Source organism: Crassostrea angulata, chromosome 9 (assembly GCF_025612915.1).
Source record: "Crassostrea angulata isolate pt1a10 chromosome 9, ASM2561291v2, whole genome shotgun sequence".
Taxonomy (NCBI): domain Eukaryota; kingdom Metazoa; phylum Mollusca; class Bivalvia; order Ostreida; family Ostreidae; genus Magallana; species Magallana angulata.
In genome coordinates, this window is record NC_069119.1 from 13,159,069 (window position 1) to 13,231,157 (window position 72,089).

The following is a 72,089-nucleotide window of genomic DNA, read 5'->3' on the forward strand; positions in this document are numbered from 1 at the left end:
CTGGATTAAAGATAGACAAGACTGTATTGTGTTTATGTTAATCGAAATGTGTTATTTTATTTACTTTTAGCCTTCTTTTGTGAAGATTACATGTATAAATAGACAAAATTAATGTGTTGAAGTATATTTTCACACATTTTAAAGAATAGATATTTGATTATGATTGTTGTATCATTAATGAATTTAAAACTGCAATTAGTATCCACAAGAATAAAGTTTTTTTTTCCATTTTCATGTTATTATTAGCACAATATAGTTTGCTAATTATGATTCATTATTCATTTCAGGGTTATTGAAAATGCAATAAATGGAGACACTTCTTTGGGGTATTGACATAAAAGTAGGTATTCTATAAATATTTTTTTTACTAACTACTATAGTAGTATATGTATATTTGGCATGTTTTTTAAAATCATATAACTAACTTAACTTATTATAATATTTTTATTGATATCTATTGAAATCAGATTTGAAATTGACTAATATTCATCATTTCAAGCATTGGTTTTCTTATCAACTGTACTGCCTTCTTACATCAAAAAGACAGAGGAGAAGTACATGTTGTGTGCAAGAAGAATGGTCAATTTCCTAAAATTCCACATAATACTGAAAGTCTTGTTTTACAGTTTGTCACGGAAAAAGCAATCTCTTTAGTATTTGTCAAGTTGATTATTATAATAAATCATTGACAAATATTGAATTTTCTTGCTTTCTTTAATTATTACAAAAAATATTAATAATAATTACAAGTAACGCTAAACATATATTAAAAGTATTTCTTATTTATTTACCAGCAGAGTAACATTATGTAAATAGTGCCTGTTTGGGAGGGTAACAGTTGAAATTGACACCCCGATAAAACCATTGCCAACCTCCGCTTCGCGTCGGTTGGCAATGGTTTTCGAGGGGTGTCAATTTCAACTGTTATCCTTCCAAACATGCACTATTTATTTTGTTATACATAATGTTTTAATTTCAAAGAAAACATCACTGCTCTTAGATAGGAATAACGTGAATACTAAGGCGAGCCGTACGCGCATGATTTTCGCGCATGTAACAATTCGTAATGTTACCCGTTGCTTAGTGCGTTGCTAACGCTGAGGTTAATGGAACAGATTATGAACTGCGTCTAAACTAATCAGATTTCAGTATTTAACATGAAAGTATAACAAAAACCATTGTGAAACATAAATGTGTAAATTACTAACTTACACTTAACCAGCATCCCCCGCCCTTACATTTTATACATGTATCAATAGTTATTGGAATGGGCAACAGATAAATTCAATTATTTAAGGAATGAACTCGATGTCTACTCAAGTTATACGAGTATAACCTGGATTGAGGCAATTTACGCTTTATAATCGGCGAAGCGGATTATAAAAAAGCGTAAATTGCTCCAACCCAGTTATATCTTGGGTAGATATTGAGTTCATTCCTTATTATTTAATTTTCTGTAATTTGCTGTACAAATTGAGTCCGTTTTACTATAAAAATTATATTAATCTGTTCAAAATTCAAACGTAACGTCAAGCAGATTAGTACGATTTTGACATTGGTGCATTGTTACGTGTCTTGTGAGGTGCAATCCAGGTTATACAAATTTAAGTAATTTTTTCTATCCAATCAAGTGGTGCGTTACAACCAGAATTAAATTATTCCAATTTCAATAATTTGGTAATGATGACTGGCGTGAACAGAACAACATTCTATCATTATTTTTATAAAATTCACAGCGTTTAATTATTTTATGACTGAAAAGTAAAATCATGATTCTAGTCAGTGTTGCGTTTAAATTTCACGCAAATGACACCGAAAGTCAGACAAAATGCAGTAGTGCAAGAACATACACTTGTTCGAATATATTTAAATTTTACATGAGGTACCATTGTATCCCCATTATATCAAAAAGTGCTGGGAGCTGTATGAAATCGCTACGCATTTTACATAAATAAGTGTTAATTGTAGTATCTCCCTGCAATTTCTGTTCATACACTGTTTATGTTGAATGTAACAATTGTTCTTATTTGAATTTTCAAGCTCCCAGCACTTTTTGTAATTTTAGTTGTTCATTTTACAAGTTAGAAACAGAAATAATCATATTTGTTTATGTTAAGCCTTTGCACTATGCATTGTTTTCGTATTATTCCTGGTTCATTTATTTTTAGCAGTATCAAGTGCCAGGGTATTTCCAAGAGACGATACAGGGCTCCTAATTTTTTGTCGTGTTAATATGGCCTGTGCCCTGTTTTTGTTAGTAGAGGTTCAATATACCATTGAAAAATCTTATTCAAACTAATTCCTTTATATTTTTATTCTTTTTAAGAATAATTAAACAGTTCCTTACGTTAAACGCATTTATTTTAGGTCTAAAATTGGAATTTTTACTTCAACATTCAAAATGTTGACAAATGCTTTGTTTACATAGCATAGAATTGTAATCTCTGTAACGTGCTTAAAACTCAACGAATAACACTCACATTTTGGTTGCCTATTAAAAATGCCTTACTGAAGCATTGTAAATATTAAAATCAGAAAAATAATTTTACCAAAATCGTGACCATGCCGATTTAAGCATTGTAAAACAGAAAATGTTTGCATTGATGATTCCAATCGATTCCATTAATCGAAACACAAATGCCTGTTCCCATGAATGATCTACAGGGCTGGCCCTCAAAATATTCAATCATTTGTATTTCAAAACGAACAACAATTTAAGATGGGGGTAAGGTCGAAAAGTGTTAGTATTTGTGAGACCTTTCGTATGAAAGCAACAGAAAAGGACTGGTCCTTTTAATTAGGGATCGAGAATAGTAAAATCCATTACAAATATCTTATAAACGATAAAGATTTTGTAATGCACAATAGAAGCAAAGATGTTGATCGTAGCAATATATGTTTAAATAACTGATTGCCATATCAATTGACGACGTTATTATGGATTTTTAGGAGCCAAAGTTCTTTACCTTTGTCGCAATATACCTTGAAAAAATATCTTGTCTCACTTTTCTTTAATAATTTCGAATCATAGATAATTAAGTTGGTTTTGTGACATAAAGAGAATCATAATGATTAAATATTTTTGGTTTATTCATATTTGTCTACATCGTATACACTGTAATCATATCGGCTTTTGAATTCTTATGAAATCGCGACTTTCTAGAGCAATGTGATATAATAGAATAATTAAATTGAGGTATAATTATAATAAATGCTGCTGAATCTTTGTTTCTTATTGAGCAGCATGTTCTCTCGCTTTTAACTATGTTTACTGAAGAACGTCGGAAATGGGCGGTAAATATAACCCTCTGACTCGCACGAGCATTCATACCATGGAATTTATGATCGCACGTCCAATCACATTGGCGCACGTTTAATCGTCCGGTCACCTGGTCTCTCGCACGATTTTATCGCATTATCTTTCAACAGTCGCTTTCATTGTACAACAGTCGCATATAGATGCAAGATTTATCGCAAGATTAAACACGTTTACATCACACAACGCACGCTTAGATCATGCGAATTTCGTACGAATACTTTTTCAAATGCAATTTTTAAGCAACAGTTTTACGATTCATATCTAATTTTTCGGTCGCATGAATATTTTGTCGCTTCTGCTCGTGCGCCAATTGTGAAAGGGGCTTTACAACAATTTGCAATTAAAATCTTTTGGCTTCGCACGAGATATCGCATACGTTGCACGAGCTCTTGCATTCGTTGCATGCGCTTTTTGTGGTCGCATCAAGTCTCCTCAAAAATTATGGACTTGTACTATTCGGACGCGACCGAATGCTTTCCAGTTTACTGCAATGCACGAGAGCGATTTACGATTTTTAAAGATAGTCCACGGCTACAACGTATCAAATGTAATAATATTGAAAAAAAAAATAGTCACACAAAACGAAAGAATGTGATTTTGAGCTTACCTTTCAAAAGAAAGATATAACGAGGTTGCAAACAACAACAACTAACAAAGTAGAATGATCGTTAGCCTAATAATATTAAAGTTACAGATTTGAATTTTAATCAATTATTACTAAAAGTAAAACAAGAATACTGGGACCTTAATATGAGAATGTGAAGAGAAGCTAAGTTTCTTACATAGCTTACATAGTATTATCACGAATAAAGTTTTGTACATGTAATTATTGATGAAAAGAAATTTAAAGAAATTTCATGATAGATATATTTCACTATTAAATGAGTGATTTAATGCATCACCATTACTTTGTGAAAAGTGTATAGTAAATTTTAAAAACGTGAAACTAAACGGTGAGGGTTTACGAATGTTTCAAACATGAAACACACTTTATGATATCCACGGATTCGTGTTCACTATCTGGTTCAAATTTAATTACTCACGCAAGATCGAAAATGGTGAAATAGGTTTCGAAATGTGATGAAATAGGTCTCCTTCATTCTATTATCTACTTTTTCTATCGCTACATATCATTATTGCTTTGCTTGGCTAGTACATTGTAATAAAGCTAGAATGAATGAGCTATCATTAGAATTGTTTTATTAATGCTTCACGATGTGTTGGCATTCCTGCACAATATATGGATACAGCTGAAACTAGGATTAGTTGATTTCTCTAGTAGAAGGTTTCCTCTCTCAAAGCAGCATAACTTTGCAGTAGAGGTCCTTGTCCTTTCAGTAAAAAATTAGATTATATCACACTTTCTCTTTTGTAGATCAAAGCTGAGAGAGCTCGGTGTTATTCAGCAGTCTCATGTCTCTCATACTTTAGTCGTGTACAATGCACTCATTACCCTTTTTTTTTATTAAATATTAATGCATACATCAGCAGATCGACATCTCTCTCTCTCTCTCTCTCTCTCTCTCTCTCTCTCTCTCTCTCTCTCTCTCTCTCTCAACTATGCACATATATCTACATCCACTTAAAAACAACTTTCCAAGGATAAAACACGCTTCCTGTTTCATCTTTATACATGTACCTGGTACTCATCATTTCCCTCATGACTGAAGCATTACCTCTATAAAAATGATTTTAATCCGATGGACATAAGTTGCGTGGGGAATTATTAATATAAAAACAAATACAATTTTGTTCTTTTTATGGATTCATTGGAACGTTAAACTTTAAAGCATAACGACAATTCTATGGCTACGATGAAATAAAGATTTTATAAAACATTTTTAGGGCACAGGTTTTGTGTTTTTTCTCTCTCAAACCCTTAAATTATGCCCTTCCTATATGTACCATACAAATGCCTAAACCTAATTTGATACCGTATGACACTAGTTGACATAAATTACAAAAAAACAACCGTCAGAATCATGGTGCAGATTAACCACTATTGTAACAAATGGGAAATTATCAAACATAACATGTGTGCAATTATGTCATCTCAAAAACCGTAACCAGGCCTGGGGACCATAAAGGTTAGACAAGCTTACTTTTGATCTCAGTCTCACTTTAACCAAAGGAAAATATAGTGGAAAAGTGAGCTTTTCTAACTATTATGGACACGGAGTCATAATTTAGCAATATTAACGCTGTCTAAACACCAAAAATTCCTTGTTTTGAAAACTTATTTTTACACATGCATGCAATAACCGTAAGTTAGAAATAATGGTAAACGTTCAATTGACGCTCCGTGAAATGCAATTTTTTTTAAAATTGAAAGACGCTCAGGGTAATAGGTATAAATGTCTTTTTCTGGCATTTAACACCAAGTTTCGATGTCTAATGAATCACATAGGTGCACGATCGGCAAGTCAATGAAACTACTCCGACCTTTAGCATTTTTTTCTGCATTATACATATTTAACCATTACAATTTATAACACTACCAATACATGAACCATCTTAACCATGCACAAGCATTGAAGGAGCTTTTTATCCCCTCTGACTCGTGATTACATGCGCCTATATAAGTGGGAGTGGATAAATGGAAAAGTCTATAGTGTAAAGTCCATAAGTCGTTCTATTTTTAATTAAGTGCTATATCAAGTGCTTTCATCGAACTGAATGTTTTATTACAGAGGCTTTGGCTGAGCACTGATGAGCACTCGTAGAAAGGATACCTCTTAAGTTGATAAAGTTAACAGTTTATAATGATTACAGTGTCCATAATATGCTATTTTTTACTCAAGTACTACATCAAGTCCTATCTATTTCACTTGACACTCTTCGTCGGGAGTTATGACTGTCTCTGTCCTTGGTAAACAAGTGGTGTGATTTTTCAATTTTACTCTCAGACGTTCCTGAGTGTTATGACTGCTGATCGACTATAAATAGATCATTTTTGCAACACTTATACCGTATTTTACAGTTATATCGTATTTTCTTAGTACCAGAGTAGTGTACTGTTACACAACTGATATTACAGATATAAATCTTGCTTCATACATAAATAATTTAAGTGATTTGATAATTCCACACAACTTATGTCCATTGGAATAAAATCATTTTTATAGAGCTAATGATTTTTAGTGTTTCAGTCATGAGGGAAATGATGAGTATTGGGTACATGTATAAATATGAGACGAGAAGAGTGTTTTATCCTCAGAAAAGTTGAGTGGATGAAGATATATGTGCATAGTTTTTAAATTTTAGATAAAAATACTAAGAAATTGTACATATAGCATAACGTACAGTAAATTTTTTTTATGCATGTTCCAGTTCTCAAATCCCCACTTAAATATTTTTGAAATTAAAATTCTAATATTGACCTTATTCTGCTGGCACAAAATGTATTCAAGGTTGATGATCCGATTTTTAGATATCGTATCTTTTATTGCCTTTAAGCAATTTTTAATAATTTTGTATTGCAAGACATAATATACTCTTAATGAATAGGTGAGATAAAACCAACACAAAATATGCAATATTATATCGACAACTACATCAAATATAAACATTAATATTATATTACTGCCAAAAATGTTTTGTAGAAAAACCAAACCTTTTTTTTTAAATCCGAATTTCCTCTGTTTTGTTACATGTATAACTCCATTTTAGTGTGAGCCTTTTCCCGGTATATAGTATAGAATGTACTGTCACAAAGACTTTATTTCATATATATTTTTGTGTTTGAAACATATTTTGCTAATGGTATTCAACTTTAAAATAATCTGAATTTGAGAACTCAAACCCTAAGTAAACAGCATCCTTAACAAAAGAAAAAACTTCATTTTTGCACTTAAAATAGACCAAAGAAGGTTTTACTTCCATAACTACTTTAGTTCCCTGGTATATAGTTTGAGCTATGATCTTGGACAACCTCAAAATTATTTAACTCACAGGAACTAGTGCGTGCATCTCACTTTGAAGACCAAAACCTAAAACAACACACAATTAAGGTTTTGGTATTTAAAGTGATACATATACTTCAAAATTACAAAATATTTTTTCTGTATGTTTAAGTATTTGTAGTAGAGTTTTATTTTCGATTGAAGACGGGGTCTGGAGTATAAAAAGCAGCCAATGAGGAAGAAATTTCAATTTTCTTGGCACCTTCCACTTCAGAGAACACATTTCTGAGTTTACACTTGAATCGGCAAAAAACTATAAATTAAATTTTGTCATGCAACTAAAGTATATTGAAAGACACCTCTAAATAGTTAATTAAATTATTATTGATACATTGCTGCTTTAGAAATTCTTAATTTAAATTTTGAAGTGATCCAAAAATTCAAATTTCCTCAGATTTGATTTTGATTTGTTTACTTCTCTATAACGGAAATGCCTATTGCTATAGATGCACAGTAGATGGCGGGACAGCTTGTCTTAACTCAAAACTAAATAACACTAAGTAATTCTTGTAATTGATTTATTACTCTATTATCACTGGTAATCATAAAGAAAGAGAAAGATCACACACTTGTGTAACGATGGAGAGTCGGTCCTGGAGCTTCACACTGATAGTATTAAGTTATCCTTATCTATTAATGCATGGGGCCTCCCAGGTTACAGGTTCTAGCAGTATATATTAATTTATAAACAAAAGTCATCACATTAAGTAAGAAATTATAAAAGCAATCCTATGCCACTGATACCACTAATCATGCTGATTTCAGATTCTAGTGAAAAATCCAACTTTCTCACAGATGTGTTTTAAATCTAAAATACAGCTCTGTGAAACAGATTAAATCATCAGTCTTCATCTGTCTACTGTTTACTTCGTTTTAATTTACCCTGCTTCATCTTTTCCGCAATTATTTAGATTACAAGAATGTTTTGGAGGGAATTTTATTAGAGCAGAGGTAAACCAAAAGAAAACTTGAGCTTGTAATGTACTACAGTGAATTACAATTTGTAACCTTAACATCTAATTTAATAAATTGTATATGAATATTTTTTTCAAATATTTCTGATAATCAAATATTGGGCCCATATGCAAAATCATTAGGTAAATATAGCTTTTCCTTCCTGGAGCCTCTTTCACATTTGCAGATTTGGGGGCTGATTCATTGACATTTGGCGGGAGGGGTTACCCACTGTGTCAGTACTAATGTGCATTAGCCTCTTGCACCTAACACACATTATTGTTGATAAAAATTATCCTGACCATTGAATTGGTTGTTCTTTTAAGTTTAAAGTATTTTCTTACTAATTACATATATGTGAAAAAATGATGCTTACTATGATATAGATGTTTTAATAAAGCTTTAAATAAAAAAACCCCCCAAAAAACAAAAAAACAAAAGGGATGTTTGTTTTGGCAGTAGTTTTTTTTAGAAGTACATGCATTTTTAGATGCTTATTACTTAAAGAATGAAAATCAGGGAAAGGAACTATGCACACCATTTTATTATTAAATGACCCTAAAGATTTTTTAGTTATCCGATCAGCACGTGTTTCGGGTATTTAGAATCTATTAATAGATTCTCGCTGCATTGTTATCAGTTTTGGAGGTGGGGCCTGCTTCCTTATATGCTTAATTGCCGTCTGTGTGGATATTCAACTAGGTCAACCCCGGTCTTTAAAAGGATTGTATTAACATTTTAACTTAATTCGTTACAGGGCAATCGTTGTCGTGGTACTACATAGAATATGGAACTCAGTAGATGTGTTTCCAGATGGACAATAGGAGTACACCGAATTACACTGGCTATTATTTATTTCATGTCTATGCAAGGTAAGCCATTATGTAAATTTTCTATTTTAAATTTTACTGTAAGATAGTGCTCTATATAAACCGAAGTTGTTTGGAAAAGGCTTTACCTGTGACTTTTAAAAAATAAATACAGTCTTCCGTGCAAAATTACAAATGTTTTGCTTTGTTATAAATGTATCTTTATCAATAGAAAAGTTTTTTTTTCATTTTTTTGTACTTTGATAGCAGTTTTTTCTAATAGAAGTTCAATCGATTTCAGCAATCTCAAAATAGGCCTTATTAAGATCATCAAAAAATTATTATAACTTCCGAGTCGCGTAAATCTTTGTAAAAGTAAAACAAACTCCAAAAAACCTGAACATCCGCTTCGTAGATTGCAGTAAATGGAGTGGATTCTTATTTTACTGTTTAAAGAAATATACAAGCTTAACAAAGGTTATCACTCCCTCTCAATGTATCAAGAGTTAAAAGATTTATAAAAATTGAAGACTAAACATTATTGCTAGTATAGTGCAGCTGCGGTGTCTAAAAACCCAAGCAATAGATTCGGATTAGCGTGTGGAGTGTGGATGGGTTTAGAAAATACAGCATGCACATTTTTTTTCATTTAAAACAAGTAGTGAAAATCAAACCATGAATTCATTCTCTGCACATCGCAATCTTATTTTTTAATAATATTTTAGGCTGTAGGGACACATGAATGAAACTAATGAAAAGTTTTTCAGATGAGTTGATTTTAGAGAGGGCACACCTTAAATGTGTATAAAAATACATAAACTTCTTTTCAAAAACTAAAATGCTACACTCTTTGAGATTACCATGCAAACATCTTTAGAAAATGAAGATTCTTAATTGTAGAAACTGTGACCCTCGGACCAATACCGTGTGCCCCAAAATAGGTTCAAAGTTCAAAGAAATATACAAAGAAAACATTAAAAACTGTTCTCAACCATGTTACCCACTATCACAATGCAAGCATTTTCAGATAGTGTAGATCCTAAAGTGCTAAAACTGAGACTCTCAGACAAATACTAGAGGCCCAAGGGGGTTGAAAGTTTAACATAAAAATAAAAAGGGAAAATGTTTAAAAATCTTTATCTAAAGAACAATTATGCTACAATTTATGATACATGTGTCACTATTCAATTATAAGATGTTGTAAATTCTAAGTTGTCAAAACTATGCCCCTAGATCAATAATGGTGCCTTAAGATGGAATCAAATTTTAACAGAAATATATAGGAAAAATGTTTAAAAATTTTCTTATCAAGAACTACAATGCTAAAACTTCTGAGATTACTATGCAAGCATCCCGTAGATTCTATCTTGTAGAAAGAGTGACCACTTACCAAATGATAGGCTCCAAAGTTGTTAAAAGTTCAAAAAGAAATATATAAAAAAATTGTTTAAAAATCTTTTTATTAAGAAGCACGATACTACTAAACGACATCATGTAAGCCGCTTAATATCTTCATCTTCTAAAGCCAAGGTCACATTGTCCTTGTCTTGCTGTTAATGATTACTAAAAGTCAAATATATAACTTTAATATTATTCAAATTTTGTGTATTTTTCAACCTCGCTCTTTTCCTAACTTAAAAATAAGTCAAGGTACTTTATTTTTTGTCATTAATTATTTCCTATAATTATAAAATTTGATACGCTGAGGGCTAGGAAAATAAGATTGGTCAGTTGACGCACATTTTGTCTTAGGATATGATGTTTAAAAACTAGATTTTAATAATCCTTTTTTATGTATTGTTTTTTAGGTATATAGAGAAAAGATTTTGTGCATTTTGAGCATTACAGTATTATAAAAGAGTTTAATATTAAGAATTTTGAAAGAGATACTAGACAGTTGATCAGGTAAGCAATGTGACCCATGAGACTCTTATCTTTAATTCATCTCTATATTACTAAATCATCATGTGAGTGCACACGTTGTAGTCTAGTATCTATAAAAACAATTCACTTGATAAAATTCGATAGTCACTCAGAATCTTCTGACCAACAAAGGTCATATTCCCTGGAATATTTTAACATGCTGTTTATTTTTGATAACGTGCGAAGTTCGGTAGCTGTTGAATTTATTCCAATTCAATTTTCAGTTTTTTCGTGTAAGAATATCATAAAGGTCGTTTTACCTTTAATATGTTCCAAATCCATATGTTACATTCAAAGATTGTTGCATTCTTAATGTTAGTTTTATTGAAATGCTGACAACTATAAAATTTTACGATACTTATTAATTTTAAGCATATTACGCTACAATCAGAAAGAAAACTGAACTTTATTTATTTTACAACTATTGATAAACAAGTTTTACAACTTATATTAATATCTCTCGTTGGCACGGATGTTAGCGCGAGAGGGTCATTGGTGTGGGAAGAAGCCGGAATACCCGGAGAGAACCCACGTGTCCAAGCGGGCGACCACCATACCCTATCACATACAACCACTGTCGATCACTGGGATCGAACTCGGGTCGCAGTGGTGAAAAGCGAGTGCATTGTCCACTATGCTACTTGGACCATACAATCAGAATTAAATTATTTCTTAAAAAAGATGTATTTCTATACTCTTCTAATCTAACATATTATACATCTATACCATATATTTACGAAAATTAATTATGAAAATTATGAAATTATGAAACTATTCTTCTACATACTTTTTAATGAAAAGCTCATTTGTTACAAACCCTACAAATCTCATTTTAGTGCCGATTTGTGTATTTTTGCACTGCTTTTGTCCATATTTCTTTAAAGAATTATGACATTTCATTTAAGTTTTCGAGTATAGATACAGAACAAAAATGGTAAAATCATATTATTAAAAATATTAAAAATGCTAAATGTGGCCAATGTTAGCATTACATGCAGCGAAAGAAAGAAAACGGTCACATTGCACTTTTAAAGAGCCATTGATGTTAAATTTGTGGCCATTTACAAAGCATCACTGCAGCTTTACTTTCGTATTATAGGTATGTTCATGTATCAAAAGCTATCTGAACTTAATAACTATGTCCAAATGGAGTAATAAGAAAATAATTTTTCTTTCAGGACAAGTGTGGTCTAAGTATTCTGTGAACGTAGCGTCTCAGTCCACATGGGTAAATCCTGGTGATAATTACACGGCGAACTGCAATGTGCCAGGTCTAGAAGCTCTCGACTATATATCCACATTAAAGGTCAAGTGGTTCCACAACGGTCAACCGCTGACAAGTCTGTGTGAATTTCTGTCATCTGAACTCGCCCAGAAATATAGCTGCAAAGTTTTGTCACCAAAGACGAACAATATTAGTTTGTTACTCACAGTAAAAAGTAATTACTGCTTTAACACTCTTGAAACTAGGTCAGATCAATGCTTTGAAAAGGAGGTAACAGTCTAGTTTAAAGGAATACAAGTACGAGGGTTATTAGAAAATTTCGCGGACAAAGCATTTTACGAAAAAGATACTGTGTACTTTGAATGATGACGTTTGTTTTATTGAATGACAAGCAATTGAAAATAAGTAATAAAAAAAAGATTTAAATATTTTTTTTTCAAAATATACAGCGATTTTTACTTTGCATGGATTAGATTTACGGAGCACCATTTCATATTTCCAAGGCGTCAGGTGACGTCAAACAACTGGAAGGCAAACCAGATCCGGACTGTATAGGGGTTGGGTGCTCAAAATATTAGTTCTTCCCTCTTTAAACCTCTGATTCCAATTGTAAACCTTTGTGGGCATATAACAACCTGTTAATCTTCATCGGATAAGTTCCTACTTGCATACAAAATTTAATGGCGGCCAGGTGCTCCAAAGTGTCCATTGATGTTAACGTTTTCGGCACAATTTTTCATGCATTGGTCGTTCATATTCGGCGATAAAACGGTAAAAACATTCTTCAATTTAATTGAAACTTTCACAAAATGACCTTCATAAGCAATTGTTATGTCATATGTTATATATTGAATTCGTATGCGCTTTAACAGTGCATTTTTTTTTTGATAAGGAAAAAATACGTTCAAAATATGAAAAGTTTAAAAACTGACATGCTCCGTTAAGTATATCTTATCATAAATTTAAGCTGTATATTTTTTATGTTGCATTTAACAAAACTAAATCTGTACATATTTTTTAGAAAATACGTGACGTTTAATTATGAAAAGTTTTACTGGTATCATGCGAATAGTCCGCTCACAATCGAACTTGTCTGCAAAATCTTCTAACAACCCTTGTACATTCCTGTCAATTTGATCGTGGATTCAATTACTTGTATCATATTATTTTTCCAGTTTATATGAAGCAGCATTACAATATTTGAGCTCATTTACTCAAATTAAAAAAAAATGTCTACCGTTTTTTGGCTAAGTTATCTTTTGATTCTCTAACACGTATTAACATTTGTTTGGTTTTAATCGGACTGAAATGTCACACTTTGATCGGTATAACCATAGCATGTGACTGCCCCATTTATCTCTTTGTTTGTTCGATGAGAATTAATATTCGGTATTATGGCCGTTATTGACCGACGCTTTTATATTATTTTTATATTATTTAATACAGAAATCGCATGCTTTAAATTCTTAAAATATTTGGAGTGGTTACTCTTTGAAATTCTTAAACATTAGTGTAGTTGCCCTTTGAATATTGAAGTCACATTGTTGTGTCTTGGTTAGAACACAATAGCAGCGTCGATATTTGCTCAAACCTCTGCAGAAGAAAAGAAGAATAGGTTAAAAATTGAATAGCCAAAAAAAAACACCCAATTTAAGTGAACATTAGTGAAGCGAAGATTTTCAAAGAGCATTTGAAAGGTAGGATTGATGATTTTCAAGAGTTTAAAAAAGTTAAATTTGCTGAGATGTTAGGCGGCTTGTATATATGGGTTTACGTAGATTATCGACTTTTGTTAATAAATGTTTCATGTGATTGTCCTCGGGAAAACAAAGCACTTTTTAGGTTTGTTACTGACTGACTACAAAAATATATCGAATTGAGCAATTTCATAGACAGCTTGGCTTTGCCTCGCCATCAATGAGATTGATCTAGCCGATATATTTCTAAAGTCAGTCAGTAACAAACGTGATAAGTAATAGTGTTACCAGATTAAACTGATCAAAGACCAGTAATATAATGTTGTCACTATCATTGTTACATTAAAGTATTTTAGTTGTATATATTTATTTGAATATTTGAAGATGTTCAGAAGTCAGATGTAGGTAACCTGACCTGTGAGGTGTATGAGAGGATCAGGAATTGGGATTGGAAGTGGGTCAGAGATGAATTGGTGGCCATCAAGTCCGTTGCTATAAACTTAAGAGGTTGGAAACAGTAAAGTAGCAAAATGTTTCTAAAGAGGGGAGGGGGTGTTTGATATGTCATTACAGTAGTTTTTGATGTTGTTTAAGTAACAGTGCAAATGAACTGAAAGTGAATAAAGAAAATATGTAAAGCAATAAAATCTTTGATATATATCTCTTTGCAAATAATTGTAGCAATGGATTGCAGGATGTTTAAGAACTTCGTTTTCTTAAAAAAAATTAATCATATTTAAAACATCGCTATAGTCCAGCAGTTATGCTACTCTGTATTATTCCCCAAACACATAGAACGTATCAAGAATATTAAGTTTAAGATCGACGTCTATAAATGATTTTTTACTATCACCTATAGAGGGTCAACGAAAGGTTCATCCATAAGTTATTTGTTCTATCATCGTTACAGAGCCCAACGAAAAAAGTTCCATAACTAATACTGAACTTATCAAAGGCATGATGTTCAAATTTGACCCGAGAAGTGATTATGCTCTCACCCAGGACAACAATGAGGTTCCTCACCAGATGGAGGTCTTACCTGGCAGGTATGCTCCCTTCTGTCAGGTGTTTGGTAGCATGCACAAAGTAAGCGTCTGCATCATGATGGGTGACCAGGTAATGCAGGGAAGGATGAAGGACATACAAAACAAGACTGGCAGACAATTTGTAGATGAGGACACAGACTTCAGAGGTTAGTGGCGACATGGATCTTTGTTATAGTAAAAATGTTAAGTGTAGAGGAATGATAACCAACAATTCTAGCTTATCTGAAATTTTGGCTAGTTGCTTAAAGTCCTAACACAAGACCAGTTGAGTTGCTCTTCCGTTTATGCTACAAATGTCTATCTCCCCCAACCCGTTAAACAAAATGGAAATTAGAGTAATTATATTCACCTATGATTGTTGATTCTGAAGAGGTGTAGAGGGGTTAGATGGATCTGGTTATGAAGGAGAGATTTAAAGTCAATTAAAGCTGAACACCGCTCGTAAATAGGCACCGTCACACAGGTACCTGGTATATAAACCCTCCGATTTTGTTACACCCGATTGCACATCTGAAACTTAGTGCCTATTTGGGAGCGGTGTTCAGCTTTAAGCTGGTTGGAATGATCGGTCTTGTAGTTATATTTCTCTCGTCAGACCAGATTACGTCTATCACTCCCTGGCGCTAGCAAGTTATTTTTTTCATTCCTAAGACAGAATCATTAAAGCTATGCTGCTATTAAAGAGTCTTGTTGATTTCTGATTAAACGCAAAGAAATAATATTCGCGTATTATATAATAATGTGAAAAGCAGCCCTGGCAGATTAAATTTTTTTATGATAGTTGTTAACTGCTCTCGAGTTTGTTTCTTTGAAATTTTCCAAATACCCTTCCCTCCCTCCAAAAAACAGACAAACTAGACCAAAAAAAAAAGACAATAAATAAATGTTATGAGATTTAGTTCATTTGATTTTTTGCATGTGTTTTTCATTATTAATTTGCATAGATTCTGTATTTTGGAAGTATGATATTATAGTTTACTTTAAATTATCATTATTAAACCTGTTACTGAACCATTTACATGTTCCAAAGGTGCTCTGATCTTGATTTATGTTGCAATAATCAGAATCTACGTCTGCTTTAATAATTGAAATTAACTTTGACCTGGAACAGTGATAAGGATGCTGAATTTTGCAGGCAACGACCAAGTTGATGTGATGTGCATTGCAGAAATCGATGGTCTACCAGACTCCAAAATGCAACGAACCTATCAAATTTTAGTCAGAAAAAGTAAGTAGTTCTTTTGAATAACGTTAATTTTTTCGAACTGTAAAAGTAGGTCGTCATAATGTTATGAACTGCAAATTGACCTGCCAACATACATGTAGATGAAGACGAACGTCGACAAATTACATTATTTTACTACATGGTTGATATGCCAACACAGAAATTGTAGTTTTTAATCCTACGATTACTGTAAATTTTCTTTTAAATAACCTTTTTTTAACGTTTGAAGATTTTAATGGGAGCAATTGAATAATTTCAACAATAAAATGCTTTCTTTGATTTTTGCGGGATATGGAGGTAGTGACAATGCCGATCAATACAGAACCTGAGTGAATCATCAAAAAAGGTTTCTATGGGAATATGAATCTGACACCAGCATGATTATTTCATGCAGTCCGTGATTTTCTAAAGTTTTTGAAGATTTTAACCAATCGATAAAAGGGGCCTGTAGATTTCAGTCCTCTCAGATTATATAGAGCTCTGATTATACAATCAATTTCTGTAATAAAAAGAGGGAATCATACCTAATGGATATAAATATAAAGTTAGGAATGCATATGGTGATGTAAACAAAATAAAACAAGAGGTACAAAAGGATTGCAAAAATTAAGTGTTGTGAATTTTGCAGCATCCAAAAAATCAAGACCAAGATACATTGATTTTACAAAGATTACTTCACATTTTTTCAGAGATTCAGTTTAATTTCTGGACTAAGAATGATAATTAATAAAGTTATTTGTGCTGTGTGATAACTGAAATTCATTGTTTTTCACTGAATATGAACTTGGCTACCATGCGATAAATTAACATGCAATAAAAGCTTTTAAAACTAGACTCGGCTTAAAGAATATACAGCTGTTGTCAGATTCTGTTTTTTTTGTAGGAGATCTTAGATTTACGTGTACCAATTCCTCTGCTATTGTTAACAACAAGCGACACAAGATAATGTGCAAAGTGACCGATACTGGGGCCATTTCTTGTAACAAAATCATGTGGAAGAGAGAGGACACTGGTGAAGATTATAGGCCCGGCAACTACATGTATAACAACATCAATGTATCTTGTAGGGTAAGCCAAGTGAACAGGATATATCCTGAAGCTAAAACAATATCAATGTACCTTGTGGGGTACTTTAAGTAAACACAACAATTGACTCTAGCAAACAACAAATGAAAATTCTTTAAATGATTATATTTATTTCAATTCATTTACTTCCTTTTTTAAACGATGTTGAAATACTGTAAAAATGAACGTGCTATTTATTGCACAACTCAATGTTTTATATATCAGTGGATAGTTTCCTTTTTAGCTAACCTGAGCTGAAAGCTCAAGTGAGCTATTCTGATCACATTTTGTCTGTCATCCGTCTGTCTGTCCGTCTGTCCGTCCGTCCGTCTGTCCGTCTGTCTGTAAACTTTTCACATTTTCAACATCTTCTCAAGAACCACTGAGACAATTTCAACTAAACTTGGCACAAAGCATCCTTAGCCTAAGATGATTCGAAGTTGTGAACATTAAGGACTGCACCCGTTTGCAAAGGGAGATAATTAGGAATTTATGAAAATTTTCACGAAATTTTCAAAAATCTTCGTCTCAGAAACTAATCAGCCAGGAAAGCTGAAACTTGTGTGAAAGCATTCTCAGGTAGTGTAGATTCAAAGTTGTGAAAATCATGACCCCCAGGGGTAGGATGGGGCCACAATGGGGGGGGGGGTCGAAGTTTAACATATGAATATATAGGGTAAATCTTTAAAAATCTTCTTCTCAGAAACTAATCAGCCAGGACAGCTGAAACTTGTGTGAAAGCATCCTCAGGTAGTGTAGATTCACAGTTGTGAAAATCATGACCCCCAGGGGTAGGGTGGGGCCACAATGGGGGTCGAAATTTTACATAGGAATATACCGAGTGAATCTATGAAAATCCTCTTCTCATGAACCATAAAACCAGGAAAGCTGAAACTTGTGTGGAAGTATTCTCAGGTAGTGTAGGTTCCATGTTGTGAAAATCATGACCCCAAGGGGTAGGGTGGGGCCACAATGGGGGTCGAAATTTTACATAGGAATATACAGAGTGAATCTATGAAAATCCTCTTCTCATGAACCATAAAACCAGGAAAGCTGAAACTTGTGTGGAAGTATTCTCAGGTAGTGTAGGTTCCATGTTGTGAAAATCATAACCACCGGGGGTAGGATGGGGCCACAACGGGGGGTCGAAGTTTAAGATATGAATATATAGACTAAATCTTTAAAAGTCTTCTTCTCAGAAACTAATCAGCCAGGAAAGCTGTAACTTGTGTGGTAGTGTAGATTCAAAGATATGAAAATCATGATCCCCAGGGGTAGGGTGGGGCCACAATGGGGGTTCAAAGTTTAACATATGAATATATAGAGTAAATCTTTGAAAATCTTCTTCTCCGAACCTAATCAGACTGATGATTCTTTATAATTGTTAAGACTTTGGCCCCAGGACAATTCTTTGGCCTCACAAGAAGGTGCAGAGTTTTATGTAGGTTTATATCCTATATATAAACTATTGTTAAGGATCTTTGTGAGAACTGCAATACTCAACATATGATATGACTATAAAATCATCCTGTTAGAAAAGGGACTAATGATTATAAACATAAGGATATCCAGGGGAAAATGGATTTTATTTATATAGGATTTACATGTATTATTGTACATTGTCCAGATAGTTTGTGTTAATTCCATGAAGCTGATTTTATCATACCTATTGTTCCTCAGGTGAGCGATGTGGCCCATGGGCCTCTTGTTACATTAGAAAACCTATATTGGAAAATGTAATATATGTAAACAAGTATGGTCATTGGTGAATAATTGTCGGAGTTTCGTGTAATTATGCTCTCCAGTTGATTGTGTCGTCTTTATTGCGATTTCGTAATAGATCAGATTATTAACTTAAAAATGAATATACTTTGAGTAGAAAATAACCATTTCCAAGATAGAAACAACACTGGAGATTCTGCAGTTGACGGCGAATGATTTAAAAACAACTTACAGTATAGTCTACAACTATCCCCTGTCTCAGACAAAAAAGTACCAGCTTAGAATTCCAAGAGGTAAGACCGGGCCAAAGCTTTGTTTTTTTTCTCAATATTTCAATAAAAGTGTGGCAGCTTTTGACCTAATGCATTGGTGTCTAAAACGCACATATCTGACCCTAGTTGGTCTTTCAAAAATGAAAGAAATGTGGCTAAATACTTTATGTTTTTCCATCGGACTGTTCAAAGCGTTTTATTAAAGTTTAAAGGTCTCACACAAGGAATTAATTTCACTATATGTTACTATATAGCTTTAATTCAGTTAATTAATTAACTATACTCTCAGCATTTACTTTATGAAAGAGAAATTTTAGTTAAATTAGATCAGAAAAATAACGCCTTATAAGAGAGATAATTGAGAGTAAACATACCTACCCCCAAGTACACGTGGGATCCACATGTTGACAAACAGGCTCAGCACCATCAAGGAAGTTGCATCATGCGCATCTAAAAAAATAGTTCCATTGACATTAGTGTGACAATTCCCTTAAAGTAATAATTCTCCTAGCCACTGGGTCCAAAATCAATACTATAGGCTTTAAATAAGGTGCCAAAAACGGAAGAAAGAAAAGAAATTGTCTCTAAATATATGGAACTACAATTGACTAAGTTTAGTTTGATTGGCTATTTCGTTGCGTAAGACCTTAAAGCAAATAAGAATTTTTCAAAGGTACATGTACATGTAAATGGGATGACAGATTTTTAAAAGTGAAAAAATAATGAGGATACTGCGTCCCTGATCTGTTGACGGGAAAAGTAAAAGAAGGGTTTATGGGAAACGTTCAAAAAGAAATAAAGTATAAATTGTGTTTTTACAAAAAATACTATAGAACATTTTTTTTACTGAAATTCGTGATGCCTCTCTTTACTCAAATTCATTTAACTTCACCATGAAACAAAAAAGAAATAGGAAAGTTAATTAAGCATTGCAATGCATGCCGAATTTTGCTTTCAATATATTAACTGAAAAATGAAAGACAAAACTGCAATCACAATCTTTTACGTGCCTACAAAAGACTTTTTCCATACTCTTTGTATCATTTGTGTGGATGTGTCCATACTACAAGCAAGTTTAACAGCAAGAAACGAAAAACACTGACTGTCGTCAAATGATATATTTTGGAGATAAGGGGAAAATGGTTGTAAATTTCATGACTTCTGTAATACATGGCCATAGCGTCATTGCCAAAGTAGTGAAATTTTGATCATATTTCAAAAAAGGAATCACTTCCGGACATCTAAAAAGCCTCTTTAATCCACATTTACAATGTATGTAGACAAGGTTGCCCTCTACCATGAATGTAAACTTTTTGTGCCACGGGGTAGGCGATTTGAATCTAGGGCCGGGCAAAATGATACTATAGAGGTTATGTATATTACGTTTTAATTTTTTTCTTAACTTTTGAATACATTAAATAGAAAAATTACTGCATGTTTAGAAATATCTTAAGGTCTTTGCCTAAATTTAAAATTTTCAAGTCCCTCAATCTAGAGGCATTGACGCAATTTTTCCCCTGTACTTCCTAAGCAGAAAAGTTTTAATAGAAATTCAATCCATAGATTCAGCAATCTCAAATAGGCATAATTTAGATCATTAAAAATTTTATTTTAACTTCCAAGCTTTTTGAAAGTGTATAATTGCGTGACCCTGGACATCCACTTCATAGATTGTAGTAAAACGAGCGGATTCATATTTTACTGTTTTTAAAAAAGTGTACAAACTTAACAAAGGGTGTTAATCCATTTCAATGAAATAAGAGTGAAAAGATTGATAAAAAATGAAGACTAGGAATATTATTGCTAGTACGACGCAGCTGCGTTGAGTTAAAAATGCAAGCAAAAGATTCTGATTCGGTAGTGGAATGTGGGTTGGTTTAGATTAATAACATACACATTTCTTCATTTAAAACAAACAGTGAAATATAAATTCAAAACATGGCATCTTCTACACACTGCTTTCTTTATCTTTTTAATTAATTTAAGTAGAGTCTGCAGGGACACATGCGCGTAAAGTTTTTGGATGAGTTGATTTTTGAAAGGGTACACCTTAAATGTAAATAAAAAGGCATAACCTTCTCTTTAAAAACTACAATAATGCACTTTATAACATTACTATGCAAACATCTTCAGAAAGAATAGATCCTATATTGCTAAAACTGTAATTCCCGAAACAATACTGGGGACCCAAGAGGAGTTGTAAGTTAAATATAACAAAGGAAAGGTTTAAAAATCTTCTTCTGAACTACAATGCGACAATTTATGATACATGTATCACAATGCAAGCAACATTAGACAGGTAGATTTTAAGTTGTTAAGTTGTTAAAACTATGACCATGGATCAATTATGGGGCCCCAAGACGGAATCAAATTTCCACAAAAATATAAATGTTTCTGAGATTACTATGCAAGCATCCTATGATAGTATGGTTTCTTACTTTTACAAAGTGTGATCCCTTACCAAATAATAAGCCCTAAAGTTGTTCAAAGTTCATAAATAAGTGTATAGATAATTGTTTAAACATCTTTTCATTAAGAAACACAATACTACACTAATGATATTATTTTGTAAGCTGCTAAATATGTTCATCCCCTAAAGTCAAGGACAAATTGTATTTGTTTACTGCTTATGATTATTAAAAGTCAAATCAATACAAAACACTGTTAAGGTCTGCTTTGTTGTGGCGCCGACCAGAAAGTACGCAAAATGTTAACTATGATATCATACAAAACAACACAGGGCGAAAAACAATGTTTAAGCAAGTCCTTAAAGGTGGCTTAAAGGTAGCGTAAAGGTGGCTTAAAGAATAGTGTGAGTCAGCTTTAAGCTGCGCTTATAGGTCCTTAATGTCCAAACTTCTTTAAGTCACCTTTAAGCCATCTTTAAGCCACATTTAAGCATCTTTAAGTGGCATTTACGCTCCCTTTAAGTTGTCTTTAAACCATCTTTAAGTTCCCTTTAAGTCAAGTTTGATCAAGCGGAACAATAAAAACATATATTAAATGCCAAAGCTCTTTTATAGGGATGGGAGGGGGTCATCTGAGTGATTATATAATTTCTAAGGAAGGGGGGTGGGGTGTTCCAGGCGGTTTTAATCGTCGCTCCATTAAACACAGATCGCTATCATCAACACCGCTCCGATGGACACAGATTGCCGTTATAAAATTCTTTATAATTTTTGGGGGTTTCAAAATTATTGTAGGGGTGAGCGCAGTCTCTGTATCTTACATGTAATCTGTGCATTAAAACTAATTAAAGTATGTTTGTTTCCTATTATAGATTAATCGGTGAAATCTCTCTCTCTCTCTCTCTCTCTCTCTCTCTCTCTCTCTCTCTCTCTCTCTCTCTCAGTTCATCCGGTTATTAAACAAAATAAAGATAATGAACCAAAAATGCATGATTTAATTTGATAATCGGTTTAAGGTTTGTATTTTTTTTCAATTTTTATTATTTCTAGGTCTAACTCTAGATCTGCTAGATACATGTTAAAGATGAAAAGACCCTCAACTGCCTTTGTTATATCGGGCAGGATATTACTGCTTTGTTTGTCTAGACATAGTTTTGTTCGTTTGTGTATATCTAATTAGAGTCTATTGTTTTTCCAACTTAAGAAAACCCATGGAACTAACACAGAATACACAAGATATGCATAACAGTTGCGTCGTGTGCCCAGGTGCACGTTCGTGTATATATAATTAAAGTCTATTGTTTGTTCAACTTAAGAAAACTCCTGGAACTAACACAGAATATATAAGATATACACAACAGGTGTGTCGTGTGCCCAGGTGCACGTCAGGGTTTCTAAAGGCGTTGAATCTTAGCATGTACGAGTATACGATAAATCTAGCGAATAAAAGTTAATTTTCATTTGTAATTCATTTTCAGAGTATTATTTCCTAGCTCTGGGTTTCAAAAATGTTACGTATACAAATTAACAATACATGTATGTAAGAGTAAAATCTTGAGGCTAATTAATTAATGTACCGGTGATCATGAATAGGGGTTAATTATATAAATACATGTATAAGGATAAATATGTCACATACCCGCCCTGGTACATCATACAATTGTATGTACAAGTATATGTATACATCATTTGCAATTGCCACATGCATTAAATACTTCACCGGTAATTGGTAATATTGTTTGTTATAGAATTGATAGTTTAAAAATCATGTAAACAATTAAATATTTAAACATACTGGAACGGCGCCGCGATCATGAAAATCGGGAAATTGAACAAATACCCTAATAGTTTCAATGCATTTAATAAAAGAAATGATTTCATTTTCTTTCTTACATTTTTATAGCTATAAATTTGATGAACGTATATCTGCTCGGTTTAAATTTATTAACTAAGAGCCTACTAGTGAGCCTAACGGTTTCCATTTAGGTATAATATATTTTTGTTCACTGAAGACCAAGTTCCGTATTTCATTCTTAATACATGCATGCATGTAATTTATAAATTAGATATTGATTGTTACAAACTGAATGGTTTGTCAATGGTTTGTCAAAATCTTTTCAAGTAAACACATTCAATACATTGATTCAATATCCACTGATATATAGGACATAAAAACCCTTTAAATATGTAAGTTGCCGTGGCGCAGAGGAAGTGTGGTGATGCTAGTAAACAAAGGGTTCGGGTTCAATTCTCGCCGTGGGCTTTGTTTGTTTTGGGTTTTTTTTTTCATTTTATTTTCTAGAACAAAAACCGCTTTAATACCTTTCCTTTCATAAAGTTAATACATTTTGTTGGTAAATTAAGCACAATATTGAATTAAAATTTTTTTAATGGCTTAAAGGTAGTGTAAAGGTGGCTTAAAGGTAGCTTAAAGGTAGCATAAAGAAGTTTGGACATTAAGGACTTATAAGTTGTCCTTAAAGGTGGCTTAAAGTTGGCTAAAAGATAATCTTTAAGCTGCCTTTAAGCCATCTGTACGCTTTCTTTAAGCCACCTTTAAGCAACACATATAGCTTAAAGGTGGATTAAAGATCATCTTTCAACACCTTTAAGCTATCTTTAAGGAGGACTTAAAAATGGTCATTCATTTTGTGACAAGTCATTAAAATGCTAAAAAATGAAGTAATTTCCAATTGTTATGGGTACGAACGCATTAAATTACATTAAAATTACCTCTGCGTGCAACTTTGTAGTCAAATAAGTCCAATAACATAAAGTATAAACAACTGACCGATTGCAATGCACTTGTCGATGTGACATCATACTGTGAATTAAAGATCGTCTTTAAGCTACCTTTAAACACCTTTAAGCTATCTTTAAGGAGGACTTAAAGATGGTCATTCATCCTGTGACAAGTCATTAAAATGCTAAAAAATGAATTAATTTCCAATTGTAATGGGTACGAACGCATTAAATTACATTAAAATTACCTCTGCGTGCAACTTTGTAGTCAAATAAGTCCTATAACATAAAGTATAAACAATTGACCGATTGCAATGCACTTGTCGATGTGACATCATACTGTAAATTATGATGCATTTTATGTGTAGAGAGAGGCAAGTCAATCAATTTTTTAACATGGAAAATGCATTTTATAAATGAACAGAGCATAATCTGAAACAAGTTTTATATCATTAAATCCTATTTTTGATGCTAGTTTTAATCAAGCACGTATTTATTTTTTAGAACGTGTATTATTTCTTTTCTGGGATTTTTAATGTACAATGTGTAATATTTCTTTTCTGGAGTGTTTCATGTACAAGTTCAATGTGTTTGACATCGGGAAGCTTATCCAAATCCGCTTTTTACAAGGACATACACTTAACAGATTATTACGATCTTTTAGGTATAAATTAAGGGAATGTTTAAATTATCAAAAGGCGCTGCTGTGTCGATGAAATCTATTGAATGAATTAATAGATAGTAAAATATCAAATCATATCAATTTCAAAGCAGCAGCATTTTAGGAATCTACTAGAGTTGTAGAATTAAATTTTCATTTAAAATTTTTAATTCAAATGAGAGTATGCTCTTGGTATATTGAAATTTGTTTATGACCTCCATACGGGAGAATAATCAACACATATCACGTGGGACCACACTAAGTGTCATTTACTATGCTGTTTCATTTAATGTCAATTTCATATCATGATTAGATAACTTTTCATAAACATTTTGTAAAAATAGATGCATCGTTTTATGAACGTTTATATCCGTTGATATTTTTATAGTAAGCCTTAACAGTACTGCGTAACATTAATATTTTTAAACTTTGTTAGTTGGTGTATTTTTCAATACCGTTATTTCTTAACTGAAATGAAGACCAATTTTTCTACTGTTTTGTCAATGTCATTGTCATTGTTATATTTGATACGTTGAGGACTAGGATGATATCACTGGCATTACAGATCATAAGATATGATGTCTAATACCGAGGTTTAAATTATTCTCTTTTTACTTATTGTTTTTAATGTAAGTATACCTAGAAGAGAATGTATGCAATTTTGAGAAGCGTTACACTATTCTAAAACTTGATTTTAAAGAATTTTGAAAGAGATACTGGAGTGTTGATCAGGTGAGTGATGTGGCCCATAGACGTCTTGATTTCATATTATATATATTACTCGATTAACATGTTAGTGCACATATTCTAGTCTAATATCTATGAAAACAATACCCCTCATTAAATTCAAAATTCAACCAGAATCCCCAAAAATCCAGTCAGACTTCACATTTAATTTGATTACGTCACTAACAAAGCTCATATCCCGAGAAACTTTTAAAAAAGTTGTTTAATTAAAGTGCAATATCGAGAACTGTTGAATTTATTTCAATTTAATTTTCAACTTCTCTCGTGTAGAAGTTTCAATAAGGCTGTTTTACCCTTAAATTATTAAAATTCATATGTCACATGTGAAGATTGATGCGTTTTTTAAAATGCTGTCTATCTGATGTGTAACGTTTTACAACTGTTGAATTCATTCCAATTAAATTTTCAGGTTTTTCGTGTAGGAATATCAATAAGGCCGTTTTACCTCTAAGATGTTAAAATAATTTAATATGTTATAAGCGATGATTGATGCTTTTTTATGTTAATATCATTGTGACGTTGACAACATCATTAAACGATTTAAAATAGTTTTAAACCCATCGTGTAGCAAGCTACAATCAGAATTAAATTTTTTCCGAATAACGAAGTATTTCTGTGCTCTTCTTATGTAACATTTTTACGTCTATACCATATTATTATGAAATTACGAAATTAAATATTCTTCTTTGTACATTTTTCATTACAGAGTCATTTGTTACACGAAATTTAAAAGTATCAATGTAGTACGATGTGCATTTTTAGCGCTGCTTTTGTAATTTGTTTACATTTTTCAAAAGAATTCTGACATTTAAACTTTTGAAAACGTGTTTAGAAATATAGATACAGTACACAAATAGTTATACATGAATCAAATTATTGAAAATTAAGCCATTTTCTAGCATTGTTAAGATTACATGCAGCAAAAGAAAGAAAATGATCACATTGCACGATTTTGACAGCCATTGGCGTTTAAAGTGGAAGACTACATCGTTTCAACATGTCTAACATCCGTTTGAAACGCCATTTTGTTACGAATTGATAACATAATGTCGTGGTAGAAAATTTCTATACACCGTTTAATTGAACTTTTTTAACGAGGGAGATGAGATATGAAGGAAATCACCAAAACGCGTAGAATATATGTTAATTATCTTTGTGGTTTGAGCTTTGAATTAACATTGATTGTCAGCTGTTTTGTACGGAAAACGTGAAATTTAAATATGTTTCCCCGCTATTGGCAATACATTTTTGTTATGTCATCTGCAACAGACGATCAGACATATGTGATACATATCGATACAGGTAAGCAGGTATTATATTTTCACTTAATCTATATATGTATGATGAACATAAAACTAAAGTACTGTAGTACAATCTCTTGAATTGATCTTAACTTCCCCATTGTAAAAATTTTGTAAAAGACTTGCATTGAAAATCTAACATTAAACTTATGTATTTTATTTAAGATAGACATAGCTAGGGAGCAATAGCAGTGGAAGCCCGGATTGGCAAGCCAAACGAGGGAACGACAGAATTCTGAAAAAAATGATTACCACACGTACAGGTGCATCAATATGGACATCTGAATAAATGTATGTATCAATATGCATATGGTAGTTGTTTATAATTGCTATTGTATATCAAAAAGCAGAAGGCAATGTAACTACATGTACTAAAATTTCGTTTTAAAGAGTTAAATATATATAATACATTCATCAAAAATATAATTTGACTTTTATGGATTAAAAATTGTCCCAAGATATTTGAGACAAAGTAAAATAAAAAAAAAGACAACTCTTAAACAGGATCTTTCATAACAATATTTTTGCAGTAATAATTATATATTTCTTTTAATTTTTCAATTTTATTCATTTCTTTTATCTCATTAACAACGAATATTGTTTGTATTTTCAGATTTGTGGGGGATTTCATCCAGCAGTTTGCCTTAAAAGAATTTTTTCATATTTTATTTCCATATTTATGTGAATTCCAATAAAATCTTACAAACTTCATTCATGATTATTTTGTTTTTTTCAAACTTTATAATATTTCACTTTCATAAAAATTTTAAAACAGAAATTTGACATATAAGAGAACATCAGGCCAGACTGATATTTCACAAATTCTCTAAAAATAAAAAAAAATGTACTTTGAAGTATATTGTTGTTGAATACTGTGCCTATCATAAGTGACAAATGCATGCAACAAAAATCTCTTATTCTTTTTTTGTGTAGAGATCCACCTTAATTTGTTGCATTCTACAAAGCACCATTGCAGCCAAACTTGTATATTATATGTAGATTATTACATGGCCATTGGTCGAAGGCTGATATACAGCGACCGAGGGCTAATATAGGATGCGATACATGTATATATATAAAAAGCCATGTTATGATTTTATATCATATACTTATAGAAAATATCAAAGAAACAATAAAAAACAACATATGATGAATGATTATTGTTTACAAATCGCCCCGTGTCTATATATTCCATTTCTGATAAACTTTTTTGGAATTTTTTGCGCCAGCTGTTTGTATACGAAGCTGAAACCGACGTAACTATTTGACGTCAAACTCGGAGACCGGAGTTGAACGGTGCATACCAAACTCTACGTCACAATAGCCGATACTTAACGGAAAGGGGCGGGATATAACATCCGAAGATTGCCGGAGAGGGGTTGATATATCACACCTTTAGGGTTTATATCACACCCCTAGGCGAATTTTTGGTTTATATCGCACAGGGCGGAAAAGGGTATATTTTCTATAAGTATACGATATATGTACATACATGTACATGTACCAAGATTATCTCAAACTTCATTAATCTCTATATCCAAAGGGAGTTATATGAAACTGATTTTTCTTTCAGTCAGGATTAGTAAGGCATGCGTACATTGTCTATGTACAGTACCGATCAGACCCAACCTCACACCAGAGTAAACCCCAACTAAACCCCGGGTTTATTCTCTGGGATTACTTTGGGTTTACTCCGGGTTTACTTTTTAAAAATGTGGGTCCTCTCGACGCACTGAAGTATGAAACAAACCTGTATTTTATTTTACCATCTTACTGCCTGTAATTCATGTAACTTGTATATTCCGAATACAGACGTAGCGTCTGCTTTCAGTTGACGTTGTTGTTCTGTTCTGTTCTTCTGTTGTTGTTTACTCTCTGTGTCCACTCTGGGTTTACTTTGGGTTTACTCTGGGTCCACTCTAATAAACCCGGAGTAAACCCAGATAGTAAACCAAGGGTTTAGTTGGGGTTTACTTTCTGTTAGGTTGGGTCTGATCGGTACTGTAGCGTTCCAATCCACAAGTATAAATCCAGGTGACAATTATACGGCGTATTGCAACATCCCTGGTCTAGGAGCTCTCGACATTACAAGCAACCTGAAGATCAAGTGGTTCCACAACACGAAAAAAAATGACCTCTCTCTGTGAATTTCTGTCAGCTGAACTCGTCCCGAAATATAACTGCAAAGTTTTTGCAGGACCAAAGCTGAAGAATATCAGTTTCGTACTCACAGTAAAAGGTAATGTTTGATTAAACACTCTTGTAACTAGGTCCGATCAATTCTTTGAAATAAAGGTACATGTAGCAGTCCAAGTTCAAGGGACATTAAAGTACATTGGTGTTAATTCGACCGTAGTTTCAATTACCCTTATCATATTATTTTTCCAGCTTAAATGAAGCAATGCAAAATTTGAACTCATTTATTCAAATTTAAAAAAAAAAGTTTTTTGGCGAAATTTTCTTAGGATTCTTCAACACGCATAAACAATCTTTTATGTTTACCCTTTGACTTAAATGTCACTTTCATTGGTTTAAACATAGCACGTGACTGTCTCATACATCTCTATGTTAGGTGAGAATTCAAATGCAGCAATTTGGTTGTCATTGGCCGATGCTTTGACTACCCCTTTCGACATTTTACAACTTTTAATACAGAAATCGCATACTTTAAGTTCTTAAAATATTTGGAGTAGTTACATTGTACCCTTTGAAATTCTTTAAAATTAGACTAGTTGCTCTTTGAATAGTGTCGTCACATTGCTCTGTACGGGATAGAACATAATAGCAGCGTCGATATTTGATCAAACCTCTGCAGAAGAAAAGGAGGAAATGTATGAAATTGAATAGCAAAAAAAAGAAAGAAAAACCATTATAAGTGAACATTTGTGAAGCGAAAATTTTTAAAGAGTATTTGAAAGGTAGGATTGATGATTTTTAAGAGTTTAAAAAAGTTAAATTTTGCTAAGATGTTAGGCGGCTTGTATAAATGGGTTTACGTAGACCGTCGATTTTTGTGAAAAATGTTCCATGTGATAGTCCTCGGGAAAACAAAACACTGTTTAGGTTTTTTACTGACTGACTACAAAAATATATCGAATTGAGCAATTTCATAGACAGCTCGGATTTGCCTCGCCATCAATGAGATTGATCAAGCCGATATATTTCAGAAGTCAGTCAGTAACAAACCTAATAAGTAATAGTATTACCAGATTAAACTAATAATAGACCAGCAATATGATGTTGTTGCTACCATTGTTACGTTAAAGTATTTTAGTTTTAATATTTATTTGAATATTTGAAGATGTTCAGAAGTCAGATGTAGGTAACCTGACCTGTGAGGTGTATGAGAAGATCAAGCATTGGGATTGGAAATGGGTCAGAGATGAATTGGTGGTCATCAAGTCCGTGGCTATAGACTAAAAGGCTGGAAACAGTAAAGTAGCAAAATGTTTCTAAAGTTTTCCCCCTGTGGGGAGGGGGTGTTTGATATGTCATTACAGTAGTTTTTGATGTTGATTAGATAACAGTGCAAATGAACTGAAAGTGAATAAATAAATTATGTAAAGCATTAAAATCTTTGATATATATCTCTTTGCAAATAATTATAGCAATGGATTGCAGCATGCTTTATCAAGAACGTCTGTTTCTTAAAAAAAAGGCTGTGTTACTGTATCATTTAAATCATATCTAAAACATCGCTATAGTCTAGCAGTTATGCTACTCTGTATTATTTCCCTAAAACATAGAAAATATCAAGAATATGAAGTTAAAGATTGACGTCTATAAATGATTTTTTACTATTACCTATAGAGGGTGAACGAAAGGTTCATCCATAAGTTATTTGTTGTATCATCGTTATGGAGCCCAACGATCGTGTCAATTTCCATATATAACTAATATTGAACTTATGAAAGGCATGATGTTCAAGTTTGACCCGAGAAGTGATTATGCCCAGGACAACAATGAGGCCCCTCCCCAGATGATGGTCTTACCTGGCAGGTATGCTCCCTTCTGTCAAATGTTTGGCAGCATGCACAAAGTAAGCGTCCGCATCACGATGAGTGACCAGATGATGCATGGAAGGATGGAGGATATAGAGGACAAGATGGGCAGACAGTTTGTACCTGAGGAGACAGACTTCAGAGGTCAGTAGCTACATGGATCGTTATTATGGTAAAAATGTTTAAAAAAAATGAACTTAATGTTTTTTTTACAACGATTGCCAAACAAGTTCAACAACTTACATTAATATCTCTCGTTGGCACACACTTTAGTGCGAGGGGGTAGTTGTTGTGGGAAGGAGCTGGAGTACACGGATTGAACCCACGTGTCCAAGCGGGCGACTGCCACACCCTAGGCGGCTGCCATACCCTATCAAATACTGCCACTGTCGATCACCAGGATCGAACTCGGTGAGAAGCGAGTACATTGTCCATTTCGCTACTTGGACATGTTAGGTGTAAAGGAATGATAACCAACCATTTAAGCTTTTCTGCATTTTTTGCTAACAGTCCTAACACAAGACCAGCTGAGGTGCTTTCTCCTTTATGTTACAAATATCGGTCTCCTCCAACCCGTTAAACAAAATAGATATTAGAGTAATAAAATTTACTGAAAGTTCACTTAAAATTGTTGATTCTAAAGAGGGCGCTGATGTGTGAAGGAAGCATATGGAATCTGAGTTACATGTATTTCCGTGAAATCACAAATCTTTGTTATTACATGTATGTACATATTCAAATATCTCAGCAACGAAACGTAGACCAAAAACAAATAAAAAATACTGAAGACAATTTTTTTTCAGAATTTGTTTGTATTACGTAGATTTACACATTGATGACGTCATGACTAAAAGTTGAATGTCGTCTGAATTTGATTGGAAAACATTGTAAATTGTAAACATATTCAAAATATAACTAATCTAAGAACTCTTGTAAAGCATTGTGGTGTGATTTATTGAGAATTGAACATAAGAATACTGGGAGAAATGTTAACGTTATCAATCATACGCTAAAAGGTATGTTAATTTGCTTTTATTTCTCGACCAGGCTTTCCTCTGTCGTTGTTTACGATATAAAAATCCGACTAGATCAACACTACCTCGTATATATTAAACTTGAAATTTTATACGTCAAATCGTTAATTTGATCAATGCTTAACATAAATGTGCTGCTAGAATCCCATGTTGTCTGTTGTTTTGATGCAACATACCGTTTTCCGTGCAAACTTTATAAAAGTTGGGAAGGTTTTACGAGAGCCCATCAATAACTATTTAATTAAAAAGAACATAGGATTCTAGCAGCGGTTTTGATTAAAATGAGACGTTTTGCATTCACTTTGTATGTTTATTTTATTTTGGAAACCGCGGGGTAGTGTTGTTCTTTCTCATTTTATGTTAAGGAATATACGTAAGCTATTTATAGTTGTCACGTGATAATGCACCAATGTGGCAGTAATGTACTACCCGTTATTATTGCACTGTCATCTATTTTAAAGATAATACTAAGTTTTTGATCTTATTCAAAACAGTTATTTAATTTCACGATTTCGAATATAACAGTCAAAATAAGACGCTAAACTGCCCATATACTTCCTTAAAACCCCCGCGGGGGAGGTTCTCTGGAGCTGGTTATGAAGGAAAGATAACCAGTCAATCCAACTGGTTGGATCAATCGGTCTTGTAGTTGTATTCCTCTTGTCGTATCATATTGACCCTATCACTCCCTGATGCTAGCAAGCATCTTTCTCGTACTCTTTCGTAATACAGAATCATTAAAGCTATTGCAACTGTAGATTTCTGATTATACGCGAATAAATTATTTTCGCGTAAAATTGTTTAAAGAAGCACTTGCAGATTTTAAGACCTTTTTTTTAGGACAGTTGTTAACTTTAACCAGATCACTTTGCTCGGGAATTTTTTTTTCTTCCAATTTGCCATATTTCCGCTCCACAAATAGACATTCTAAACAAAACATAAAAAGACAAGATAAAATATCAAGAGATTACTTGATTATTACTAGTTTATTTGATATTTTGCAGGTAATATTCACTATCAATTTGGATAGATTCTTTAATGATATCATGATATCATAATTTACTTTTGATTATCATAATGATACCTGTTACTGAACCATTTACTAAAAGTGCTCTGATTTTTACTCATGTTGCATTTACTAGAATCTACGTTTGCTTAAATAATTGAAATTAATTTTGACCTGAGATAGCTGACTTTTGCAGACAACAACCAAGTCAATGTGACATGCAGTGCAAAAGTCGATGGTCTACCAGACTCCAAAATGCAACGAACCTATCAAATTTTAGTCAGAAAAAGTAAGTAGTTCTTTTGAATGACGTTCAATTTTTTGAACTGTAAAGGCCCTGTCACTCCAAGCTGCATCCCCATGGCGTGTGTACGGCGTTGTAAAATTAATGGAATCGCCGTAGAATCGCAAGGAAAAATACGAAAAAATGTACAGTTTTATTAAAATAAATTTACAAGTGGAGATGTCACAACGTCCTGATGGGGACCGAGGCGTTCTTAGGGAGCTCCCACGGCGTGTAACTGCGTTTCCACGCAGTTCTACTTGGCGATTAACTGCGCTCTCGCTGAGTCTCCGCCGAGCGCTCATGACGTGCCAGGGGTTTTTACCGCGCGTCCACGGCGAGCTCTGCGCGCTGACTGCGTGAACAAGACGTTCTTCACTTCTTGGTTGGTTAATATTAATTTGTGCAATTGTTGTACAAACATGAATTTACAACTAGTAAATAATAGATTGAAAAAAATTGTTTTGATTTTATGAAAAAGCACATTGTAATTGAAACATAACTACTTCTAAACAATTTGTGAAGGACTAAGAATAAAAAAGATGTGCAATCATCAGAACTAAATGTCATGAATTCCATCTACGTCTATTGATAGGGTTTGGAATATTAGAAAATGCTACTTTTTACATAGTCATCTACATGTACATCCAGTTTGATTATTATTACATCACTTACTATTGTATACAGCCATTGTTCAAGTATTCGTGGTCTTGATGACAACGCACTAGAAACGCCGTGGGAGCGCGGTATAAACGCAGAAGAAACGTCAAGAGAGTGGTATGAACGCAGCAACAGCTCTTTGGGGTCGCTGTGTGAATGTTCAAGTGCATGTTCAAAGTGCGCTCCGTCGCATGACGTTCTAAAATGTTAGAGGCGATCCCACCGCGACGGACGAAGATGCCTTTGCGTTGTTACGGCGCTGTAGGAGACTCTACTTGGCGTTTTACATTATTTAAGGACGAAGCAGGATCGCTGGGAGGACGCAGCTCCAGTGTGACAGGCGTTTAAGAAAAAGTCATCATAATGTTATGAACTGCAAATTGATCTGCCAACACATTTCAACTGCAAATTTGATCTGCCAACACATTTCAAGATGAACGTCGACAAATTACATTATTTTAATTAGTACAGGCTTAATATGCTTACAGAAAAATTGTAGTTTTTAATCCGACGATCACTGTAAGTTTTGCTTTAATTCAACTTATATTTTTAACATTTGAAGATTTTGATGGGATAAATTAATTTATTTAAACAATAAAATACTTTCTTTGGTGATTCATGCGGGATATGAAGGTGGCGAGAATGCAGAATAATATATAACCTGCGTGAATCATCAAAGAAGGCATTTTATTGTTTATACTTGTACATATATCTGCATCTATCTTTTAACAAATTAATACATTGATCGTAAGAATTACTAATAGAACTAAATTATTGTAAATGTACATCAATACGTTCGGTAAAAGAATCAGCCAAATCGACTTCTATCGGAATTTGAATCTTACACCAGCATGATTATTTCGTGCCGTACGTGATTTTCTTCGGTTGCTGAAGGTTTCAACCAATCGATAAAAGGGGCGTGTAAATTTCATTTAAGATTTTAAAAAGCTCTGAATGTACAATCAATTTCCGAAAGAAATAGAGGGAATCATACTTAATGGATGTAAATATAAAGTTCAGAATGCATCTGGTGATGTAAACAAAATGGAACAAGAAGTGTAAAATGAGTGCAAAAATTAAAATGTTAATTTCGCAGCATTAAAAAAAACAAGACGCAGATACATTGATTATAAAAAGATTATTTCACATTTTGTTTTTCAGACATTCTGTTTAACTTCTGAACTAAGAATGATAATAAAGATTGTTATTTGTGTTGTGTTGTACCTGAAACGCATTGATTTTCCCCCAGAATTGCTAAAAACAAACTTCACTATTATTAGCAAAAATCATGCATTAAAAGCTTTTAAATTATACCTAGCTTTAAAGGGTACCTGCAGTGCCGGTCAATTTTTGATATAATGGAGATCTATGTGTAAAAACATCATCCTGAAAATTTTACAGCGATCGCATAAGTAGTTTTCGAGATATTTGGGGAAAACCCGATTTCACACCTGAACGAGTTTTGAATCAAGCCGATTTGGCGCGAGATGAACTGTGACGTCACGGGGTATTAGAAACAGGAATATCGTATGAAAACTGTTCGTTTTCTTGCATTGTTTTATCGATATATGAACATTTTTTTCTGTTGTTTTATTTCCTTATGAACCCTGGATGACTAAATATACTGTTGTTTGAATTCAAACCCGTATTTTATCAAACAAAAATGCCGAATTCGGCAAATTGTTTGCTTCATGAATTTAGTCAAATGTGTAACACATTTTGCATATAAATGCACAGCATATGTAGCAAAATGGCAATTAATCAAACTTTTGTTTTAAGAGACATATTTTGTTAATATTGTCATTCTTTAGAATGATTTTTCCGTGACATTATTAACTGATTAATAATATTGATAATACATATTTCGTAAAAGGTAACGCGGGGTCTATTCCTCGTATAAGACATAAAATTACAAATGATTTCGCCCGATTATTCAATAATATTGATATAGGACCAATAACAATCAAACTAGTATGCATTCTTTAACAAACAAACACGGGATTATAAACGGATCAAGGCGAAAGTCCAAGATGGCTGCATGATTAAGTCTGTCTCGTTTTCTTTTAAAAATACGATAATGGAATTTCATTTTACATTTATTTACATCCTTTGTCAAAATGTTCAAGTTTATTCACATTTCATAATGATTCGTTGTAAGTATAACAATTTACGTAATGTGGAGTTAAAGCGTTAAATTGCTGACCATAGCGCTCGAAAGAAAGTTGCACTTGATTAAATAAGAAATTAAGACCAACGTATATGTACATGTAATTACTTCTGAAATAATTACTTGATCACATAAAAAAGGTTTAAATTGCTGAATTGTAAATTTGGTTATTATTTAAGTGATTAGATAAGTCACAATAAAGGCATTAACTTCGGACATTAGTTTTACTATTTGATAGCCTCATGTATGATTCTTTAATCACTGATTGACGGACTATACACATGTATTAGTTTACGAATGCTTGATTTCACACAGTCTAATTTATTTCTTTTTTATTGTTTAACAATTGAGTTGCAAATTATACACAAATCAATTTACCAGTCCAGAGGTGTAAAACCCTCTCTTTGTTCACCGGACTCGTGTACCATGTTTATACATACCCCAGATACACGTGTGTCTGGAGCAGTGGCTTCGTTAGTTTACCTGTTTACCTGTGTCATTTTCTCGGATCACTCGTGTGTGAAAGGATATTATGTAATCCAAAAAAGAATAATGAACATAAATCTGCCCATGCAAGCGTTTTAAGATATCGTATTCATCGGTAAAAGGGCGACGAGAATAGCAAATTTTAAAATCCTTTAAAAATAAATCTGACTGTAATAAAATAATTACGGATACAAATTTCTAAATCTACAATACTTAAAATAACTAGATACGTCAAAACATCAGACCTTTATTAATCATTTTGGCTGAAAAATCGAATTTAATTTGTATAGCTTTGTAAAGAATTTTCCCTCCTGTTGACCTCGTGACGTCACTTCCGCTGAAGCCTCGTTATCGCCTAATTCTGTTTTCTCTTGATTAGATTTCCCAAAGCAGGTAAAAATAGCCACTTTGAAGCGGCGTAACTCCGTTATTTTTGCATCGATTTCGATGCGGTTTTTTGCATTAAATTTTGGTAATTAAAATCTTTGACATATGTTTCACATCGGCTTGGCTGCAGGTACCCTCTGTTCACTGATTCTGTTTCCTTCATAGGAGATCTTAAATCAAGTGTACCAATTTCTCTGCTATTGTTAACAACAAGCGACACATGGTTACGTGTGAAGTGTACGATACTGGAGGCATTTCTTGTAACACAATTATGTGGAAGAGAGGGGACACTGGTGAAGATTATACTCCTGGCAGCTATAAAAATATTGTAACGTGTAATGTGGGTTCTACAATGATTCTAACTGATTTATAACTAATTATTTTCCTTCAGCTATCCTTGTACAACACTTGGTCTAAAACCACTGTTTCATACCACCGTTTCAGACCCTGTTCTAAACCTAGTCCGAACTTATTTATTTCTGAGCCCATGCTCCCGGACTAAATGATATACCGTAATGTTTCAAATGGTCCACCCGCAGTATTTTGGGGTCCCGCAAATGAAACATAAACCTTACCTACTATTATCGCTGTATCTCTGCTTTCTGAGGTCTTCTCTCCTCTGCGTCTATCAGCAGACTAACTACTATACGCAGACGCGCTTCCTATTTATATCCTACGTCAATTCTGCTGACTCATCGCAGGGTCATCAAAACGTTCGAGACAGTTAACCACACCCAAGGAATAGCTTATGATTGAATATATTTGATTGACCCTGATTGCTCTATTTACATAATCAAAGGAATTTTCATTACAATATCAATGTAGCTTGTAAGGTAACTCAAGTAAACATGATTTTTAGCCAGGCTCTGCTGAAAGCAGAGTCCTGGCTATAGACAGGGAAATCGCCAATGTTACTATAAATAGCACAACTTCAAAAGTAAACAAAAAATCAAATAGCTTCAAAGTAAAAGCTTCCGCTATACCAAATAGTTACACAGAGAGCCACGTTTTGTCAAAAGTGTTGGTATTTTGTTTCTTTTTTTTTAATTTTGAGAGAATTGTCTATCTTTTAAGCTCACCTGAGCTGAAAGCTCAAGTGAGCTTCTCATCAAAAGGTGTCCATCTTCTTCTCCAGAACCACTGGGCAGACTTCAACCAAACTTGGCACAAAGAATCACTGTGTCAAGGGGATTCAAGTTTGTTCAAATGAGGGGATACGCCCTCTTTAGAGGGGAGATAATATATAATTATTGAAAATTTGTTGGTATTTTTCAAAAATCTTCTTCTAAAAAACTATAAGACCAGAAAAGCTGTAACTTGTATAGAAGCATTCTTATGTAATGTAGATTCAAGTATCTTCAAATCATGGTCCCCGGGGGTAGGATGGAGCCACAATGGGGGAATGGATTTTTATATAAGAATGTATAGAGAAAATCTTTAGAGATCTTCTTCTCAAAAACTATTTGGCCAGAAAAGCTTAAACTTGTGTGGAGGCATCCTCAGGTAGTGTAAATTCAAGTTTATTCAAATCATTGGCCCCGGGGGTAGGGCGGGGCCACAATGGGAGAAATAGTCTTTAGATGGGAATATATGGAGAAAATCTTTAAAAATCTTATTCTCAAACACTGTTAGGCCAGAAAAGCTCAAATTAGAGTGGAAGCATCCTCGGGTAGTGTATATTCAAGTTTGTTCAAATCATAGTCCCTGGGGGTAGAGCGGGGCCACAATGGGGGGAATGGATTTTTACATCCGAATATATTGGGAAAATCTTTATTAAAATCTTCTCAAAAACTATTAGGCCAGGAAAGCTCAAATTTGAGTGGAAGCATCCTCAGATAGTTTAGATTAATGTTTGTTCAAATCATGGTCCCTGGGGGTAGGGCGGGGCCACAATGGGGGAATGGAAATTTACATAGGAATATATAGAGACAATGTTTAAAATCTTCTTCTAAAAACTCTTAGGCCAGGAAAGCTCAAATTAGAGTGGAAGCATCCTTAGGTAGTGTAAATTTTAGTTGGTTCAATTCATAGTCCCTGGGAGTAGGTCAGGGCCATAATGAGGGGATGAATTTTTACATAGGAATATATTGAGAAAATCTTAAAAAATCCTGTTCTAAAAACCTATTAGGCAGGAAAAGCTTAAACTTGTTGGAGGCTTCTTCAGGTATAGTGTAAATTCAAGTTTGTTAAATCATAGTCCCTGAGGGTAAGGCATGGCCGCAATGGCGGGATAAATTCTTATATAGGAAAGTATAGAGAAAAAATTTAAAAATATTCTGGTAAAGTTTTAAGTCCAAAAACCATGATTCCCTAGAGAAAAGTGGGGCAACAAAATTCGGGGGGGGGGTGTAAAGGAAGAGAGAAAAATCTTCTTACAGATACAACAACAAAAGGGGCATGGCATTATATTTACCCCCAAAAATTATGTGGATAAAAATTGGCAGATTTTAAACTTTTTAAACAAGATCAACTGTACTTAGTTGTCAAGATATTTTTATTTTGATACTGTAATGCTAATTTGATCAGAGTTAGGCTATTGTTGCTCAGGTGAGCGATGTGGTCCCTGGGCCTCTTGTCTAGTTTTTAGCTCACATGAGCTGAAAGCTCAAGTGAGCTTTTCTGATCACATTTTGTCCGTCTGTCCGTCCGTATGTCTGTCCGTCTGTAAACTTTTTACATTTTGAACTTCTTCTCTAAAACCGCTTATCAAATTCAACCAAATTTGGCACAAAGCATTCTTATGGGAGGGCAAATATGAATTGCACAAATAAAAGTCCGATCTGTATTTAAAGCGGAGAAACCTTGAAACTGTAGAAAAAGGGGGGGGGGTGCATTTTTAAAAATCTTCTTCTCAAGAACTACCGAGTCCAATTCAACGTAGTTTAGCATAAATCCTAATGGGAAGGAAAATATAAATTGCAAAAATTAAGTGCTAATTTTGTTTCAAATCTGAGTTATTACGAAAATAATAATAAAGGAAAGCCGTGTTTCAATCAGTTTAATAGCTTCGGGTTCGGCATACGGTAAAATGGGTAGGCAAGACTTGGCCTGAGCAAAACAAAAGATTGGCAGGTATTAATCTGCCAATCTCATTAAAATTTCAGGATATTTGATGGACCAGTATATTTGTATTCGCTGTAAATATTGCTGCAAAATAATGCGTATTTGGCATTGACGATTGCCGATCTGCCCCGGCTTTTATTTTGCCACGGCCCTGGTTTGCATACCCATTTTACCAAGACTCGTATTCCATACTTCTAAAACGAGGTTCTTTGTTTAAAGCAGCCATGACATTATACAAAAAGGGTCGATCTGACTATGATGAATTTGCTTGCTATGCAACAGTTCGCGTATGAAGGGAAATTTTTGAAACATGCAAAATATATTGGTGCCGATTTTGTGAAGTAAATTGAGGCTAAATACTTCAATGCGTTGACAGTTTTCACACATGACGTTGGTGTTAGCTTGTTCTGATTTTCGTTTCGTTTTCATTATCTATGCTTTGTAACCTGGGAACTATCGTCTGTATTTCGTGATTTTTACGTATCAAATCAAACAGAGACTTCGGTAAATCAAACAGCTAACTGTTTACCTGCGCAAATTAAGCAAAATCTGATGTATCAAAAAAGTACTGAAATACAATTCATTCCATCGGTAATTCGGCATTATCTTTTGCGTAATGGTAGATTAATGCAATAGGTTTTGTTGAGATGCTCGGCATTTTCTCGAGTTTATTCAGTTTAAATAGAGTTTGATATCGCTGACGGAAATATGTAGGTATATACATGTATATATATGATTCATTTCGAAAAAATAAATTGTGTTCTTTATTTGTTATAGTGCATGTTTCTTGTGCTTAATTGTTTACAATTTCTATTTACTAATCATATTTGAGTGTTAAGCTTCGAATTATAAGCAAGATACAGAGATTTGCTCACAATTTTATGTTTATACACAGATCTTAAAATCTAAAGATTAAAAAAGTAAAAAAATTGGTCAATATTTATCAAGAAAATTTTCAAAGTCCGTTCTTCCAGAAAGCAACTTTAACAACCTATTGTATTGTAAACTAAACCTTTTTTCGTCATTATTACTCCTGCTGTACATGTGATCCTTGACTGTGTTTGTGTTCATTGGTATAAACTGATTTTGAACCTCAAATACCAGTGAAATGGTCTTGAGTGAATAACAGAATTTAAAATCTTAGCTAGGCCATTTTTTTTTCCATTTTAAATGCTGAATAGGAAATACCAAGTTGAAAATCTTAAGCTGAATGTAATAAACTCATGTGAAAAAAATATTACTCAAACCTAGGCGAACTGTGAGCTCTGTATCTTGCTTATAATTCTACGATTGACGCTGAAATTTTGGTTGAACATTACAAATTCTATATGAATTAGAGTATGTTAAATACTTGTACAAACAAAATGAAAGAATGATATTCTGTATATACCTACTCTCTGGGGCTCCCTCTTTATACAATAAATAATGTGAAATCTACATCAATTTTGATAGTTTTTCAGACACGAGTAAATAAAAACGACATCTTTAAAACAGTTTCCATAGTTCTGACACATTTCTGTTGCGGGGATAAAGTCATTATTGCTATTCCTAAGAAAATATCACAGCGGAAAATTATCCTGGTTTGTACGCGAGGTAAATAACAGTCATTTAATTATAATGGAAAAGACAAATTATATTTTTGAATGTTTTTAATTTGAGGAATTGAGCACATTGAGGTACAATTTTCTTTTTCACATCTATACATGTAGTATTTTTAAAATAAAAAACAATAACTATTATATATATATATATATATATATATATATATATATATATATATATATATATTTGAAATACAATAACTAGTAAGTAGTTGATGAAAAAAATGTACCTATATGCTCTCATATATTTTGATCACTTTACAAAGTAGGGGAGGGGGCGGAACGAAAATATAGGGAATTGGAAGTTAACAACTTAACAGTGTACCCCTACCAAATGCTTAGTTTTATATCTTGCGTAGGATTTTCATGTTCTGGTAAAAAATAGTATTTCATGAAGGATCAGTGTCAAAGATTACGTGTATGCAAAAATAAGTGTAAAATTCGAATACTTTACAATATTTATTTTTTGTTATTCTACCGATGGACCATATGGCACAATATCTTTTGAACGCCCATTCTTGCTCAGGTGAGCGATGTGGCCGCATGGGCCTCTTGTCTTCTATATAATGTGTTTTAAAAACAAGACTATGCATTTTGGACAAATACAATGCGCATGAATTTCCATGAACTACTTTGCTTCGCGTTAAAGAAACGGGGATTGAATATATAACGCTTGTTGAAATTATAACGCTTGTTGAAAAATTCAAGGCAGCAACTGTTGACATTTTTTTTACTGGACAGACATATTTTTGTTTAAAGCCGCTTACAAAATTTTGTCGCTCTCTGACGCTTTGCTGACATTAAAAGCATGAGAGAGAGAGAGAGAGAGAGAGAGAGAGAGAGAGAGAGAGAGAGAGAGAGAGAGAGAGAGAAAGAGAGATATTTTCGGTCGTTACTACACAATATGCATAAAGACACACCAAATGAGTCCGGCTTTCAGTATTTCAGTACTTTGATTAATTCCGGTAGCTATAGCAACATCAATGTTGCTTGAAGGGTAAGTCAAGTGAACAGGATAGATAACTACTAAAGGTATAAAAATATTGATACAGCTTGTAGGACACAGACCACAGTTATGTTTTTCTTTCAATTCTTTATACAACAAGAAATCATATCTAAAATGATTTCACCGGCTCTAAACAATTCATGTTTGGCAGAATAACAGGAGAATATTAGTCAAACAACATATCTAAAGTAAAAGAAAATCAATTAAGAGGGAACTGATATGATCCCTACAATGACCCCAACTATTTCAATTTCAACCTTCATTTCTAAAAACTTGTAACAAAGGCTTCTTAACACCCTTTTTATTGCGCCTTAAAAGATAAATGATTTTCCAATTTTTCTCAAGCTAGTATTTTACAAACCTTCTTCCTTCCATCTATGCCCTAATTTTGCGCATTTACCAGCACTGGGAACTTTTGAAGAAACAAATACATGCACTTTTACAATGGAACTGATTGCGTGGCCAATGAGCACAAGGTGAAAATAATGTATTTGACCCGTAGGGTACGTCAAGTGAACAGGGTAGATAATTGCTGAAGCTATACCAATATTAACGTAGCTTTCGGTCACGTAAAGCAAATAGGATAAATAGCTCAAGCAAACACTAAGTGAAAATTTTTACAATAAATACAATTATTTTAATTACTTCCTTTTTTAAACTAGGATGATACATGTACACAATTCTGTTACCGTAGATGATTTTGGTGAAGTCGCATTCCCTATATTGATAATTTTTTGAAAGAAAATATATGTAAGCAAGGATGTTTATTGGTGTTAATCAGTGTTATTGTAGCGTGATTATACTCCTAAGTTAACAGTGTCGTTTTAATTTTTGCTCCGTTAAAGGGGCATGGTCACGATTTTGGTCAAAAATTATTTTTCCGTTTTTACCGTTTACATTGTTGCATTGAGGCGTTTCTAATAGTCTACTAAAATTTTACTGTCAGTCGTCGCGTAATAAGAGAGATACATTTCTTTGTCATGTAAACAACGCTTTGTTTACGTTTTTGAATGTTGAAGTACAAATTCCATCGTCGGACACAAAATGAATGTGATAAATGATAGGGACAATTTATTCATGCTGAAAGCAAATTAGAACAGAGTGAAATCAGCTTGAATATGAACTATTACCGGTATATTGAATCAATGTAAACAAAAACAAGGCACGAGCTATGTTTACATGACAGAGAATTGTGAGCTCTGTATCTCGCTTATTACTTTACGACTGACACTCAAACTTTGGTTGATCATTACAAATGCACTTCTAAAGCATTAAAAACAATAAAAATAGGAAAATAAAATTTGACCAAAATTGTGACCATGCCCCTTTAAAGATCAAATGGTTTATACTTGATAAATATATTTTGAGAAGGAAGTAACCAATTCCACGATAGAAACGACGCTGGAGATTCTGCAGGTGACGGCGGAATGTTTTAAGACACCGTTCAATGTTATACACAATGGTTCTCTGTCCCGGATAAATAGAGTACCACCTAAGCATTCCAGAGGGTGAGATAAGACCAGAGTTTTTTTCGATTTCCAATATGTTATAAAAATGCGGCGGTGTTTGAGAAACCTCTTTTTGGCATTAGTTGGTCTTTCTAGTTATTCTTATTATTTTTTAATTCGATATTTCTCATTGTTATTTTGTTGTAATGTTGTTGTTTATTTTTTAGAATACAGCAACTCGGCAGCAGCGATGCAGACATTCCATGCATTAATATATTCCATCAATCTCACTGCTATTTTGTTATAAATACAGTGATTGGGAAAGTCATGTATTGTACGTCCACATGACTTAATATCAAACTTTATATCTTGAAAGCAAAGCTTTCTCGGTATCTTTGCCCAGTCAAGTTTGAGATAAAGGAACAAACTTGCATATTCAATTTGTAAGCATATAATGTAATGTTTTTGCAACAATGTTCAAAAAGCTTTCTAAACTCATCTTTCTATAATAAAAACTGCTCTTTAAAAATCTTTAAAAACTTGGGTTTTTATTTTGTATTTTTAATGACACCAGAACATGGCTGCTGTGTTAAGTCTCTTTTGTAATTTACTCCATGTCAAGAAACAGTTTTCAATTTGGAAAATTAAATGGAGATATCCTCATACATTTAATAAATGCTTTCGTGCAATTAGCAAGAGTTGTGTTAAGTGTAACTGTCCATCACCTGACAGGAATTGTGTCCGACGAAAGACCTCATTGATATCCTAAATGAAAGTATTGTCTCTGCTTGAATTAAACGAGAAAACCATGATCTTAATAGTCTATGTAATGGTGATAATATTTAACTACTTAAGGCATTACTAATGGAGCAAGTCTAAATGAGCTTTCTAGGGGAGATATTACATACATGTAGTCCATTACTAATATTGTAATATATTTAAGTCAGATGTATATTTTGATTAGCAGTTATTTTTGCCTTCACTTTAATAACCTCTATCGACCCTATGAAGGGCCAGGAGATCTTCACTGACACACTATCCTTTATATATCTTCTCACACACCATCTACTTTATTAACATCTTCAAAAAAATCATTATTGTCAATTCTAAAGAACCCATGCTCAAACTCCATTTTCAGCCACAAAATATCAATCATACATGTATAAAGACAATCAAATGAGGAATACTGTAAAAATGAAGAAATATCTTTAAATCCGCATCCCATTAATTGTACATTGCATAAAATGTTTATAACCTTGCTATTTCAATATCGCAGCTCTTGCATTTTATTTTAAACAAAATAACGTAAGTACCTTTTCCCCGAATGTTAAAAACAATCTACCAACTAGACATACGTTACGCAGAAATATGCAAAATAAACCTGGGCTGCGTCTTACAAAAGAACTTACGACATAGAAATAAATATTTTCAGACTATTGGAATTATACATAAAGAACAAAAACAATCCGAGATGTGTACATATGTAGCCAGTTTCCTTCATATTTAATAGAAGATGACAGCATAAAGTACAAACTTTCATCATGTTTATCTTATGATTAATCCCATTAAAACTGATAAAAATCAGCATATTCTTAGAAGCATCATTTAAGGAATCCATATTTTAAATTTCCAAAATCGATAGAATCCGTTATTTTACTAGATCTTAACAATAAGGAATGTCATTACACAGACAGCTCCTTTGAAAAGCATGGCCATCAGCTCACTATTGAGACACAAGGACACGCTGACCTACTATTCAAATGTGTAAAATACTCATTGACTGTAGACTATTTTTAGTACATAGTTTTGATCCCCCTATTATATGTGTAGCCATGTTATTTGCTTCATCCTTCCCTCCCACCAAATAAAATGGCCACATTATTCCCTCATTATTCTCACATTATTCGTGAATACATGTGTCTTTATGCATATAAGTAGGAGTGCATATTAAAGACAATATTCCGATATAGACACAAAGTAACATCAGAAGAATTGCCTACACCTAAGCTTTCACAACGGAAGTAAGGGTTTGGCAGTAATAATCTCTCTTATAAACGATATTTCTTAGTCATGAAAAGGGAAAAGTTAATAAGGTTTACAGTGTAAAGTCCATAAGTTGCTTTGTCCATGGACCACCAAGTGCTATATCAAGAGCTGGTAATTAACTGCAGATTTCACTACAAACAGTTTCTTTGCAATGCATCAACCTGAACTCATTTTTGAGACATAAGGACATTTTAATCCACTCTTTCTGTGTAAAGGGTATTCATTAACAGTGGGCGATTTTTATTACAATGCCCCCCCCCCCCCCCTCAATGGAGCCCTGTTATTTATATTTCTACAAACAAAATAGATCTCACATCCCCTCTGTCTCGTGAATACATGTACAACTGTACCTTCATACATGTAAGGAGAAGTGTGAAATTAAGAGAACATACCGATGTAGACAGAGTAACATCAGAAAAATTGCCTGCATCTTAAGATTTTACTAAGGAAGTAAGGGCTTGTCAATGATGATCTCTCTTTAAAAAAAAACTCCTCTTAGTCATGGAAAGGGAAAGGTTTATAAACTACACTGTGTAAAGTCTACAAGTTGCTATTTCCTCGGAACAAGTGCTATATCAAGAGCTGGTAATTACATGCAGATTTCCCTTCAAAAGCTTGGTCGGCCGTAGCATTTATGAACTCTCTTATAAAGATAATTCTTATTCTTAAAACGTGAAACGTTTATAAAGTATACAATGCGAAGTTTTATTTCAATTTCCTTGAAGTCTAGCCGCTCCTATATTTGTTCGGGGATGAACTCAATAAGTATGTAGTTGGGAGAAGAGTGGAATGCATTGATAAGCATAGTAGCGATTAGGTGAAGGATTGGAGAGAAAACGTCTCATGCTCAGTAACAACATGTCGAAGCCATGATACAAAAACAGTCTGGTCCTCGATAGTCATCCTATGAACGAACACTTTACACATGTTATACGTTTAGAAGAAAAAGAAGGAAATTCAAATAATGATAAAGCTGCGCAATAGGAATACCGTTTCCTCATGGAAATAATCTTAAAATATCCTATTCTAAAGATTCCTTACACATAAATAGCAATGATAAAGTTGCACAGAGAAAGTAAAAACTTAAATACTATTCCATCAGAAGATACTCACAAATAATACCACATTTTTAACATTTCTTACAAATTTAAAATTAAGGCCAAATCATAAGCGTAATCAGACATTTCCATGTAAAAAGTAATTAGTAATACACACAAATGATTCTGTTGACAAATACAGTACCTTTTTTCCTTACAAGAGTGCTGTATAGTGTCTATAGAAAACATTAAAAAAGTTCATCTTTACGATAAAACGAAAATTTCAAAAAAAAGGAAATAGTTTTCTGGCCAGAAGATTCTTAAACAACATGAAAAGGAACATTTCTTCTTAACATTACAAAATGTAGATGTACATTCATAGCACATTTTAACAAATATTCATTGACAGTACCTCTCGGCTGGTGGACGAAGATAGCAACATTGTTGTAATATATATAGATGCCTAGGGAATGTGTTTATTTTTTAAATGTTTGTTTTAAATCATTTTGTAATGATTATGTACATTACATAATAAATATGTCAAAGAAATGAAAAAGATAATTTAAAAATAAGTAAAGGTTCAGTAGGTTTAGATACTTGGGGTGGGTGGGTGTATAGTTGGGGGAAAGGGGGTTGGTCCTGTCCTTAAGCACCTATGATATGTTTATAAGTGTTTGCTTGTAAAAACAGCTTATGGATAATATATCTCTATCCCATTCCCGAAGACGACGTTCGATCAGAATAAAAACTTATGTTCTTACTACGGTGTAGACTAATGCAGGATATGTGGTCTTACGAAATAATTCAGTAAGAAATCACATTTATTCTTTAAAGGAATGTTATTAAACTAATATTGGTGGTTCTAACTACGGTGTAGACTAATGCAGGATATGTGGTCTTACGAAATAATTCAGTAAGAAATCACGTATATTCTTTAAAGGAATGTTATTAAACTAAATGGTGGTCAAAATGAAGTTTTTTTCGAATCATATTTTATGCTATGCTTTTTGTTACATTGTAATTATCAACAAATATAATACTGCGTATATTTTGGTTCTAGCTTTATCTTTGCCTTGACCAGCAGCACAACAAGATGAAATATATTGACTAATCTGGTTTCAAAATTGTAATAAAATTGGGAACAAACCATCAAACAAACGAATTAAGTTGGATTTTTAAAAAAAATAATTACTAGTATTGAAAATACATTGCAAAAAGTTATCTCATATATCCCCATTTAAGGTGCACTGTGCACCCTTAGTGACTGTCATTTTTCAAAGGTTTTTTCTTGGTCTATAATAAATTCATTCAATAAATCTAGGATTTTCTCAAACGTCAATCTTCTTTTTATATCATGTAATATGTATGACAAGATTCAACGTTCAAATCATTTTGTACCATATTTATATAACCCTAGAAAACGAACAAAGTGTTTGTTGCGGAAGTGGTCAAATTTAATATTAAGAAGGGTTTCCAAAAACAGACACTACTAATTTAGATATTTGTTTAATGTTTGCCGAGTCTTCAATGTTGCATCAATTCAGATCTTTAATGGAAGGTTTTGAACATTAATGTGATACGCATGTCCGCTATATATCAAATGTACTAAAAAATTATAACATCTGGCAATTAATATTTCACAATTTGTAATTTCAATTTAGTCTTTATTTAATTCAGTGGTTAACAGATCAAAACTGCAATTATTTTTTATTGATATCTGTTCTGTTTGTTATAGAATAGTAATCTTAATATGGGTCTTCATTAGTGTCGCACGAACATAGAACTTTCAGAATGTTTAAATTTACATTTGATAACCATGTCCACTTTTACTTGCACAAAAAGCATTGTACCTTAACCATAACAGTACCTTTAACCTAAAATATCAAGACAATTCCTTAATCATTTCCGTTTCTTTTTATATAATTTGAGCTATCTTGGACACCTTTATAATTAATAAATTTACGGGATTGTGTACAAATATCTTACAACTAACAGAACACAGGGTTTTTGGTCTTTAAAATGATATACTAAGTTTATACTTGTGCATGTAAATTATATGATACATATTTTTTACTATAACTTTTTATTATATGAAGTGAGCATTTGTTATACAGTTGAACTTCCGATATTAAAGATTGTATTTATATTTTAACTTCCTTTCATTTAGTAATAGCGATGGTGGTGTTACATGGAATTTAATATTCAGTAGATGTGTTCCGAAATTGACAATGGAAAAACAGCAAATAAATATGGGATTTCTTATTTACATGTTTATGCACGGTAAGACATTTTGTAATATTTTTATTCAAACCATTTTATCACATTTTATTGATACATGTAAAGCAACATTTCGAATAAGGTTTTACCAGTGACTGTTAAAAATGAGATAAAATTCAAATGTGACGTTTTGTTATAATATCTCTTCACCATTGAATAAATATTTTTTTTTAAATTTCCTTTATAACATAACAAAAGCGTTTTCATAGATTTTCATTCTATAATTTCAGAAATCTTAAAATGAGCTAATTTGTGATTCCCTAAAAACATAAAATAATTTTGTGTTTCAAGTTTCTTAAATTTTTGAAAAAGGGTGATAAACTTTGTATTCATCAAAAAGTCAACATCACAGTTTGTTGTAAAAAATAGAGAGGAGTTTACTGTTTTAAAGGAAATGGGAACAGTTTACGCAGGATCTTGCTCCCAGTCAATGGAATAAGATCCTTGTGAATGGCTGAAAGTGGTTCAAAGTTCAAATTAGAAATACACTTGAAGATTGTTTGATACATGTTTTTCGATGGAAGAAACTGAATATATTCATCTCCTCAGAGTCAGGTCAGAGTGTCCTTAGTTTACCTTTTTAATTATTGAATGTTAAGGAGGCCGATTTGTTTGTTTTTTTTGTGTGGAAAAACTACAATAGCAAAACTTTTTTTAACCATGTGTAATTTACTCCAACCGTATTTTTTTTTGCAAAGTTTTGAGAAAACCGACCGTCTGGTTCTTTTTAGGGACCATCTCAAAATACAGGTACATCTACAATACGCGGGAATGTTAAGGAAGCATATGGGCAATTTAACGTCTTATTTTGACTGTTATATTCAAAATCGTGAAATTAAATAAGTATTTTGAATAAGATCAAAAAATTATTATTAACCTTTAAAATAGATGTCAGTGCAATAAAATCAGGTAGTACATTACTGCCACATTGGTGCATTATCACGTTACAACTATAAATAGCTTCCGTATATTTCTTAACATAAAATGAGATAAAACATTACTACCCCTCGGTTTCCAAAATAAAAATAACATACCAAGTGACGGCAAACCATCTACGTTTAATCAAAACCGCTGCTAGAATTTATGTTCTTTTTAATCAATAGATGTTCATCCGGATCTTGTGAAACCTTCCCAACTTTCATAAAGTTTGCACGGAAAACGGTATGTTGCATCAAAACAACACACAACATGGGATTCTAACAGCACTTTTCAATTAAAGCATTGATCAAACTAACGATATCGATACCTATAAAATTTCAAGTTCAATATATACAGTAGTGTTGTTCTATAGTCGGATTTTTATGTCGTAAACAACGGAAGGGAAAGCCTAGCCGAGAAATAAAAGCAAATTCACGTACCTTTTATCGAATGATTGATAAAATTAACATCTCTCACAGTATTCTTTTGTTCAATTCTCAATAAATCACACTGCAACACTTTATTAGAGTTCTTAGATTAGTTATACCTTGAATATGTTTACGATGCTTTCCGATCAAATTCACACAACATTCAACTTATAGTCATGACGTCATCAATGTGTGAATCTACGTAATACAAGCTAATTTCTGAAAAAAAAAATGTCTTCAGTATTTTTTATTTGTTTTTGGTCTACGTTTCGTTGCTTAGATACTTGAATATGTACATGATAACTTAGATTTGATATTTCACGGAATTACATGTAACTTAGATTCCGTATGCTTCCTTAACACCCCACCTAGGAATGTATAGGAAATTATCATTTTCCGCAATTCGAAGCAGATTTTCTCAAATTATGATATCTGATTAATATCATCATTTTCTACCTCATATATAAAAAAGACTAAATTCTAGCGTCTGGGTTTTAGTAGGGGCCATCTCAAAATATTAAAATGCACCATATATTTGAAGTATTACGAATGGAGATTGGTAACATGGATTCATTAAAAAATTAAGAATTATTCCCCTGAACATAGCATTATTATGTATATAGATTTTCATCGGTATACGATTTTTATTTTATTTTGATGCACCTTCGATTTTAAAATATGATGTCCAAATTATAAATGACAATTATATTTTTAAGCATTGTTTTAGGTATGAATATTTTTGTAATTTAGAGAATATAAGATCATACCTCTGCAAATATAAAAATCTGATGGCTACGCATAGCCAACAATTTTCTTCCTATTTCGTATTTTGATAAAAAAGATATTAATACACTTGACTAAAAAATTAATTTAATTGTCAATCAATTTATACGACTTATACATTATTAAGAAAGTTCACCTTTTTATAAACCGCAAAGTTGAGTAGCTATTAATTTCATTCCTTATAATTTTACTCTCAGTTCGTGTTTGTATAAAAAAAAATATAAAGGCTGTTTGACCTTTGTAATGTTTAAAATCAAATTGTACTGTTACGTAAGTCGATTCCTTTATTAATGTTTGTCTCATAATAACGTTGACAGACATTTTCTATCCAAAGGGCCTAATATTAAATCAATTTTTCACTCAGGACTAGTTAGGTCCGAGTACACTTTTAAGGTATGGTCTCAATCCACCTGGGTAAATCCTGGGGATAGTTATGTGGCGTACTGCAATATCCCTGATGTAGAAGCTCTTGACATAAATTAGCAACCTGGAGGTCATGTGGTACCACAACTCTCAACAATTGACCAATCTATGTGTGTTTCTGTCTTCTGAACTCACCTTGAGATATTTTTGCAACGTTCGGTTACCACAGATGTACAACATCAGCTTGGAAATCACATTAACCAGTAAGTGTTGATTTACCATTTTTGTATCAGTGTCAGACCAGTGCTTTGAAAAAATGTAGTTTTCAGGTTGAAAAGAATCGTAAAACACGAGAGCGTTCATTTTACCGTATTTCAATTACCTGTTTCATATTTTATCCAGAGATAAATTAAAACAATACCTAAGTTTATACATGTATATTTTCTGTTTAAACACATTCTACGGTAATCTAATGACATATTTCTTAAGTATGCCCCGAATGCATAAACAGTTGTTGTCATATTTTATATTTGGCGATGTTCAGAAAACAGATGAAGGTAACCTATCCTGTGTGGTGTATGAGAAGTTCTGGAAGAATAAAACGAAAGTCAGGGGTGATCTTGTGGCCATGAAGTCTGTGCCTATACAACTCAGAGGTAGATAACTGATATAATACTCAAGTGGATTCAATATTTGTTTATTGCGAAGTGCCATTGCACATCGTAGGCCCAAATTAATCCATACAGCACGAGATTTACATGACATAAATCATTTTCTAGATTCCTTTTTCTAGTTCCCAATGTTGATTTAACATCTGTGCTGATAAACTTAATATATTAAACAAAGAAAGTAAAATTGTAATTGATAATAGAAGTGAAATGTATTTGACTAGCATATATTTGTAAAAGTTGTAAAGCAATATAATGTTTGATATTTGTATTTAGCTCACTTTTGATCACATGCTGTCCAGTGTTTGTCAGTTTTTCTGTTTGTCGGACTGTCTGTTAATTTGCCACTCGTTTTAATTTCTCAAGAACCAAGTGGCAAATTTAATCCACACGTGGTATAAAGCATCTATGGGTAAAAGGGACTCAAATTTAAAAAACCCCTCTTTCAAGGTAATCGCATTTAGAATTATTGAGAAAGAAGCATTTAAAAAATCTTCTCAAAAATAATTTCTTTTGAATATCTAGAATTATGAAGCAGTGTATATTCAAGCCAGTCTTAAAAAGATCTTTCATTCGCTCCAAAAAATTTGATGTCTTTACACAAAGTGTTGCTGAAGCAAATCAAGGATCACGTTCTAATCAAATCATGAGCCCTGAGGGCAGAGTGACGTCACAAGGGGGAGGATGAGATTTTACATTCACATTATGTCTCACATTCAGAGTTTCTAAAAACGGGTCTTTCCAAAAAAATTGGGCCCGAAATGCTATTACTTGTATGGAGACATCCTTAGAAAGAGTAGATTAGTTTGTTTAAATCATGATACCCAGGCGTAGAATAGGGTCACGAAAGGGGATGGGATGGAGTGAATTTTTACATAGACATAAAGGGAACAAAATAAAACTTTTTCCAAACCTATCGGTAGGAAGAGACTTATCAGAAAAATCCTTACATGCGATATTTTGATCAGATCATGACCCTTTATGTAAATGTGGGGCCAAAATATGGGGCTGAATGTTTATCTAGGAGTGAATAAGTAATTGTTTTTAAAACTTTAATGCTAAAAAACTGAAACAATTTAACAGACCCAATATGATTTAGGAGGGAGGATTAAAGAACTGTTTACGCAAGATCTACTCTATTAATGGTCAAATCAATTGATTTATTTTGTTGCTGATACCATTACGCTTTAGTAATTTTACCTTGAAACTGGCTATGCTAACTATACTTATTATATTTTATGTGTACAGTGAACTCCCGTTCCTCCCCCAATTTTATTTAAGTTTGACTTTCATTTGTATTATTGTACAATCACTGTTATAAATTCCATTAAGAGTAGTTCAATGAGTAAAATACTGGTAGTGCCATCACCTTTAGAGCCTTTCAAGAGTACTTCCATTAGTAATGTTCTACTTTGACTTTTTTAAAGCGTATAAAGGGTACTTCCATTAGTAATGTTGTACTTTCAATTTTCTGATCCTAAAGTACTAGTTCCATGAATAATATATTGTATTTTCTGTTACCGTTAAATAGCTTATTACGAGTAATTCCACTGCATTTTAATACTCTCACTTATACAGAGCCTATCAAGAGTATGAGGTTCAAGTTTGACCAAAGCATTGAGTTCTCTCTGACCGATGAAAACAATGAGGCTCTTCACCCACTGCAGGTCTTCCCTGGCAGATACGCCCCTACCTGTCATGTAAATGGCAGCAAACCCACCGCAAACGTCCGCATTATGATGGACAGTGATCTTATGAATGGAAGGAAATTTGACTTTGACGACAAGATGGGCACAGAGTTTGTTGCCGAAGAAACAGATTTCAGAAGTCAGTATCATCATGTATCTTCATAATTGTGAATTGGTTAGATATAAAGGGATGCTTACTAATCAGTTAAAATTAACTATATGTTTTGTCCTGGTCGAGTTGCTCTCCCTTTTCTTTTGCAAAGTTACACTTACGTTGGTTTGTTCTGGGAAGAAAAGGGGGTGTGAAATAAGGCAGGGTATGATGAATGTTTACTAGCCAGCCCGATTGGGTGGGTCATTTGTCTTGTGGTATTATTTCTGAAGTCAGACTAAATTACCATTTCGAGTTTCTAGTACCAGCAATTTGCACTGTTATAATCAAAGTTACAGTTGCTAAGAAAGTTTTTTGAATACCTTAGACTCCATGAAAAGCTGACATTTATAAACTGAATTATACCAAAAGGACAATGCTTATGATTTCATATTCTTGCAATATGCGGTAGAATACGGTATAATTTTATAATAAATAACTTGCATAAAATAAAAAAAAGATCACTTTATAAATGACAGAAGATTTAGTATATTTGTTTAATGTGTGTATTTTTTGCTAATAATTTGTAAAATAAGTCTCTAGTACTGACATATCATATCAAACATTACTTTTAATTATCAATATAATACTGATACTGTAACATTTGAGAGATATTGTTATAGAAGTGTTCTGATTGCTTCCTATTTTTCAAATAAATTGAATCTAAGTCTGCTTGAATAATTGCAATGGTTGCAATGATTGTAACTTTGGATAGAGATTTGAATGCTAAATTTGTACAGGCAACAGCAAAGTTAATGTGATGTGTAGTGCAGAAGTTGATGGACTACCCAACTCAGAAATGCAACGCACCTATCAAGTTCTTGTCAGACAAGGTAAGCTAACTTACGTTTAATTATTGAGTTGTACGAGTTATTCATCATTTTTTATTTTTTTTTAAGTTTAACTAGTGTTCTGACATGAAAATTGGTCTGCCATCATATCTAATGATGAACGTCAACAAATTGGTCTGCCATCATATATATAAATATCATAATATTTCACAAAATTCAATTTCACACAAAATTGATACTTCCATTAGAAAACAAAAAGTCTTGCATGCCATTAGAAATTTCAAGACAAGACCTGTTCTCAGCTTAATATGCAAGAAATAAAACTGTTGATTGATTTTGTGATCTTTATAGGGGATCTTAAATTCAAATGCACCAATTCTTCTGCTATTGTAAACAACAAACGTCACAAGATTGTATGTGAAGTGTACGATGTTGAGGGTATTGCCTGTAACAAGATCTTGTGGAAGCGAGGAGACACTGGTGAAGATTATAGTCCCGGCAGCTATAACAATATCAATGTAGCCTGCAGGGTAAGTCAAGTTAACAGGATGGATAACTCTTCTAGCTATAACAATATCAATGTAGCTTGTAGAGTAAGTCAGGTAAACAGGATAGATAACTCCTGTAGCTATAACAATATCAAAGTAGCTTGAAGAGTAAGTAAAGAAAACAGGATAGGTAACGTCTGTAGCTATAACAATATCAATGTACCTGAGGAGTAAGTCAAGAAAACAGGGTGAAACTCATGAAGTTATAACAATATAAATTTAGCTTTTAGAGCAAGGCAAGTGTACGGAATTCACAACTCCGATAGCTATAACAATATCATTATATCTGAAGGCTTGACTTCTGAAGGTTCAGACAAGTACACAGGATAAATAACTCCTGAAGCTTTCCCAATATTAATGTTGCTTTTGGATAAACAGGATAAATAACACTAGAAAACACAAAATGAAAATTTAATAATGAGTTCATTTATATAATTGCTTCTTTTTTGAAACACTGATGATATAGATTGCTGTAAACACGAATGATTTGGCCTGTTATAAATATTCACATGTTTGATTAATATTATATTAGTAAATAGTTTCTCTATAAACTTATTGGGTTTTTTTTTAAAGAAAATATATGTAAATAAGCATACTTATTTTTGAGTATTTAGTGGTGTAATTATACACTGAAGTTTACAGTATCGCTTTTATTTATGTTTTGATTTAGATTGTATGGTTTACTTTAAATAAAATTCTAATATTTTGAGTAGGAAATTACTAATTCCAAGATAGAAACAACACTGGAGATTCTGCAAGTGACGGCGGAATATTTTAAAACATCATTCAGTGTTATCTACAACGATCCTTTGTTCCAGACAAGAGAGTTCCAGCTTAGCATTCCACAAGGTGAGACATGGCCAAAGTTATTTCCCTTTTCATTATTGCAACTAAACTGTGGCAGTATTTGACCTAATGTGGCGATACATGATAAACACAATTTTGACCTTAATTGGTGTTTTAAAAATGAAAAATGAATGGAATGTCGCTAAATACTCTATTTTTTTCTTCCATCGAACTGTGGGGAACACTTTTATATAAGTTTAAGCTGATAAGAATTGTTGAAAGGTAGATGAGGAAGAAGAGAGATAACTATGAAATGAAAAATAAGATGCTGCATTTTTAACTTGTGAAAAGGAGGAGGAAAGGAAAGTCAGCTGATTTTTGTTTCCTTCGGGAAAAGTTTTAATGGTGTAATGTGTTGTTACAAATATATTTCCCTCTCATTTCAACTGAAGTTGAAACTAAGATCAGTTTCTTATTGAAATCTTTCTCACCATTCTTTGTATATAGTCAATCCACTCAACCACTTAACATGAAAAAAGAATATTTAGAATTCAACTACTTATGCTTGTTAATGTTTGCTCACAAAATTATATTTGTTATTTTGTAATTCAAAAATCCTAATTGTTGTTTTGTTGTTTATTTTTCAGAATACACCAACTCGGTAGTGGCCCTGCAGACATCTTTCGTATTATTGTGTTCCATTGTTCTCGCTTTTATCCTATAACAATTACTGTCTTTGGATACTGAATAAAAAAAAAAGAAAAATATTTTATGTGCACAACTCCTATCAGAATCTTTTACGTGTCTACAAAATACTTTTTTTACTTACACGTTGTATTATCTGTTCCGGATGTGTCATGTAGATAAATTGTTGGTGAAAAAAAATTATTGCTAAGATGTCAAAAGTGTTTTAAGGTCCATTTGTATTCTTATCTCTCACCTATGGCCTAGAAGGAACTGTAAATAGCCGTGTCTATAGAATTTTATGTATACACAAGTATATGGGTACCAGCTTTCATTAACGATTAAAATTAGATCTTAAGAATATGGCTTACTTATTATCTTAATTAAGGATAACACCTTACAAATGTTAAGAACTCTACATTGGGGATCTTTCCTCTCTTGGTGAATCTTTTCAAGGCTTGATTTTCAGAGAGAATATAAAAGAGCGAAAATTAGATAGAATTTAAGCAACTTTGAAAATTATTATATGATATATTTGATCTTTTAGGCATGGCTGTATAGAATAACACACTTTGGAGATTCAATAGAGCTAGTATTTAATTTGCAATTTCAAAGTAAACGAATGGGGTTGACACAAATGGAAAGTATGTGCACCATTTTTTTTTTTTAAAACTTAGGTAACCGATTGCAATTGATTTTTTGTCCGTCGTCGTGTGTCAACATTTGACAGTTTTAACTTGTTCTTGAAATCTTTTAAATTTGATATGGTGTAATTTGGGGGTAAGGAGAACATAAACTATAAATGACATAACTCTTGCCCACATGGGCACAAGAGCAGGGTTATAAAATGGTCAAAATTTTACAATTTTGCTAAGCTCTTCTCTACTTTTGCACATCTGGAATATCAGGACCAAAACGGTCATATTGTACATGTGTTAATAAATCTAATGTTAAAAAATATTCGTCTTTATTTCTACTAAAAAACGACCGCACATTTTGAAATACTATAAAGGTTTCTACTAAAATTGTTAATTTCATGAATTTCAGGGTAGAAGTTCCAAACGCAAAATGGTGTTATAGTGCTAATGTTTACAATTTCAATATCTAAGAAGACCATAAAGCTGTCTTTTGAAAAACAAATATCATAATTTAACATCTATAGCAGGGGTTAAGCCTCTCATTATGGGGGGAGGTGGTATTATGTTTAAAAAAAAGTATTCTGCTGGTGAAATATAATGAGAGCTAAATACATAATTGCTTAAAAAAGAAAGTTGTGTTACAAAGTTAAAATATCATAAAAACCATTGCCCCCATCTTTTTAAGTGGTGTTTTATACAAATATACTGACAAGAGCTGAACTCCGTTCTTTATATGTGTTGACATATTAATGAATTCAAATAAAGGAAGAAAAAAGGCAACCTACCGAATGTTTTTCTGAATTTAAATGCCCCTTGGGAAATTTTTTTGCCGGCACTTTGGGATGGGGGGGGGGTATTTATGTAGAACATTTATGCTACCCAAATTCAGTTAAGTAATGAAAATAATGAAAACAAAAACATGTAAAAGCTAATTTGGCATGAATAAATTTTGATAAAAATCATTTTCTATTATAAGAGTCTTACATCTTTTTAATATACCACCGCAAACGACGTTAAGGGAGTATATTAGAATCACTCTGCCCGTCTATCTGCTCGTCTGTTTGTAGTCACAGCTATGTCCTGATTATAAACATAATTACTTCTACACGGAAATGTCTAAAAATATATACAAATGTCGAACACTACCTGTAAATGTGCACCTACAATTTTAATTGAGATTCAATGATTTTAGGCTATCTATCTATCTATCTATCTATCTATCTATCTATCTATCTATCTATCTATCTATCTATCTATCTATCTATCTATCTACGTCGAAAAAAAAGGGTATTTCTTAAAAAGAAATGTTAATTCTTTAATTATTTAACAGCTAATTCTCCTAACTATGAGTGAATAGACAAACACACGAAGTTTAATGATTGCAATCGCTTTCAGCTTTTGCTAAAAGTGGTATAACCTAATCTTTGTATCTTATATATCCCAAAGTATATTAGAAAGAAATCGTTGGATGAATGATAAACAACTTGTAAAGGTGGAGCTAAAAACTGCAAAAAACTGATGAACAAAATTGTCCAAAATTACCCCAACTTAGGACCCATGAGAGGAAAAACATAAACAAAGGATAATAGGAAATGTTCAATAAATCAAAATTAGTAAGGTAAGTAAGATAAGACCGAACCTGAAACATTAAAACAGAGCAGAGCTTGTCGTGACAATCTCCTATCAAAAACTAATGTACACTCTCAATTACTTTGATAAATGTAATTAATTACATTTCAAATACTTTAGTTTTATTTTTTTAAATCTTGAGAACATATACACTTAAATTAACAGCATTAAGATATACAGAGCTTTGTGTACGGTTATGTTTTTAAAGGTTGTATAGTTCACTTCAGTTCAGATTTCTTGAAAATTTCTAGAAAAATTTTCTTTAACACTAAATTCATTGAGTACCATTGAGTTCATTTTTGGTTCTGAATAATATTCTCTCTAAAGCGAATTAATTTTTATTCACATATTAAAACCATGTTTAATATTCAGAAAGTACAACTTTCGACAGTACAGCATATCAGTGTATAAATAATAATTGCTATAATTCAACAGAATGAGATATTTTGACTCCCTTTAGTCTAAAATCAATGGGGGTTCTTGGGTATTAGAGGAGTTCACACCTCCACAAAATAAGATCTTTACCTATTGTCCTGGGCAGTGTGTTATGCTGTATAAACATATGAAACATTATGGGACATTTAATTATTGTATAAACAAAAGTCCATGCCAAACATGTATAAAATTTATTTGTTATTATAAGACACCTTTTTTGTACTTTAAACTAAGTAATTGAAAATACACAATATTTTTGGAATGTATTTAAATACATTCAATTACTTGTAATTGAAGAAAGACTCAATTACAAATTACTTTCAATTACTTTGAAAAATTTAATTAATTACACTCAATTACAAATACTTTTTTCAATTACCCCATCCCTGTAGTAAACCATACAGAAATCGACAATGTGGATAAGATATGTGCTTTGATATGTTTTTGACCTTAGTTAAAGTAAACAACAGCTACAGCTTTTCACGAAGATTTCAAAATAGTTCAACTTACCCATAGTAAGAGAAATCATTACAAACACTCCAACTACCTGTTTTTTTTGGACAAAAATTGTGGCCGCTGCCTGGCTACAATGCAGCATCATAAATATTTTTTTTATCAACGATGGACAATAGATTTGACCAATACCTGAAGGTACCCAGTGGGAATATTACAAAAAAATGACTCGTCAGATATTTAGAGGGTCCCTATAGGAAATATTAACCTATCAATAATTATTTATTACATATCAAATATAATAATATGGTCACTAATTTGTGAGATATATTTTGGATATGAAAATCATCCTCGAACTTTAAGATTATTAAATCAAAGTAAATTACATTTTACATTTTCATTCTTGTTTTATTTGCTGACTTTTCCGATAGAACCCTGCACAATTACAATATCATCTCACTATCATCTCACTATTGCCTTCTATATCAGGGCAATATTATCATCTATGGGTGGTGGGGCTTATTGACTGCAGATGATTTTTGAGCTGGTTTATAAAAAAAGATCTATGTTTACATAAATTTTCAAATTGACGATTGTTTGTTAATATTTATACGCATCATCTTGTTCGGTATTTTTAGAATACAAAGACGCTTTACAATTTTCATCATATAATACAATAAAATACTGTAATAAACAATGATGAGATATTATATTGTAACATATTAGAGACAAAAACACAAATATCGGGGTTCTTGTCAATCTTTGTTTATCTCCAAAGAGATTATTGTTCTTAAGATATCTTTACTTTTTCTAGGAAAACTAAGAATTTTTCATCAAAGAGTTTTATTTTTTTATTGCTTTAAGCAATACGATCAACTATTTAAGGGTTTTATTTCCTTTGTAAGCAATGTTCTTATTCTAATTTTACTTTATGATTTTTTACTTCCATACATCGAGTTTAATAATACTCATTGAAATATCAAACACTAATACCAACAGATTCATGAAAAACTAAAGGGTATTATTAATGAACGCTTCCTGATAATCAACGCTTCCTGATAGTTACCTTTACATATCAATATTGTGTTTAGTTGAGGAACATATACAACGAGAAGCTATGTTTCAGAGAGAATTAAGTTATCATGTTGCACATTTTATGTTAGTAAAATCTCAGTTACATTTTGAAACAAATGGCCGATACGCAAAAAAGAAAAAAGATATTTAAAAAATATCCAAATTTAATTCTAGATAGCATATATATACTTTAAAAATTCAAACTAGAACCTCACATACTTTTACACCTACATAATCCTGACATCCGTTTTTTGTACTGTTTTTGATGAGTTGTGTACATTATTTTTTACTCAAAATCCAGTTTTTAAGTATCCTTTACAGTTTTTTGGTCTTTAGTTTATAACAATCTTATAAAATATTTTGCAAAGTTAGCGATGACAGCCATTTAAACCATTGCATTAAATCATTAATGTTATATCTTTTCACATTAAAAAAAAACCAAAAAAAATAAACCTTTAACATCATAGATAACATTCTTTGATCGGCAATGATGATTTATTGATAGTTAGAAACAATCAACATGATCAGTTTGATGTAAAATAATTTAAAAAAGTATTGAATTTTTACAAAATTGGAATATTTCGAATCTGCATGTACACCATAATTTCATTATTATAAACCGTCAACAAAATTAATTTTGAAATAAATTTGGGTAAAGCCGTTCATAACTCCTTGTTTAGTTTTATATTTTTAACGTAATTATTCTCCTTTTCTTAAGAATACTGAGTAGGACTCTTCAAAGAGCATTAACACGTATACAAAGAAAGAGTTGTATTAAAACAATTTAATGCAACTGAAAAACATTGAATGCCATCATAACTTGTTATTGAGGTCGCATTAAAACGTAACCTTGTTTATAAATCAAGCTGTCTTCCTAGCTACTATTATGCAACACCTATAGATCGAGGTAAGTTCATGGAGCATCTTCTTATGATTGAGGTCAGTTCATCGAGGTCAACTGCATTACTGAATGAATCTTTCGATCAAAATTCTTACGCGTGAGACAAAATGTGCATTCTTGAATCAACAGGTCGAACTGTATTTTATGTATGTTTGCATTTCTTAAGGTAAATGAATTGAAATAAAACTGAGTAAAATGTTATATAAATACTAAACCAAACTTCAATTTTTTATAAGAACTACTTATGCAAGCGGAATTTGTGCGCACGTGGAAGCATTTGCCGGATGCCTCATATGGACACAATAGTGATCGGCCGAAGCCGATCACAAAAAGTAGCCAAGAGGTCAGTTTTACTACAAGAAATAAAACCTGTTTTATTTGTTAAAGAAATGTAAATTGAAAATTTGTTTAAAGGAAAATACGTCAAGTACATCCTCCAGACAAGCCTTTCTCTCCGAGTTGTGTAATTTCCCACGATGTATAAAGTGTGCAAAATACAAAGTTCACGGAGTATGATTCGGAAGACACTTTAATATTATTTAAACTAGAACAAAGTTAAGATAATATATCTTTTTAAAATTTATTTTTTTAAGAGATTAAATGTTATGAAATTGCTTTCATTGTCAAAAAACCCCCCAAAAAACTAAATCATTTTCTCCGGTAAAGAAGATGCTCAATTTCTGCGTTACGTTAAACAAATCAGCTTTGATTATTATTGTTTGCCTGCTTGAAAGTAAGGTAACTCGCAACAAATTAAATGCATCATAAAGATTTTTCTTTGATTAGTAGTTTGCATTCGAGAAAAAAATCTTTATATGCATTTTTTCAGTTGCCAGAGCTGTTGTGCTTGCAGACACCGTTAAGCAGTTTCAAATTTTATCCAGAAATGATTATTTTTATCAAAAAATGGAAATAATTGATTCATTACCAACGTTTTCTTTTACGTTTGGTCATTCTATGTGTTATCAGCGTTAAATACGGATATAAATCACACAGTGTTATATTAATAAAGTCTTCTTACGCTGTTTCCATCTGTTCTGCCTACAGTACAGCCTTCATACGAACATAAAAAGTTAAGACAATTCCCTATTATAAACATGGTTTTTATTTGTTTTTGATCAGATATTTATGGAAGGTGGAACGAATAATATTGACCCAAGGCACTATAAAATAAAAAGTATTCTAAATGCATTGATAAAAACAGTATTGTTAAAATAAGTCTTCAAGCTAAAAAAAAAAAGCAAAAACTTTCTCTATAATATTTATATGCAAATTTAAACAGAAAAAAAGGATCAGAAATTAACTAGATATTATTGTACATGTACTTGTGACTGTTTTTTTTTTCTGACACGACATCCCCATCCAGTTAAAGCAAAATGAACCAATATTCTCTCAGTCACATAAAGAATAACATTACCATTTTGGTGCTGTGGATCTCACTTTAACTGATACAATTGTACAAGCGTTCGGTAACCGTTCTCCGCTCGACGCTTAATAATACATTGACATACATTGACCTCATGTTTAAAATCAATCATACTAATTACTTTCCCTTATCAAAGGCCATTAGGTCCATTTTATAGAGCATTTTGGAGTACAAAGTGTACATTTGCCTAGCGTTAATCCAGTTTTCCGTTTTAATTTGAAGTCATCAATTAACTGTAACAATCTCCAAATACATTTGTAATTTTTATCTGTGATTTAATAGAAGATTAGAGAAAGGAAATGAACTTCAAACATAATTATTGTACGGCTCTGTTTTGAAGCACCGCAAGTGGTTTAACTTCATATATGAAATATCTTTGTTGGAAAGTGTCAACTTCCTTGCAAAGGGCAATATTTTAGGATTACCGATGTATTAGATAAAAAAAAATGACCTGAATTGAAAATCCTACATCCAAACCAAATTTTTATATTTTGAAAATCACACAGATTTATGGTTCATAAGGTTATGATATTTGCTTTGAATATGATAATGCAAAACAAGAATTAACAAATAAACTTTGCTTTTAAAATTGAATGTAATTTAATATACAATTTTACACATAAATAATTACGGTTTTTCTTAATATTAATATAAGTATGCATATTAGGAGATGCAGAAATAGAAAATATATATCGACTATGTTTGGAGCTTTATTGTACCAATGCCTTATAAATGAAACGCATGCATCTTGTATTACATTAAATATCAGGTTTTCTATTATTTACAACAAAATATAACATTTTTTATTGCTTTGATTTTATTTATAATATCTAGAAAAAAATAGAGCCAATAAATATGATTCTAAGGCCAATTTGAAAAATGTTCACTCAAATGACTCAATCTCTTTGAATTGCGCATATCATTAAGAATAGGCGTGTTGATTTTCTGAACCTGACTTAGTGCGCATGTAATTGTGAACTATTACCTCATCAACATTTATAATTACACGTAATCGTTTTAATGAATTCAAAATATTTCAAATATACTGTTGACAACACATCGAGATTAATCTGTGAACATAAATTAATGCAATAACAGGTAAGACTGCAATACGTATCTTTTTTTATATTTCATTACAGTAACTTTAAGTATTTGTAGCCAAAAAAATTGGCCAATACTTTCTTCTGTTAAAGGTTCAGTTATCAAATCATTAGCAACAAAAGAGGAACTCTGGGAAATTGTTATCCCTTTTCGTGTTTTTGTAATATCCAAAATAATAAGCAGATTGCTTGTTCTTGTTTTTCAATTTCAGTAGTGATAAATCTAGAAATGGAGGCTTCGAAATTTTTACTCTCTGGTTTATTGCTGACTGTCTGCGCTTTGATTTTTCAACTCGTTGGTTTAGCTTCACCTAATTGGATAACGACATATGTACGAGGAGTTAAATTACAAATTGGTTTATGGAAACTGTGCGCAAAAGTTCGTAAAAGAAATTGGTGCCTTGAGCATAAGGATGTAAGAGGTAAAATAAATCAAATTTCAGTGATTTAAAATTGCTACTTTTTTTTATTGTAATTCGTTTTGAAATTTCATTTTTTATATTCATTATTATGTTATATTATTATTAACATTTTACAATAATGATAATACAATATTTTTTTTTAAATTGGACAGATTTTTTAGAACCTGTGAGAGCAACAGCTATAGTAGGATTCATTTCACTTTTATTTGCTCTTGTTCTGATAATTTTGAAAATTTTTGTCATGAAAGACAAGAAGAACATTCTGTTTGTGGCAATAGGAAGCACTTTTGTTGGAGGTAAGATTTATGTTGATTATGTTATTAATACTTGTCTTGAAAAATGTGATATCGTTTAAACTAAGTAATGTAACAACTTTTACATAACTGTACATTATGAATTAAAATGTATAAGAGGAAGTGAAAGAAAATATCTGCATTTTTTTTATATCACGTTTCAACATTTAGATTAATTTAATACCTTATGGAGCAAACAAGTTTGAATAGCGTAATATTTTATTTTTGCATTTCTAAATCATAATTGATAATTGCACGCTCATTTTAAATAAAATCACTTGAAATTTTTCAAACCACCGACAAAAACAGATTTTATTATCATTTGTTACTTCTTTCAACAGCATTTTTTATTTTGGTCTCAATTGCTGACTTCGCAAGAAAAATAGATGATGACTTCAATTCCGATGGAGAAGAGCTAGAGTACGATTTCTCCTTCGCATTTGCCTTGTGTATCATAGCAATGTTATCATCACTCAGTGCTGGAGCTGTCATGATCGCAGATGCTGTTAAAACTGGTTAAATCTATATATAACTATTTATAATGCCGATGGTCTCAATGTTTACAAAAATTTTAAGAGTGACAACTCATCTGTTGATTTTTATAACATCGAGTTTGTTCTGATAATATTTAGATACAATTGTTTTTACTAATGAAAACTAACCACATGAAACTGTTGTATTATGGCATGTATGATGAAATTGACCAAATACATGTATCCACAATATGAACATGTGTAACTGAGTCAAATGAAGATAAAAAATAAACCTAATGGTTTAAAAGGTAAATAAATGTCAGCACTTTGCCATTTAGTTTCTCTGTGTTTATCATTTAGTTGCTTTTTTGAAATTAATATATACATGTACATGTGTAACAGGGTTTTTATCTCATACCCAAACAAATGTAGTTTTAATTAAATAACAATATCAATTAGAGTGAAATGTAATAATAAAAGTCATTTGAATGAAAAATAATCGTTTGTTTTAATCTATGAACCTGTTATATCAAAATTTAAAAAAAAATGATATTCAGAGAAGCCAGATCTAAAATTTAAGCGTACATCATCGCAGGGCATTGAGAACACAGCTTTTGTGCAGTTATCTGTTTAAATAGTGTTACTTTTCTTATTTCAATTGTAAAAAAAGTATGTATTAAACAACAGTCAGTTTATTTCAGGTACGTTTCAACCGTCGAAACATTCAATCTCAGTAGCTCACTCCAACAAACTATTTTGACTTTTTGTTTGTAAACTATTGTTATGAAAACAATAGCAGTGTAAAGCAGAAACAGTATCTAAAAATTACGTTTTCTATCAATGCTTTTTTGGTTTTTAATTTTCTTTTTTCTTTACTGAATAAGCAAGTTAATAAGCAGCAAGATATACGACTTTTAATTTAAGAAGAAAATCAATTTAACGACTGTGCCAAAGCAAATATTTCCTTACAACTTATCAACTGCATTATTCACCTCAGCAATTAGGAAGCAATCAATTTCAAAATATCAGTACATTTATAAACAATAAATTTCCAAATATGATAGATTGAACATCTGGCATTACTTTTACGATTTTCCAAATTTTTCCATCGAAAACAGGAAGGAAGAAAAATCCACGAATACATCGGTAAATACTACATACGACGAGACAATTGCAATGTGAATCATATACTCTGTACACTGGAAGAAACGCCACAAAACGAGTTACATACGTATATTACAGGCCTCCATGATCAGACGTTACGTGTTTCCTCATTGAAGAAAAACAATGGGTTTTGGCTTTTCATAGCCGTCCTTAGATACGATATACGGTAAATACGTTTTTTCAGACTATAAAATAAGCACCTAGAAACACGAGTAATTGAAATTTTAACTTTAATGTACAATAAAATATAGTATGTTACACACATATAGCAATGACGAAGTGCAAGAGGAAAGTAAATGCTTAAATTACATTTTTTTATACGATCGTGGCTGACATTCTTCAATTTGAAACATTTTAACCACATATGCCTGCATGAAAATCGATGATAAAGTTGCAATGAGTAAAAATTGAAATACTACTTCCTAGGAAGATAATATCAAGCAATTCCCAGTTTGAAATATTTCTTACAAATTTTAAGTTAATGACAGAACATAAACGTCTTCAGTCTTATCTTTATAAAAATTGTAATTGTAACAAATAAGTGGCACAAACGGAATGTATCTGATCTTCCTTTCCATGGTTATGCATATGGTCCATAGAAAGATTGATCTAAAATAAAACTTTTTTATGAAATTCAGTTTTCTATTCGGAAGATTCTCATTTTAATAAAAGGTATATGTTTCGTATGGATTTACATGTTTCACCGATTAAATTGGATTCACTGTTAAATATTTACCTTAGACTTCAATATGCTCATACTGTGTGCAAGTAAGAAAACAGTTTATGAGTAATTAAATTTATTCGTTTTCTACATGTTTAAATTATAGATTAAAAACGTAAGCCCATATCTTTTATGCCCCTTAAGATTTTCTTGTTGATTATTCATAATTCTGTATATAACGTGTGATATATATGAAATTTGTAATCGATGATTATAAAAATGTTTCATTGAATACTACATGTACGCTTAAGTTATTGTACAATGATTTTCATTCTTTTTCTAACCAACCAGACCACACAAAATAGCCATCATAAACATTGTAAGGATTAAGATTAAAGCACACGGAATAGAAAAAATAACAAAGAAGGATTAATGACACTGATATAATATAATCAAATTACTGTCCCAAAGATTAGTTTTAGGAGGCAAAATATTATAACGGTATATTAATATCAAGAGTACATAATGTTGAGATTTTTTATGTTTTGTCAAACACGGCGAAGTATAAATGAAAATTTATATGGGTTATTATTCGATGATGAAAATCTTATTTGCAAAGGCATTGTTTATTTTACTGGAAATGGACATTGATGGTAACCTAACAACAAAACTTTATGAGAAACGCGATGACTTCAATTTTTACTTACTTAGCAATATACTATCATCACATGCATATGGTGTTTTTGTCTCTCAGTTAATTCGATACACAAGGACATGCTCTTCGTACAAACAGTTTCTAAAGCGAGACAAGCTACTGACATACAAGTTGCTAAAACAGGACTATCAACTGTCTTGTTTGAAGTCATCTTTTCGTAAATTATGTGGTAGATACAACGACCTTGTCAGCAAATTCAATCTTCCACTTGGTCACATGCTGACTGACGTTTTTCATACTAATTGTTAGACCATAATTAATCACCTAATACGTGGACACTATATTGGATCATTTTTACCCTCAACGTTCCCCTACCGACAATTGTTTATTATTTGTAAACTATCTTGAACACCGTTTTACAAAAAAATCAGTGAATAAAATATGCTGACAACATTATTGAGGGGCATATGTTTCTGCAGTTATCTATTATATTGTTGAAAGCCCATAAGAGACTTTTAAATTGTTTTACTATTCTTATGCTTCAATTTTTTTTATTATGTTAAACAATCGTCGATCTATTTTCATAGGTTTTAACTTTTAAACAATCTGATTTTAAAAAAGCAGACTGTAAATATCATTGCGCTTGCTTTTACACATTCTAATAAATTTCATAATTATAATAAAGTTCTATGTTTTGTTTTTTTCTCTCGATTTATTGTCCACTGTTGTCAACGGTGTAAGCTATGGTCTCTAAATGAACTATAACAAAATGATCTTAATATGCTGTATGTTATGGTGATAGTATATAACTACTAGTACTTGTGATATTACCTACGGAACTAGTCTTAATGGGCTTTATAAGAGTGATATTACAATGTTATATAAGGTCTCACTCTTCATAGTGTCGATAGGGATAAACAAGAGCAAAAATAACTGTTAAACAAAATAAATCTGTCTTTAAAACGTCCATTACTCTGATGCACAAGCAATTTGCTTTACAATTTTGATAAAGAAAGCCCACATTTTGATGACTTGTTACTATAAATAACCTTGGAAAAAATGCAATTAAATCCTGAAGAGGTCGGTAATAAATGTTGCTCTTCAGTAAATTGCAGTAGATTTGTCCTAACCTATATCCAAAAGTTGACTTTTTAGCATCATCCTACCTCTAGTTACAGTACTTTTAGAGCACATGTAATTGTCTTCTGATAATCATACCTTTAACTTTACAAGAAGATACTGTAATACTTTGCTGTTTAAGAACTCCCTTACTCTGACTTGTATAGCCATGGACACCATGGCCACGAGATCATCACTGAGCCATTCTTATTTATATATCTTACTTACTTATCGTCTAATTTAATATTTAATCGTATTTATTTTTTATTAAAAACCTAGGAACAATGAACAAATCATTAAAATCGATCCCTTAATTTAAATGTCCATACCCTATGGAAGCTGCCATTGAAATTTAATCTATCACGTAACACCATCTATTCCCGTTTGTTTTATCAACATAGCATTAGTATTAGCAAATCGTGATATCTGCTCTAAATGATAAGTTCTGAAGAGTTTGAAACAATATCGATTTGAGAACAATATTTTACCATTGACTTTCCACTAAATTGCAAGAAAAAACATCAAATGGTGCGTGCTCGTTAAAATCTATACGCTGAGGTTAGTGTCAGTACTTCCGGAAAAATTGAAACAATATCGATTTGAAGTCGTTCTTTTTCATTTGACTTTCACAAAGTAAAAAATTACAAAAAATATCAAATGGAGCATTTTCGTTGAAATCTAAACACTTAATCTCCGCAAAGTTGTGGAAATTGTCAACAGATATCAAGTATTGTACGGTAGAAGATGTCTGCCGTCATTAATTTGACATGGTAATTTGGGACATAAGAGAATATATTTTAAACATCCCGATTACAAATAAAACATACATATTCAGTTAGCAAAGAGCTTGACTTGGAAGAAACATTTACTCGGGTCATTTTCAACTTTAAATGATATCAGAGTAACAGCTGTAATTTATTCAATAAAAAATCATATATTTATGCATACGTGTATTTATTCTCTAGAATGACGTGTGAACCTAAACATCATCAATTTTGTTCAGTCGATTACTTGAGTAACAGAAAGGCATAAACCAGCGCATTATTCAAAGTACTGCGTACAATTTATACGTAAACCAAACCGGAATTGATAGTGTGACATAAAAATGATAACTTTGGTTTTTAATACAGAAGAGTTCTACGTCATGTCAGTTTCCACGAAATACGATTTCTCTGACTTCAAACATGCTTTAAAGCTTGAATATGTAGTTTATTTTCAAAACAATGTGGCCACATGTGATATTTAAACCACTTTATTTATAGAAATATAATATGATTTTGACTTCCCTTTCCCTAAATAACCTTGTAATTTCAATATCGCAGCTCTTGAATTTCATTTTAAACAAAAGAACGTTGATACGATTTCCCTGAATTCAATAAATATCTCCCAACTAGTAATCCGTTACACAGAAATATGCATTACAAACTCGATATGCGATCTGTTTAAAAATTCAGTTACTGACATTTTGTATAGTATTGTCACAAAGCAAAACCTGAATCAACTTCATTATCTGAAAGATCTGTGAACAAAGAAATGATTAAAAAAATTCAGTCATAACAGGCCATTATAAAATCTCTTACTGATCATCAAAGTTTTTAAAAACTCATTAAACCCCCATATTCAAAGGATAAATCTGTTCAGGTTAAAAAAAAAAGCCCTGCTTTAAAAATAAACTAATCTGTTTCTGTGAGTTCTACGTTATTATTGTTTATCTATCGGGACAGAGCTTTATAAAAATATCCCCGGGCTAGTTCAGATGACAATTACAGAAAAAAAATGTTCAATGGTTGACCGTTGTGGAACTACGTGACCTTCAAGTTCAATATAGAAGACAAAATGGCCAGGGACTTGCTAATCCCAACAATGGATGAATACACATCAATGCATTTTTCACAATAGCTAACAGTGCAGTATTTACGATCAGGCTATTGAGGTAAATAACTAGAAAATGTTTTCAAATAGTCTTTTAAGTACATTATACATAATGACGCCATAATTGATTAGATTTATATTTTTCAGTACTTAATGATTAGAAAGATTGATATGGAGAAAAAATCAATTTCATGACATTTTATTTGAAATCCTATAGAAAATCTCCCGATACTGATTATATAATGTTCAATGTAATATCAATTTATTAAAATGGTTAAGAACATTCTATGTTTCGTTTTTGGAGAGAAGACGTTATGTATTCTTTATAATTTTTTGTCAAAAAAGGGAAAAGATCCAAGATGCATTGGCAGTTTCCTTCATCCTTC

The 72,089-nt window shown here is 32.2% G+C and overlaps 3 protein-coding genes, 1 long non-coding RNA gene and 1 pseudogene across 5 annotated transcripts; all 5 read left to right on the forward strand.

Moving 5' to 3' along the window:
- Window positions 1-8,992: 8,992 nt before the first annotated feature.
- LOC128164188 (uncharacterized) lies at window positions 8,993-44,753 on the forward strand. Of its 2 annotated transcripts, XM_052827942.1 has the most exons (8): window positions 8,993-9,107; window positions 12,146-12,406; window positions 14,274-14,396; window positions 14,800-15,081; window positions 16,071-16,163; window positions 17,044-17,228; window positions 19,105-19,240; window positions 44,448-44,753. In XM_052827942.1, exons 1-8 carry the CDS (start codon window positions 9,023-9,025, stop codon window positions 44,525-44,527), a joined length of 1,245 nt encoding a protein of 414 aa, XP_052683902.1. In that variant the 5' UTR covers window positions 8,993-9,022; the 3' UTR covers window positions 44,528-44,753. The 2 variants fall into 2 exon arrangements, with proteins under 2 accessions (XP_052683902.1, XP_052683901.1); XM_052827941.1 differs by lacking the exon at window positions 44,448-44,753 and having other exon boundaries at window positions 19,105-19,536.
- On the forward strand, window positions 24,228-27,789 carry LOC128164195 (uncharacterized). The gene is made up of 2 exons (XR_008240916.1): window positions 24,228-27,369; window positions 27,692-27,789. It is a non-coding gene; the product is annotated as an uncharacterized LOC128164195 (long non-coding RNA).
- Window positions 30,749-44,440, forward strand: LOC128164194 (uncharacterized). The gene is made up of 3 exons (XM_052827950.1): window positions 30,749-31,223; window positions 33,316-33,408; window positions 44,144-44,440. Exons 1-3 carry the CDS (start codon window positions 30,986-30,988, stop codon window positions 44,206-44,208), a joined length of 396 nt encoding a protein of 131 aa, XP_052683910.1. The 5' UTR covers window positions 30,749-30,985; the 3' UTR covers window positions 44,209-44,440.
- Window positions 44,754-49,401: 4,648 nt separating the features above from the next.
- Window positions 49,402-57,469, forward strand: LOC128162428 (uncharacterized; annotated as a pseudogene).
- Window positions 57,470-65,178: 7,709 nt separating this feature from the next.
- On the forward strand, window positions 65,179-66,644 carry LOC128162976 (uncharacterized). The gene is made up of 3 exons (XM_052826427.1): window positions 65,179-65,466; window positions 65,619-65,762; window positions 66,101-66,644. The coding sequence occupies exons 1-3, from the start codon at window positions 65,274-65,276 to the stop codon at window positions 66,277-66,279; spliced, it is 516 nt and encodes a 171-aa protein (XP_052682387.1). The 5' UTR covers window positions 65,179-65,273; the 3' UTR covers window positions 66,280-66,644.
- Window positions 66,645-72,089: the final 5,445 nt, after the last annotated feature.

What these genes read in the sequence shown, in the direction of transcription:
- LOC128164188 (XM_052827941.1), top strand. Translation starts at nt 9,023, where the DNA reads ATGGAACTCAGTAGATGTGTTTCCAGATGGACAATAGGAGTACACCGA. An exon ending in CGTTGCTATAAACTTAAGAG is followed by an intron (nt 14,397 to 14,799) that starts GTTGGAAACAGT and finishes TCATCGTTACAG; the next exon opens with AGCCCAACGAAAAAAGTTCC. An exon ending in ACATCAATGTATCTTGTAGG is followed by an intron (nt 17,229 to 19,104) that starts GTAAGCCAAGTG and finishes TACTTTGAGTAG; the next exon opens with AAAATAACCATTTCCAAGAT.
- LOC128164194 (XM_052827950.1), top strand. Translation starts at nt 30,986, where the DNA reads ATGAAAGGCATGATGTTCAAGTTTGACCCGAGAAGTGATTATGCCCAG. An exon ending in TGAGGAGACAGACTTCAGAG is followed by an intron (nt 31,224 to 33,315) that starts GTCAGTAGCTAC and finishes TGACTTTTGCAG; the next exon opens with ACAACAACCAAGTCAATGTG. An exon ending in TCAAATTTTAGTCAGAAAAA is followed by an intron (nt 33,409 to 44,143) that starts GTAAGTAGTTCT and finishes TATTTTGAGAAG; the next exon opens with GAAGTAACCAATTCCACGAT.
- LOC128162976 (XM_052826427.1), top strand. Translation starts at nt 65,274, where the DNA reads ATGGAGGCTTCGAAATTTTTACTCTCTGGTTTATTGCTGACTGTCTGC. An exon ending in TGAGCATAAGGATGTAAGAG is followed by an intron (nt 65,467 to 65,618) that starts GTAAAATAAATC and finishes TAAATTGGACAG; the next exon opens with ATTTTTTAGAACCTGTGAGA. An exon ending in AGGAAGCACTTTTGTTGGAG is followed by an intron (nt 65,763 to 66,100) that starts GTAAGATTTATG and finishes TTCTTTCAACAG; the next exon opens with CATTTTTTATTTTGGTCTCA.